Genomic DNA, 72,089 nt, shown 5'->3' with positions numbered 1-72,089 from the left:
CCACAGCATTATATTATGCATCTATTAAATTTAAACTGGCAAAAGTTCAAGGTCTATGAATTCCACTTCATACCAGGTGCACCCAATTAGGAAATCAGGCCTTTGATGCTAAATATTCTTAAATTAATAATAAAGTTTCCCCTACATTAATATGTATAACACTTGTTTGTCAGAAAACAACAAAGGTTCTAATGAAATCATTGGATTCAGATAGCATTCTATAAACAACTAATACAGTAACGCCTCGACTTACGAACTTAATCCGTTCCGGGACCCGGTTCGTGAACTGAATCAATTTTTCCCATTTGAATTAATGTAATTCCAATTGATCCGTTTCGCCATGTCGTACTGCTTAGCAAGATCAGATACGCGAGTACCATTCTCATGTTTAGCTATTCTTTCCTTCTTCGTTTCCACAGTAATACACTTAGTCTTCTTAACACCACTATCACTACCACTTTTCACTTTCTTGGAAGCCATAATGAGGGCTAATTTAATGCAAAAAACAAAAAAAAGCATTAGAATGCTTGGACGTAGCAACGAACGATGTTCACAGCACGCGCACCAAAGACGAACTGAATGAGATCACGTGGGGCCTGAGAGCTTTTGCGTTCAAAGCGCTTATAGCAAAGCAGAACAATGAAACCACATGGTCGCACACAGGCTTTTTGTGTTCATACCTTCATTCGTACCTTGAATTTCGTACGTACGTTGAAGCAAAATTTTACGTACAATCCTGTTCGTAAACCGATTTGTTCGTGAACGGGGTCGTTCATATGACGAGACGCTACTGTACTGCTCTTACTTGCTTTACGATTTTATCTAACATCTCCAGTTAAATGGTGGACATGCCAAATTACATATTCATCATTCACCTTCAGGATGATAGTACAGAATGGTGTCAAAATGTAGATATAGAAATTGTTTTGCGACCTTCTTTCATTAAATTAAAGGAGCACTGAAGTATAGCTTTTCAGAATATGTAAAACTAGTTTTCATTAAAAAAAAAGGTTTTGTTTAGAGCTGTCAAACATGGGCCTTTCCAATGGCATGGTTTTATATGAAGGAAAAGGTTGAGATAAATTGAAAACCCACTGAGCTTAGTAGTGGTGTTTATTCTCAAAGAGTGGCTACAAATAAACAGGTTACAATTTTTTTTAACCAAAATGAATGAGTGTCTCACTTGAAATGGGCAAGACTAGATAGCGCCTGCAGAAATGACAAACAAGCTTACATCACCTGCCTCTGCTGAGCATTGTGAGGGACAAATATACTCGCAGAATTGGTAAATGAAATATATACCACTGGACGTTCCAAAATATCCACGGGAAAGCAAGTAGCACCCCCTAGAGAAGAACCCAAGAATGTGCTACCATGACATTATTATTTTAAAATATGCAATAAAAAGGAATTTCATTTGGAAATAGTATATTCTGAAGGGAAAACTTTGAAACACATGAATACTGACTCCTGTGTACATTTTCTCTTAGATATGGAATTAAAAGTTATCAACAAGAATATTAGTGAGCAATAAGCATAAAACAGAGGACCTTGATCATATCTGTTGCCTAGAAAAAGCTTGAATTCCGATTCAACTATAATTCAAAAATGACCTATAAATGATTGTCTTGATTTCCTCTGGGATTTCAAAACTCAAGAATAGAGGAGAATAAATTACAAGAATCCATCAAAACTGGAAGATGAATAATCTGTTAAAGGTCCACACACAGCAATAGAGAGCGTCAGTATGTAGACCATATTACAGAATGAATATGAATACAACATCATTTTCTCTTAGGGATTTTCACACAGAATGCAGTGAGAGAAAATAATAAATTAATTCTTTGTTTGCTGAAGCACTCTTACCTTATCTATCACATTATCAATCAAAACTATGACATGAAAGTATAAAGGACTGGGGATACAAAAGATTTCATATAAAATGAGTTATTAACAATATTGTCAATATAAATGGAAAGCTCTAGCCAAACCATTAAAGTGTCATAAAGTGCAGACATGCTGCTTGCAGGCATTGTGAGAAATGTAAGGCCATAGTCCTACAGTCACATATCAGACAAAAGAAGGATGAAGCTATCTGTGGAACTGTCAAAACTACTTCGGGAATGCATCAGGAGAGTGAATTCACCTGATATTAAGGGAAATAAATATGAAGCATCTCCTCAGACTCATAGCATGTTTGGAAAGGAAGTAATCACACCTCAGCCAGAGAAAATGCCATAAGGTATTCTCTACATAACATAACAGGATTGCTGGCAAAATGATTTATATTAAATGTCAAAATAGTATCTTTAAGATTACAACAGACTCATTTCTGCTCCTTGTTTGAAAATCAAATAAATAACTAAAATTGCATTGCCCTTATTTGAATTATTGCAATTACTTCAATCTGATCATTTTGGTATGAAAAGATGCTTATATTTTATTGCAGCTATATGTTTACTGACAGCCACACTTCTGTAACTGTCTGAAGACATAGACACTACAAGTTGGTTCATTTTTACTGGGCACTCCCTGAAGTGCTGTACTAATAAATTATGCATGTGTATGCCTCCTCTCAACACTACTATTGGTGCATGTCACAAAGACTTGTTCAGCTTACCAGTTGAAAAGGTCTCAAGGTAATGATAATCACGACAGGTATTAAGATCACAAAAAAACTACTTTGGGGTCATGGTGTGTGTAAAATTTAAATTACATATATATTTTAAGTGAATGAGGTTCTGTTTGCTGTGGCAAGCAGTTATCATGGCATTAGGAAGTTGTTAGAAAGACTAACATTTCTTCTCGGTCGCAGGCAGTTAGTTCTATGTTTGCTGAGAATAATCACATAACCAAACATCACCAATACTAGGCTTTCTTCAGGCAATGGGAGATTGTTTACCCCATGAAGAGATCAGGGCATAGAAGCAGGAGGCATGGAAATTTGTTTCCCATTCCTGGCTCCGTCATGCTCCTGGATCATTTTCCCAGAGTTGGTATGGCAGGGATGGGGCTGTTTCAAGGCACAGCAGGGCAAGTAGGAAGCATCCAATTCAAGGAGCTAAGTGCTAATTAGGTGTGATGTCAGAATTTCCCAGTATGCCTCCAGGTCCTTAGAAGTGATGGGGACCAATTGCATGCAGTCAGGCAGCAAATCAGAGCAAATGCTCCAGGCTGGGTCAGGGGCCTTCCTTGAATGTGTGGCTATACGACTACATATTTCTCACCACCACCAGGAAATGGTGATGAAAGTCTTGATTATTTTAAATATTAAAAGGTTGGAGAGATGGTGTTGCCATCTCTAAGCACACTCTTCCTCACTTGCCTACAAAGGCAGTCTATTGATACTCCTGAGTTAAAGGAACTTCCATTGCCCCTCCAGGTTCAAGAGAGAGGCCAAAACATGCAAGGGAATACAAGGAAAATGGGAGGATATTAAGAGAGGGAAGGAAGGTGAGATACCTTGGAGTGGAGGTCCACAGGTCCTGGAAGAGAGCAAGGCAATTAGGTCAAAGAAGGCAAATGGAGTGCTTTCCTTCATTGGGTGAGATACTGAATGTAAAAGCAGGGACACGATGTCAGAACTGTGTAAGTCACTGATTAGGGCACAGCTGGAATTTTGTGTAGAGTCTGGTCACCATAAGAAATAAAATACTTAAGGACAGTGGAGATTTACAAGAAAATTGGGGCATGAAAATTGTAGCCATTGACAAAAAATGATAAGCAAGGATTCTTCCCTTAGTACAGAGGAGGGTGACTTAATTCATGTGTTCAAAATAATGAAGGACTTGGATGGAGTGGACAAGGAAGACCTGTATACCTTAATAGAGATGTTAATTACTGGGGACAAAGGTTTAAGATGATTGGTAAAAAAAAAGACAGAACCTGAAGAAAATCATTTTTACCCAGGAGATGCGAGGTGCCTGGATATCACTACCCAGTCTGATGGTTGAGGCAGAAGCCCTCAACTCATTTATAAGGAATCTAGAACTGCACCTGAAACACTCTAACCTGATATACTGTGAACCAGATATTGGAAAATGGGATTAGATTAGATACCTTGTTTATTCAGCCAGTGCAGACACAATGCGCTTAATGTACTCTTTCTGTGCTGCAATTATAGTTCTATGGGGAGCCTATGTGCAATTCTTAATTGGACAGTCCTTGCTGACAGGTTGGCTATTGAAAAGTATGCATTAATTTGAAGATGATGTCTTGCATACTAGTATTGCCCTTAAGATGTCAGAAATAGCTCAGATTAGTGAATTCACGAGTATGTGATGATTTTTTAATTGGGTTAAATGAGAGTCATGGCCAAACAATCTCTTGGCCCAAATATTTAATTTTACAAGTGTGTTGCATTATGCCTTCAGGGGTTAATTAGTGCTGAAGATATTTAAAATATTTTACTTAAATCTTCAACATTAATTAACTTCTGACCAAAAAAAACCCATACAATAATTTTTGAGGAAGTTTATTTTATTTCTGTCTCAATCCAATCTGCCTTTCCCAACCATTATTTTGTTTCCTACATTGTTTAAATCTAAGTTCAGTTTCCTTCTTTATGTCCCCTGGTTTAGACTCTGTGCAGCTCAGTGAGGAATTTTCTATCTGAACACTTGAAGCATCTGGCTGTTTCTTAATTTGTTCCCAGTTGCCCTGCTGCAAGTACTGAGCTTAATCAGATGTCCAATAATATTATGCTCTGCTCATAACCTCATGAAACCTTTGAGTAGCAGTCACAAGGTGAACAGCAAACACCATTCCTTCAGCACTGACAGCATAATCTGAGCTGGTGTTCTGTTATTTTAAAGAGAAACCACATCTGACTTCAAAATATCTTCAAAAATGTATAAAAAGAAACAGCAAGTCACCCATTAATTTGTGGATTGCAATGCCACAGGTACTCTATTAAAGTAAAGGCTTACTTTTGCTCAGTAATTTGGAAATGTTAGTCTCTGCCTTGGAATAGTTTCACCAAGTTACTCATTACCATCCTCATGTACCTTATAAAATGTTGTGTCCAAACCAAGCACATCAAATGGGTATCTGTCTACCTCTGCAGCCTCCCCACTTCTTCAACACTACCTGTCCCTCTACCCACCTTTGTGTCATGTGCTAATTACAACAGTACTGGGCAGGAACTGGAAAAATTAGATTGAGGTGGCTGTTTGAGAATAAATCCACATCTGACATGTGGGAGTCTTTTAAAGAATAGTTGATCAATGTTCAGGACCCGCATGTTCCTGTGAGGATGAAAGATAAGGATAGCAAGATTCAGAAAGCCTGGATGACAAGAGATAACAAAAGCTTAGTCAAAAAGAAAAAGAAAGCATATGTTAGATTTTGGAAATTGAATCAGACACAATCCTTGAGGAATATAAAAGAAATAGGAAAGATCTCAAACAGGAATTAGGAGGGCTAAAATCGGCCATGATATTTTGGTAAGTAGGATTAAGGAAATTCCCAAGGTATTTTATACATATATTATGAGTAAGAGAGTAACTAAGGAAAGGGTGATCCACTGCCTGGCAGCTCTGATGAAGAATCATCTAGAATTGAAACATTAGTTTGCTCCTTCTCCATGGGTACTGTCTGACCCGTTGTGATCTCTGGCAGTTGTTGTTTTCAGTACAGATTCCAGCATCTGTACTAATTTGTTCCTACATTGATGTTAGAGTGTGTTTTGTACCAGATACGTTGCTGAGAGTAGTTCAATGGGCATTATGACCTCTTTTATTTTATATAATTCTTCCCTTCATTGTCCCATGCTAGAACTTTGAAAAGCTAATTACTACTGTGATAGTTGTTGAATGGAATCTTGTGCTCTGCAGTAAATACTAGGAAACTTCTCTTTTTAAGGGATCACAATAGCCAATAACATTCCTCGTCTCCCCTTCCCCCTCCTGCATCAAGGAAACAGCTCCAACATGGTTAGGAAGGTAATGGATTAATTCCCTACCACTGAAAGTGATTGGAGGGAGTGTTTCTAACCTCTATTTGATAGTCTGTTTGTCTGAAAACATCATATCTCACAAACTAATGGATGGATTGTAATGCAATCTGGTGTGCAGATAGGATATTGTTCAAGGAAGAATCGATTAGATTTTGGAGAAGACATTAATTAAGATTCTGTTCGCCGAGCTGGGAATTTGTATTGCTGACGTTTCGTCTCCTGTCTAGGTGACATCCTTAGTGCTTGGGAGCCTCATGAGAAGCGCTTCTGTGATCTTTCCTCCGGCATTTGTAGTGGTTTGAATCTGCCGCATCCGGTTGTCAGTTCCAGTTGTCCGTTGCAGTGGTCGGTATATTGGGTCCAGGTCGATGTGCTTATTGATTGAATCTGTGGATGAGTGCCACAGAAGCGCTTCACATGAGGCTCCCAAGCACTGAGGATGTCACCTAGACAGGGGACGAAACGTCTCCAACACAAATTCCCAGCTCGGCAAACAGAACCACAACAACGAGCACCCGAGCTACAAATCTTCTCACAAACTTTGAACATTAATTAAGACCCTAATCCTGAAACCTTTTAAAGGTTCTGTTAACATTGCAAGATAGGGTGACTTATTTTAGATTGTTTTAGAATATTGTTGTTGATTTTAGGCTGATGCAGATTGTCTCATCTGCTTCGGTGACTTTGTCACAGCTGTCAAAATGTGAACAGATTTTTGCAGAGAACATTGCTGTTTGTGAATTGGCCTGAAACCTCATAAGTCATATGGAAGCTCTTAACAAAATAATATCCAGAAGAGCACTGCAATAATCATAGGTGACTTTTTTTCAAAATTTGTATAAATTGGACAAATCAATTTGGCAAAGATAGTTCACAAAGAGTATTAGTAACAATTTTTTGGAGCAGTATATTCTGCTGCCGACGAAGGAGCAAACTATTTCACACTTTTGTGCACGGGATGAATTACGTAGAAAAGGAGACAGGTGGCAAATATGGTCATGACATGTTAGAATTTCACATCCATTTTGAGGATGAGAAGTGCCAAATTGAATGAAAAGGCATAGAATACTGTGAAAATTACTGGTAGGTCAGATTAATGGACAGATTTTAGAAACCAGCAAGGAATGACTAAACAAAATAAGGATGGAGAAATTAGAGTGTGACAGAAAGCTACCTAGAAATATAACAGATAGTTAGAGTTTCTTCAGTGTTTAGAAAGGAAAATGAGTAACTAAAGTGAGTGTTAGTTCCTTAGAGGGTGAGAATAGAGAATTATTAATCGGAAACATAGGAAAAGTGGAATCACTAATCAGGTCATTTAAGTTGAATTTTACCAAAAACCAATTAAGTCAGTTGTAAGAAGTTATATGAGGATCTGTCTCTGTAAGCTCAAGTGAGCTGCTAATGCTATTCTCCACATCTACCCTCATTAGCTATGCAATCTGTCTCCATGATACCCTGCTTGTGCTACTGTGCACCCACTAGCCAGCACAAGTACTTCCCAATGTCACAACCCCTCTAGCAATGTGACCAAATCCTCGACTAATAGTGAATGCTGCTCTTGACTTACCATGCCAGCATTCCCTGACTGGAACCTCTCACTCTGACTGATGCCTCCTCACAACTCACCATCCTACTAATTTCTGTGTCATCTGCAAACTTCTTGATCATTTAATTCTAAATTATTAATGAACGCCAAAAGCAACGAGGACCCAGCATCAAGTCAATTGGGGCGCTACTAGAGGCGAGACAATTATATTAGCAGGATTACCGTTAGAGTTTTAGTCTAGAGACCCAAATAATATTCTGGGAAGACAGGTTCAAATCCCACCATGACAAATTGAATTTGAATTCAGAAAATATCCGCAACCAGGAGACTTTGAGACAGGGCCATTTATTTGACATGCAGTGGGTATACTGCTGGCACATTGTATAGGTATAACATTGACATAGCAAGGTGCCAATACAGTAAAATGTCCACTACTGTGACTGATCACTACTGTCAACCATTAGAAGCTGCCTGGTCTTGTATTAAAACTAAACAGGAAGGCAAGACAGAAGACTTTGACCCTTCAAGTTCTGAATGAGGCAGTGAAGTATTAAAAAGCAGGGCAAGGCAAGGCAGAAATGTTATGAGCATAGAAGTAGATGCAAAGTGAGTTTGCTCTGAGATACCAAGCAAGGATCACAATAATTATTCAAATAAGGGACAGCTATAAGTAATTTAGCTTCTCAAATTTGCTCCACCATTCAATGATATAATACTTAATTTGATTACTCCACATTCTTGCCTACCCCCTAACCTTTCACCTCCATTGCATACGAGGAACCTATCTCCATCTGCTTTAAAAATATTCAAAGCTTCTCTTCCTCAAAAAAGTATTGGAAGCAAAGTACCATGATATCCTTTGGTTATTGACCCCTCTACTAATGAAAAGGAAGTGTTTTCTTGTCCATGCCCCTCAGTCTTACACACTTCAATCAGGTCCCTTTCAAACTTCACTGCTCTAAAGAAAACAATTCAAGCCTATACAATCTTTCTACATAGCTTAGACCCGCCAACGCAGGCTGAATCCTGGTCAATGTCTCCTGCACCCTCTCTAGTGCAATCATATCCTGCCTATAATGCGGTAAGAAGAACTGCACACAGTACTTCAGTTGTTGCCTAACCAGCATTTTATATAGTTCCATCACAATTTCCCTGCTGTTGTATTCTCTGCCTCAGCTAATAAAGGCTAATACCCCATATGCCTTCTTAAAACAAAACACAGCTATCTGTTCTAACACCCTCAGGAATCTATGGATATTCACATCAAGGTCCCTTTTATCTTCAGTACATTCCAAAGTCTTAGAATTCATGGTGTAATCCCTTGTCTTGCTCGCCCTATCTAAATGCATTAGCTCATTTTTTCCAGGTTGAATTCTATTTGACACTGCTTTATCCACCTTACCAGTCTATTGATATCCTTCTGCAGTTTATGGCTAGCCTCCTCATGATTTGCCACCCTACCAATGTCTGTGTCACCTGCAAAACCTGATTATTTAAGTCCAAATCATTAACGTATATGACAAACAGCAAGGACCCAGCACCAAGACAACTAGAGGGGAGACAATTGTTTTAGCAGTATTATCACTAGACAAATAGTCTAGAGACCTAAATAATATTCTGGGGATATGATGCCATGGCAAGTGGAATTTGAATTTAAGAAAAAAAATCTACAGTTAAGATGACCATGAAATCAGTTTTGGGGATAAATCCATCAAGTTCAATAGTGTCCTTTCAGGAAATAAACTGCCTTCTTTCCTGGTCATAGAATCATAGAGTCATAGAGATATACAGCATGAAAACAGACCCTTCGGTCCAACCCGTCCATGCCGACTAGATATCCCAACCCAATCTAGTCCCACCTGCCAGCACCCGGCCCATATCCCTCTAAACCCCTCCTATTCATATACCCATCTAAATGCCTCTTAAATGTTGCAATTGTACCAGCCTCCACCACATCCTCTGGCAGCTCATTCCATACACGTACCACCCTCTGCGTGAAAAAGTTGCCCCTTAGGTCTCTTTTATATCTTTCCCCTCTCACCCTAAACCTATGCCCTCTAGTTCTGGACTCCCCGACCCCAGGGAAAAGACTTTGTCTATTTATCCTATCCATGTCCCTCATTATTTTGTAAACCTCTATAAGGTCACCCCTCAGCCTCTGACACTCCAGGGAAAACAGCCCCAGCCTGTTCAGCCCCTCCCTGTAGCTCAGATCCTCCAACCCCGGCAACATCCTTGTAAATCTTTTCTGAACCCTTTCAAGTTTCACTTCATCTTTCCGATAGGAAGGAGACCAGAATTGCACGCAATATTCCAACAGTGGCCTCACCAATGTCCTGTACAGCCGCAACATGACCTCCCAACTCCTGTACTCAATACTCTGACCAATAAAGGAAAGCATACCAAACATCTTCTTCACTATCCTATCTACCTGCGACTCCACTTTCAGGGAGTTATAAACCTGCACTCCAAGGTCTCTTTATTCAGCAACACTCCCTAGGACCTTACCATTAAGTCTGGCCCATCCACAATTCTAGATCCACAGCAATGCGGTTGACCCTTAACTGTCCTCTAGGCAATTAGGGATCGGCAAGAAATGCTAACCCATCTCGTAAATGAATTTTTTTTAAAACTTGCAGTCACAGAGACACCCCTCTACAATCACTTTCTGCCTTTCAGCCAATTTTGGATTGAATGCCATGGACCCTTACCTTCTTGACTAGTCTGCCATGAGGCCCTTTTGAAAAGGCTTCTACATAAACCATATTAAATGCAGTCTTTACCCTTAACAGCACTCCTGACTACCTCAAAAATTCCATTAAATTTGTCAATCACAACCTTTACGAAATTAATGCTGACCATCTTTGATTTATTTGTGTCTCTCCAAGAACAGATGTTGTCTGTCTCTCAGAATTATTTCTAAAAACTTCCCTTCCACCAAATTAGATTGACTGCCCTCTAACTTCCTTGTCTATCTCTTCCACCCTTTCATAATCATGGGATAACATTAGCAGACTTCCAGTCCTTTGAACCTCAGCTGTGGTCAGAGAAAACTATTGCCAGGGCATTTGATATCTCTTCCCTTGCATCCCTTAAAAGCTTAGAATGCACCTCATTCAGACCTATGGATTTACCCACCTTCAAGGTTGTTAAACTCTCTAGTACCTCCTCTTTATGTTAATTTCTTCTGAGGGGCACTCTGGTCCAATCCATGTGATGGATATTTGTCCCTACACACAAACTGTCCTGGCAACAGCATTATAATGAAAGGTAGCAGTACACTCTAAAGTGCAGCTTTAAAGTTGGCATCAGTAAAGTAACAACCTCACTGCATCATCATGGCACTGTCAGTCGGACTGATGTCAACTTCCATGGGCCAAGGTGCAAGTGATCACTTCCCATGGAGTCCGACTGCTGTCCATGTTTGTAGCTTTGAGGAGGAAGTTGGAGCCAGCAGCTACCTGCTCTAACATTCATGTTGTCGCTAGAGAATTTCTCATTTCTTCTGATTTTGGCACATGTTCCTAAATGACCTGCCATTACCTGTGATGTTCAGGATTGAGTAAGATTCCATTCCATGCATTGTCTTCATAGCAGAAGGTACAAATTATATCCCAAAAATGACTGAAAACCAAGAGGTAAAATATATTGGTAAACTAATAGAATTCAAGGTTAACAAACCTCCTGGACCTGATGGCTTCCACCTCAGATCCTAAAATAAGTGAGTACAAAGATAATTGATACATTGGTTATAATTTTACAAAATGTCTGAGATTCTGAAAATGTTCCAGTATATTAGAAAATCTCTCATGTAACACCTCAATTCCATAAAGGAGAAAGAAAGTAAACATGAAGCTATAGGCCTACACGTCTATCATTGACATGGAGAATATACTAGAACCAATTAATGAGGAAGTAATAGCAGGACATTTTAAAAGATAATTATATGATCAAGGAGATTCAATATGGCTATATGGAAAATAAATCATATTTTCAAATTTATTAGATTTATTTGTAACAAATGAGGAAGAGGAAGTGGAATCTGTAAATGTCAAGTTATCTGGATTTCCGTACATGAACGGGCATCTAGTGTAAGTAAATGAATTATGATGAACTTGTCCACCTTGGTAAAGAGAATACAAAAGGAGCTTACTTATTTTTATTTATTTATGAGGATGTCACTGGCAGGGCCACCAGTTATTGCCCAGGAAAATGTGGTAACAAGCTGCCTTCTTGAACTGCTACAGTCCATTTAGATTAGATTACTTACAGTGTGGAAACAGGCCCTTCAGCCCAACAAATCCACACCGACCCACCAAAGCGTAACCCACCCAGAAACATTCCCCTAACAATATGGGCAATTTAGCATGGCCAATTCGCCTAACCTGCACATTTTTGGATTGTGGGAGGAAACGGAGTACGCGGAGGAAACCCACACAGACACAGGGAGAATGTGCAAACTCCACACAGAGTCACCTGAGGCGGGAATTGAACCTGGGTCTCTGGTGCTGTGAGGCAGTAGTTCTAACCACTGTGCCACCGTGGCACCCATTGGTGTAGGTACATTCACATTTCTGTTAGGAAGCAAGTTCCAGGTTTTAACACTGCAATATATTTCCAAGTTTGGATAGTGTACATATTAACATAAAATTTTGCTGGGTTAGCCAAAATAAAATTAAGTTAAATTGAATGAAACATACGAAGGAAACATACGAAGCCTAGTGATGGCCTAATAATGTAAAAGGTCACTTATTTTAAAGCATTTCTTTGTTCAGCTGAAGGAATACATACGTATTTACATCAAGCCTCATAACTCAGCAGTAATGGACTGATCTGTCACAGTAACTTCAGTAAAGCTGAAGTTTTGTTTAAAGAGAGACACAGTGAATCTGATGTGATTATGTGGGCCATTTATCAATTGAATTTGTGATTGTCATAGAACTGTGTTGTGTAATTAGCATACCATTGATTATGTGACATATAGCAGGAGCAAGCTAAAGTAGAGGTCAAAATTCTTTAAAAGCAAAAGACAAGCCTCTTTCCAAAGAGACACAGGTAAATGATTTCCAGACATTGCTGATAAAGTATTGTACATTGAACATGAATAGAGGATTGGCTAACTAGTAGAAGGCAGGGACAAGATAAGGCAACCTCCAACTAATGGAGTGTCACATGGATCAGTGCTTTGACCACAATTATATCAATATATGTGAATGACTTGATCAGGAAAGTGGATAACATAAAAATAGTTACGTGGTGAAGATGAAAGAGTATGCAGAGGGAAATATATAGGTTAAGCAAATGGGCTTAAAAACTTGTTAGATGTAATATTATGTGGAAAAATGTGAGGTAAATGCACATTGCAGAAAGCATTGAGAAGGTGAACATTATTTAAGTGCAGAAAAAAAGAGATCAGAAGACTTGGGAGTAGATAAATCACAAAAAGCTAGCATACAAGTTCAGCGGGTAATAGAAAGGACAAATAGAATGTTGGCCTGTATTTCAAAGGGATTGATTTGGAGGTGCTGGTGTTGGATTGGGGTGGACAAAGTTAAAAATCACACAACACAGGTTGTAGTCCAATAGGTTTATTTGGAAGTAGTAGCTTTTGGAATGCTGTTCCTTCATCAGGTAGTGGTGGAGCAGGATCATAATACATAGAATTTATTGCAAAAGATTACAGTGTCATGCATGCAACTGACAAGATGCATTGAACAAACAAATTGCTGTTAAGTCTTTCATCTTTTAGAGTGGGGTGCAGGTTTCGGTTCATTAATATGTAAATCTCAGAACTTCTTTCAATTTACATTCTCAATATAACAAAGTTTTATTTTAAAAAAACTTTGACCTCTTAGCTCAGACAATGCAGTAAGGGTGTGAGGTTAGAGTCTGTCTGTATCCCAATCTTCAGTCAGACTGGTACTATTTCTAATGTAGGAAGTTATAAAATGTTACATGCATTGACTGCCTGCAGATTGTGTGCTTTTTGAACTAAATAGAATGTATCTGCAATTACAATTCTGCAAATGCAAATTCACTCCATAGACTTATATGTGTGTGCGCATGCATGTGCATGTTTTATGATCCTGCTCCACATCAACCCAATGAAGAAGTTGCCCTCCGATAGCTAGTACTTCCAAATAAACCTGTTGGACTATAATCTGGTGTTGTGTAATTTTTTAACTTCAAAGGGGATGGAATATAAAATGAGGGAAATCTTGCTAAAATTATACAAGGCACTTGTTAGGCCACACATGTAATATTCTGAGTAGTTTTGGTCCCATTATCTATGGAAAGATATATTGGCATTGAAGGTACTCCAGAGAAGGTTCACTATGTTGATTCCATAAGGCCTTAACACCGTACAATATATGAACATTCAATCGTAGCTGATATGTTTCTCACCCTCATTCTTCTGTCTTCTCCCCATTAACCTTCGATTCCATTACTAATCAAGAACATCTCTATCACTGTCTTAAAGACACTCAATGACTTGGCCTCCACAGCCCTTTGAGGGAATCAGTTGCGCAGATTTACCATCCTCTGGCTAAAGAGATTTTTCTCATCTTAGTTCTGAAGAGTCTTCCATTCACTGTGAGATTGTGCACTCAGGTTCTAGTCTCTCCTACAACCGGAAAGATCTTCTGTATGTCCACTTTTAGTATTCTGCAAGTTTCAATTAGATTCCCTCTCATCCTTCTAAATTCCACCGATATAGACTCCCTCCAAGGCTAGCACATCCTTCCTTTGATACAGGATCTAAAACTACTCATAATATTTCAACTGTGAACTGACCGGAGCCTAATACAGCCTCAGCAGTACATCTCTCCTCTTGTATTCTAGCTCTCTTGAAATGAATGCTAACATTGCATTTGCCTTCCTAACTGCCAACTCAATCTGCATGTTAATCTTAAGAAAATCCTTTTATTAATCCTTTTGTGCTTCATATTTCCAAAGCCTTTCCTCATTTGGGAAATTGTCTATGCTTCTATTCTCCCTCCCAAAGTGCATAACCTCACACTTTCCCATATTGTATTTCGTCTGCTGCTTTCTGACTCACTCTTCTAGTCTGTCCAAGTCCTCTGCAGCCTTTCCACTTCCTCAACACTGTTGCTTTTTAAAGGTATCCCTCCTTTGTGCTTATGAACTTAGCAACAAAGCCCTAATTCCTTCATCAAGATTGTTAATGTATGACCTGAATCATTGTGGTCCCAACACTGGCCTCTGCAGAACTCTACTAGTCAGCAGCTACCACCTGGAAAAGATCTCTTTATTCCCACCCTCTGCCATCTCCCAGTCAGCCAATCCTCTATCCATGCCAGTAATCCATGCCCCTAACACCAAGAGCTCTTGCCTTGTTTAACACCCTCCTGTGCAGCACCTTGTGAAAGGCCTTCTGGCAATCCAAATCGATCGTGTCCACTGAATCTCCTTTGTCTAACTTATTAACTACCTCCTCAAAGAATTCAATGGATTTGCCAGACGTGACCTTCCCTTGATGAAGCCATACTGATTCAGCCCTATTTTACCATGCACTTCCAAGTACTCCACAATCTCATCCTTATTAATGGACTCTAAAATCCCACCAATGACCAAGGTCAGGCTTACCAGTCTATAATTTCTTGTCTTCTACCTCCCTCCCTTCTTAAACAAGGATGTGGCATTAGCCATTTCCAGTCCCTTGGGACCATCCCTGATTCGAGATTCCTGTAAAATCACTACCAATGCTTCCACAATCTCCTCAGCTAGCTCCTTCAAATCCCTTTTGCTCCTTCAAGTCCTTCCAATCCAGGTGACTTATCCACCTTCAGACCTTTCAGCTTCACCAGTACCTTCTCCTTAGTGATGGCCACTACACTTAACTCTGCCCGCAACTCTGATAAAATTCTGCAAGGCTGCTGGTGTCCTCCACCATGAAAGCTGATACAAAGTGCTATTGTGTTCATCGACCATTTATTTGTTCCCCACTGCTAGTTCTTCAGCCTCACTTTCCAACTGTACAATGTCCTGCCTTGCTTTTCTCTTATCTTTTATATAAAAAACTCTTGTAATCGCCTTTTGCATTACTAGCGGGCTTACCCTCATATTTCATTTTCTCTCCACTTATTGTGTTTTTTTTTAGTTATCTTCCATTGGTTTTTAAAGGTTTTCCAATCATCAAGCTTACTACTAATCTTCACCACATTGTATATTTTTTCTTGTGCTTTTATACTGCCCCCAACGTTCTTTGTCAACAATGGTTGCCTTATCCTCCCTTTAGTTTCTTCTTCCTTGGGATGAATTTCTACTGTGCCTCCAAACATTACATCTGCCATGCTGTTCTACCATTTTCTTTGCTAAACTTCCCCTCCAAACAACTCTGGCCAGTTCCTTCCTCATGTTTTTGTAGTTACCTTTACTGAATTGTAATACTCTGATTGCAACTTCTCTCTCTCAAGCTGCAAGGTGAATTCTATCATAACTGTGGTTGCTCCCATGAATCCTTTCACCTTAAGCTACCTAATCAGGTCTGCCTCATTACACATCATCAAAACCAGGATTGCCAGTTCCTAATTGGGGTCTACCACAGGCTGCACCAAAATACCACCTTGCAGACATTCCATGAATTCCTTTTCTTGGGACTGACAGTAACCTGATTTTCCCAGTCAGCTTGTGATTTGAAGTTTCCCATGATTATTGCAGTAGTGCCCAGACATGAAGGGATTCTCTTAATAAGAGGTTGAGTAGGTTGGGCTTGTATTCATTTCAGTTTAGAGGATTGAGAGTCATTGTTATTGAAACATAGAATATTCTGAGGGGACATACCTGCTTAGATGCAATGAAAATGTTTCCACTTGTGGGAAAGTGTAGGATCAGAGGGCACAATCTCAGAATAAGGAGCTGGCCATATAGGACAGATGAGGAGGAATTTCTTCTCTCAGGGTAGTGAAACTCGTTAAAGCAAAGGGTTGTTGAGACTTGGTCATTAAGTACACTCAAGGCTGAGATAAATTGAATTTTAGTCAGTAACGCTATCAAGGGTTATAGGGAAAAGGTAGGGAGGTAAATTTGAGGATTGTCAGATCAGCCGTGATCTCATTGAATGACAGAGAATATTCAATGAGCTGAATGGCTTACTTCTGCTTTGAACTTCTCATCTGCCCAAGATGTATTCAGGGATAATAAAACAAAGAACTGGGAATAGTGGAAAGCTGAAACAAAAACAGAAATTTCTGGAGAAACTCAGAAGGATTCTCAAGAAGCGTCATTGGGCTCTGAATGTTAACTCTGTTTAGCTGCTGTCAGCTGCTGTCAGACCTGCTGAGTTTCTCCAGCAATTTCTATTATGTTCAGGTGATGGATAAAACTGAAGATAACATGAACTGATAAGAGGCTTTACAATGGGCTGTTGTGAGAATAGAATTATACTGAGTTATTCAAGTCTGCTAAGAACCAAGATTGTAGAAAATCAGTGACTGGTGTCTCTACCAAACAAGGTCAAACATTCAAGATTAGTCACATGCAAGAATAATTCCAAATAGGGCAAAAATGTGGCACAGAGACCTATGTATAAAGCAGTCCATAAAATTCTAGATTTTCAGCAGGACTTTGAAGAATAACTTTGCAGGAGCCCTGAAATGAGGAGGCATGGTGAAGATGTCAAGAAAAATTCCAGCCTGGCCAGCTGCCAACTCTCCTGGATAGTAACATTTGGAGTTAGTTACAGAACCCTATTATTATGGGTGGCATGGTGGCTCACAGCTCCAGGGTCCCAGATTCGATTCCAGCCTTGGGTGACTGTGTGTGTGGAGTTTGCACATTCTCCCAGTGTCTGTGTGGGTTTCGTCGGGGTGCTCCAGTTTCCTCCCTCAGTCCAAAGATGTGCAGGTCAGGTGAATTGGCCATGCTAAATTGCCCATAGTGTTATGTGCATTAGTCAGACAGAAATGGGTCTGGGTGGGGTTACTCTTCGGAGGGTCGGGTGGACTGATTGGACCGAAGGGCCTGTTTCTGCACTGTAGGGAATCTAATCTAATCTAATCAAACCCACGGAAGTGAAAGACAGTGATTGAGCTGTAAGTGTTAGCACTGGCTTTATTCCTGATGAAGGGCTTTTGCCCGAAACGTCGATTTCGCTGCTCCTTGGATGCTGCCTGAACTGCTGTGCTCTTCCAGCACCACTAATCCAGAATCTTGGTCTATATAGTTATTGTTGTGTCTCAGAGACGGGCAACATTGGGATATCTGGTAGAGCGATTAAATTGAGATTTACGCCCACAACTCTGAATAATTCAGAAGTCAAGACTAGCATAGGTTTGCAGGGTGAGATTTTATCAAAAAGATCGACATAAACCAGTTGGGCCATTATCCTACTTGTAAGTAACATGCAATTCTTTTGTTGGAGGATCTGAGCTACAGGGAGAGGCTGAACAGGCTGGGGCTGTTTTCCCTGGAGCGTCAGAGGTTGAGGGGTGACCTTATAGAGGTTTACAAAATTATGAGGGGCATGGATAGGATAAATTGACAAAGTCTTTTCCCTGGGGTCGGGGAGTCCAGAACTAGAGGGTATAGGTTTAGGGTGAGAGGGCAAAGATATAAGAGGCCTAAGGGGCAGCTTTTTCACGCAGAAGGTAGTACGTGTATGGAATGAGCTGCCAGAGGATGTGGTGGAGGCTGGTACAATTGCAACATTTAAGAGGCATTTGGATGGGTATATGAATAGGAAGGGTTTGGAGGGATATGGGCCGAGTTCTGGTAGGTGGGGCTAGATTGGGTTGGGACATCTATTTAGCATGGACAGGTTGGACAGAAGGGTCTGTTTCCATGCTGTACATTTCTATGACTCTATGAGTTATAAACAAAGGCTAGATAGGCTGTGCCTTTTTTCACAGGAGTGTAGGAGGTTGAGAGGTGCCGTGATAGAAGTTGATAGGGTGCTATTGAGACCACATTTGGAGTATTGAGAGCAGCTTTGCTCCACTTTTTTAAGAAAAGATTCAATTTCATTGGAAACAGTACAGAGAACATTTGCTATGATGATCCCTGGTACAGAGGGAGTGCGAAGGCTAAACAGTTTGGGATTCTATTTATTGGAGGTTAGAAGAATAGGAGGTGATCTCATTGAAACATATAGGATTCTTAAGGGGCTTGACATGGTAAATGCTGATAGGATGTTACCCCTCATTGGAGTGTTTAAGGCACAGGTCAGAGGGTATAGTCTCAGAATAAGTGGTGACTAAGGCTAAAACTAAGATAAAGAGGAATTTCTTCTTACAAAGGGTTGTAAGTCTCTGGAACTCTTTGACACAGAGAGTTGTGAGGGAGCATCCTTTTGTATGTTCAAAGCTGAGATAGATAGATTGTTGACCAATAGGGGAATCAAAGGTTATGGGGGAAAGGCAGGAAAGTGGATGTAAGGAATGTCAGAGCAGCCATGATCATATTGAGTGGCAGACAGGTTCAGGGGGCCAAATGCCTACTCCTTTTCTTATTTCTGCAGGCCTAATTTAAAATGATATTTGGAATTTGATTTTCAGTAGTTAGTAGGGACAGGAAATGTCTGTAATGGGAGTAATATCCTTCCTCATTTTTTCTTCTAGTTCTTGGGGTTGACAATTATCTATTTTCATCATGGTTTATTGAGTTGGGTATGGTCAATGTCCAAGATACAATTTCTGGCGTGAGTGCAGTGGATTGGATAAATGACTGTCATCTAAATCAGTTTACAGTCCTGAGCCTCATTAAAGTGAACAAATAATTCCATTCCTGTGAAAAGGAAATATAACACCTTTAATACATAGTTTCTCAATAAAACATTTGATTTGGCTTGCACTGTAACAATTATCAGGCCCCAAGCAGCAGCTCAGGTGCACAGTAGAGGAAGTATACGTGATCAACTAGGAGAAAGTGAGGACTGCAGATGCTGGAGTACCAGAGTTGAAATATGTGGTGCTGGAAAAACACAGCAGGCCAGGCAGCATCCGAGGAGCAGGAGAATCGACATTTCGGGCATAAGCCCTTCTTCAGGAAGTATACGTGATAACAGTCTCAGGCAAAAAGATTCTCCTTAAGCAAAAGGGAAGCCAGTTAATGGAGACTATATAGATGGAACTGAGGAATAGTAAAGGATCTAAAACTGCAACAGGTGTTATGTACAGACCCCCAGGAGCAGTTCTGAAGTGCTAGATTGTATAAATGACATCACCAACCCAAGAAAACATAAACACATAAATAAAAAGTGGGCCACACCACTAGTGCTTCACCGGAGGCTCACTGATCATGTTACTTAGTATGGTGATGAAATGTCTGAAAACAAACCTTCCAGTTCAGCGAGCAAACTTACATCCATAAATGCAGAAATTAGCAAATGTATAGGAAAGTCAGAGTAGTATTGATGAAGGACTTTGACTTTGACATAGATTGGGACAGGCAGACAAGCACCTGTCGGAAAGTTAAAAATCACACAACACCAGATAATAATTCAACAGGTTTACTTGGAAGCACTAGCTTTTTGAGCATTTTGAGCATTGCTCTTTCATCAGGTGGACAACCACCCAATGAAGGAGCAGCACTCCGATAGCTAGTGCTTCCAAATACACCTGATGGACTATAACCTGATGTTGTGTGATTGTCAACTTTGCCCATCCCAGTCCAACACTGGCACTTCCATATCATTACTATGTTGAAAACATAGTGAATTTCTGGAATGAGTCAGGGATAGTTTCTTACAGTCTGGATATGTCCTGGATGCAACAAGGCGACAAGCAATATTGGATATATTAATGAAAAGTGAGTGATTAGTAACCTAATTATGTGTGAACATTTGTCAAATGGTGATCATAACCTGATCATGTTCATTTCAATGTTGAAAAACTAAAAACATGAATCAGCGATTAGCATTTTAGATGTAGGTATGGTTGTTTAATGAGATGAAACAAAGATTTTTCACAGTAAACTGGGAAAATCTGCTACTAGGTACAACTGGAAAACAGTGGAGAATGTTTAAAGAAACATTTAACACAATACAAAACTAGTTTATACCCCTGAGAGGGAAAAATCCAAATTCAGGAAAAAAAAGCCATTGACAACTGAAGAGAGAAGGGACAGCATAAAACTAAAAGAAAGGGTTTACAAAATGCTTACAAAAAATAGCAAAGGTCCTGCTGAATAAGAAAGATACAAAGACCAGCAAAGGGCCACAAATCAACTTATGAGTGCTCCTAAAAGAGATTATGAAAGGAAACTTGCCACGAATATCAAAATCAATAAGAAATGCTCTCATTACATGTAGAGAAAGTGGGTGGCAAGAGTAATGTTGGCCCACTAAAGACTGTACATATGGAGATTGTCAATGATAATAGGGAAATGGCACACATGTTGAATAATTAATTGTTCAGTATTTACAACAGAAAAGAAAAGCTCATAGGAAGTTCTGGGGAAATTAATACTGGATTGAGAGGACTGAATAAAATTAATGTATATAAAACATTAGTTATGAGGAAATTAATGGAATTCAAGAGGATAAATCCCCAGGATCAGACAATATCCATACATAAGAACATGGAGCAGGAATAGGCCATCTGGCCCTTCGAGCCTGCTCTGCTATTCAGTAAGATCATGGCTGATCTTTTCATGGACTCAGCTCCACTTATCCACACTCTCACCATACCCCTGAATTCCTTTACTGTTAAAAACATTATCTTAGCTTTAAAAAATCCAATGAAGAAGCATCAACTACTTCACTGGGCATGGAATTTCACAGATTCACAATCCTCTGGGTGAAAAAGTTCCTTCTCAGTTTGGTTCTAAATCTGCTCCTCCTAATTTTGAAACGATGCCCTCTTGTCCTACTTTCACCCGCCAGTGGAACCATCCCCTCTACTTCTATCTTATCTATTCTCTTCATAACTTTATATGTTTCTATAAGATTCCCTTCCCATTTTTCTAAATTCCAATGAATATAATCTCAGTCTACTCAGTCTCTCCTCATAAATCAACCCCCTCAACTCTAGAATCAACCTAGTGAACCTCCTCTACACCCTTCTAGTGCCAGTATATCATTTCTCAAGGAAGGCGACCAAAACTGCATGAAGGACTGCAGTTGTGGCCCACCACCCTAGACAGCTGCAACATAACCTCCCTCTTTTAAACCCAATCCCTTTAGCAATGAAGGAGAAAATTCCATTTGCATTCTTAATTACCTGTTGTACCTGCAGACCAACCTTCTGTGAGTCATGCACAAGGACAGCCAGGTCCCTCTGCATTGCAGCATGCTGCAATTTTTTACTATTCAGATAATAGCCCTTTTTACTGTTATTCAAACCAAAATGGATGACTTCATATTTATTAACATTGTATTCCATCTGTCAGAATATTAAAGAAAGTAGGGAAGCACATTGTGAACATCCTAACTATAATCTCTCAGAGTTCTCTGAATACAGGAGTTGTCCTTCTGGATTGGAAAATTACATGTCACTCTGATTTTTAAGAACGGCAAAAGAGGAAAACCAGGTATTACAGACCAGTTAGTCTAATATCTGTGGTGGGAAAGTCATGGCAAGTTTCCTTTCATAATCTCTTTTAGTAGCACTCATAAGCTGATTTGTGGCCATCTGCTGGTCTTTGTATCTTTCTTATTCAGCAGGATCTTTGCTTTTTTTTTGTAAGCATTTTGTAAACCCTTCCTTTTAGTTTTATGCTGTCCCTTATCTCTTCAGTTGCCAATGGCTTTTTTTTTCCGAATAAAGGATTGGGTAACTGAATACCTTGAAAATCTTCAGTTAATGAAGGAGTGCCAGTGTGGATTCATGACAGTAGATCATGCCTCATTGAATTATTTTGAATGGGTGACTGAAGTACTGGACAGGGAAATGTCTATGGATGTTTTTATTTGGATTTCCAGAAGATATCTGATAACATCCCATATAAGAGACTGTTAACTAAGATAGAAGCACACAGAATTCAGAACTGACATGGCTGGAAAATTGAGTAGCAGGTGACGGAACGTAGGTACTCAAATTGGCAAGATTGCCTGGGGTGTCCCACTGGGAACTATGTGTTGTGAGGAAAATCACCAGCCTCAGAGTCGAGGTTCAACGACAGCGTATATTGAACAAGGAAATACCGGAGCTCCGGGGAGAGAAAGACACCAACAGCACAGTGGTTAGCTGCGATTCTTCTCTCAACCCGGAACACATGTCAAGATACTTTTCTACATTTTGTCAGCGATGAGGTTATTGTCTTTGTAACATAGTTTGTTCATTGTAAACATTGCATAATCGTTGACAGTTTCGATGCAGTCATTGTCAGTTCCAGCCCAGCCTTTGTTAATTTCAGCACGGTCGTTGTCAGTTTTAGCGCAGATCTGGTCAATTTCAGCATTTGTGCGGAAGTCCATTACTGTAGTAATGAGTGTTAATCACTCTTAGGACCCTGAGAAGGACAATTACTGCAGCCCTGGCTATTAGCACTTTGCATTGAGTCCGTATCAAAGTTAGCATTTCTATCAAAGGTGTTGGCTGGACCCAGACATTTCAGCCGGCCGTATACGCTACTCATGTGTATTCTCTCCCCCACCCACTTTAAACTAATGAACTGGGTTGTGAATGCATTGTGCTGGCATTCTGGTGGCCCCAGGCAGTATCTGTGTTTTCTCTGCTGTCTCTGTCCATATTGTGGTCCAGCAGCCATCTTGTGTGTCAAGTGGCCAACTTATGGCTCAGTGGCCATCTTGTGTGTCCATGTGCCTAGTGTCACACTGCCCCATGCCATCTCCCATTTCATGAGTTAGGCCCATAATTATTCACATTACTTATTAATGACTTAGATAATGGCATAGAAAGTCATATATCCATATATGCTGATGACACAAACAGGCAGCATTACAGGCAGTATTAATAATAACATAAAATTACAAAGGGGTATTGATAGATTAAGTGAATGGGCAAAACTGTGGTTGATAAAGTTCAATGTACAAACAATGTAAGCAAGTGTGATGTTATTATTTTGAACCAAGAAAATATACATCAGGATACTTTCTACATGGTGTTAAGTTAAATCTAGTGGATGTCAAAAGGAACTTGAGGGGGCTCAAGTGCATAGATCTTTAAAATTTCAGGAAAAGGCACAGAATCTATTCAAGAAAGCAAATGGTTGCTGACCTTGATATCTAGAGTACTACAATACAAGAATGCAGACATTATGCTGCATTTATACAAAACCTTGTCAGACCCCACTTGGAGTACTGTGGTTGGATCTGCGCACCACATCCTAGAAAAGATATATTGGTCTTGGAGAGGGTATAATGCAGGTTTACAAGAATGATGCCTGAACTTCAGGGATTCAGCTTTGAGGAGAAATTATGCAAATTAGGCCTATTTACTCTAGAATTTAACATGTTAAGGGGTGATCAAATTGAAGTCTTCAAGATAGAAATAGGAAAAGATAGTGTAGAGAAACTATTTCCACTAGTTGGGGACTTTCGAACTAGACAGCATAGTCTGAGACTTCAGGCCAGCTCATTCAGGAGAGATGTTAGGAATCACTTCTAAACAAAAAGGGTGGGAGATGTTCGGACCTCTGTCCCACAATCTACAGTGGATGCTGGATCTGCTTTTCATTGGAAATCTGAGACAGATAAATTTTGCTCAACAAAATATTAAGGGATATAGGCCAAAGACAAGCCACAAATTAGTCAGCATGTGGCAGAATGGTGGGACAAGCTTGAAGGGCTGAATGGCCTACCCCTGTTCCTAAGTCTTCAGGATTAAAGATGGTTTGACTATGGTTCCATGGTTAGTTAGTACAGGGCACAATCAGCAGAGTCAGCCCCATTCAAGGCAGGTGGTCCTTAAAGGGTTTCTTTGGTTTTCTTTGAAGAATATGCACTTCCTCCAATATTCTCGACAATTTCCAGCAGAGGTCCTGTGCATAAGCCTTCCTGAATAAAGTATTTCTATTTGGCCCATCTCTGACCTCTCTAGGATTCTTTAAGAGTGACTCAAAAGTGTTTCTGTAGTCCTCCAAGGAGTTCCACATCGTGACACAAGTGTACAGCAAGTGGCAATATGACAGCAAACACGCATTGAACTTGCAACATAACAATTGACACAAAATGAATTAACAAGCCAGAATCACCTGCTCTGATCTTTCAGGAAGTTGACGAAATAAACGCCCTGAATAAATAGCCACTGCTCAGACTGTAAAACTCATTCCTGATGAAGGGCTCATGCCCGAAACGTCGATTCTCCTGCTCCTCGGATGCTGCCTTCTCCAGTCCTCCCTTTCTTCGACATAAAGGCAATGGCAAACACTGAGACTCCCAGGTAAAAAAATATGATAGTGCTATTCGTTAATAATTTGAATGCCTAACAACGATGCACAGTGCAAAATCCATGTATGTTTATATTGCCACCTCGGATCGTCTATTTGAGACAAATTTCCAGAATGCTACCTCGACTCTGCCATGTCATATTGCATTGCATCACCGGAATGGGCGATTTAGAGTAAATAAGTTGCAGAATATTGCTACCTTTATATTGGAATCTCAATTCGGTGATTCTGTCCTGAAAAATGTTTCCAAATGGCTTTACTGACTGGTATTACCCCTTTTGTTAAAAAAAAATCGCACTTCGAGTTTCTTTCCCTGATTCTTGGGCATCTGGCAGCACTGAAGAGGTGCTCCCGGTGTCCAACATCCTTGGGTAGGGAGATCACTGAATCCAGTCCCTGCAGTGGGTTCAGTCCCGAACCATCGGGAGAAGCTGAGCGCATCGTTTCCTAAAGCTAACTATCGTGATACCAACTAACAACAAGCGCCTTCAAAGACTCCACCAGTGGAGTTGAGGGTGAGATGAGAGAACGAATTTCGATGACATGAGGGGGTCCAACAATTGCTGATTTCCCCCTCCCTGTGCGACACCGAAAAGTTCGTCCAGAACTTTGGGGGCAAAAGCCGAAGAGCCACGCAGTGTCCGAGCTACTGCGCAGGCGCAGCGGCAGTGTCAAATCCCGCCCACTCACTGTGGGCTGCGGGGGAGGGTGACCAAATGGGGCGGGGTTGTGCGCGCGGACGCTGGGGTTTGCCCCGCCCCTCCCGCTGCCGTCAACACGGATTGGTCAGTGGGTGGGAGGACTCCGCGCGTGCGCACGAGCGGCCGTGGCGATGACAGTTGGCAGGTGGTGGGGGAGGGGAAGTGAGGCCTATAACCCGGACCTGGATCGTGCATCTATGGTACCGGTTTGTAATGATGGATAAAGACCGATGATATCGGAGTGGGGGGGGAGAACGACCAATTACAATGATAAGAATAATGAAGCAGTGATCCTGTGGGGGTCATTTCACGATTTCCTTCTCCGGTGCCGGTTTGTGTTGTTTGTTTCTCTCTCTGTTTATCAGATTTATTTTAAACAGTTTGCCGGACGGCCAGCGCTCCCGCTGCGGCTACTGGTGGCAGCGGCTTCTGCTGCAGGAGGGGGAAGCAATGAGTGGCTCCAGGAAATACATCTCCATCAGCGTGCCCGATAAACCCGACTCCATGTCCCCGCATATCAAGTCGGCGGAGGAGCTGCGGGTGATCGGCTTAAATCTGAGCGACTTCTCCAGGACCGTGCAGTTCCTCATCTGTGTGTCCGGAGTCTTCATCTTCTATCTCATCTATGGATACCTGCAGGCCAGTGTTTCATTTGCATGTTTTGTTTTATTTTTAAAATATGTCCACATACAATAAACGTGCCATCTTTTGAAATTGTTATTGATCACTCCCCATAATTGTAAACGCAGAACGACACAAGAATGCTTTCAGAATTTGTTGCACTCCCTGAAATTAATCTGTTGGGTTTTGCAGGAGCTCATCTTCTCTGTGGAAGGCTTCAAACCGTTCGGTTGGTACCTCACTCTGGTGCAGTTTGCTTTCTACTCCACCTTCGGCCTGATCGAACAGCAGCTCACGCAGGACAAGAGGAGGAGGTAATTTATGGTCGGTGATTGTTTGTTTTCGACGCATGTGGTAATCCCTTTTGCAATTTTATTCAACATTCCCTACCAAGCAATTTGAGTGAGACTTGCTGAGATTTTGAAGGGGAAAAACTTGTTACTCTAACCCTGTGTAATCGTTTACGTGCCGACTCCAAGTATTCAAAGCTAACCATCTCTTCAAATCTAATCTAAAACTCTGGAAGTGGTCCAGTGCGATCAAATGAAATGACCATTTGTTGTGTTCATTAGTAAACATCAGCCACAGTGATGCTTTGAATGTCTTGGGGCAGATCAGAACTGCGCATTCAATATTGATTTACTGTGCAATTTTTTTATTTTACCTAGAGAATGCAAATCCATGGTACCAAGCAAGAGTTTAAGGCGACTACTCCATAATTTAATCTGTAGAGGTCACACTTCTTGGTAATATGCAGTATTGTTTGTCTGTGTTTCTGCAAAAGGGTAAGAGGTTTGTACTGAGGCCAAGAGGTGGAGGCTGGCCTAATGAGGGTCCTAGCTTGTTCTGAACGTGTTTCGCATACTTACTTTGGTAGACAATAGGTGCAGGAGTAGGCCATTCCGCCCTTCGAGCCTGCACCACCATTCAATATGATCATGGCAGATCATCCTTAATCAGTATCCTGTTCCTGCTATATCTCCGTAACCCTTGATTCCACAATCCTTGAGAGCTCTATCCAACTCTCTCTTAAATGAATCCAGAGACTGGGCCTCCACTGCCCTCTGGGGCAGAGCATTCCACACAGCCACCACTCTCTGGGTGAAGACGTTTCTCCTCATCTCTGTCCTAAATGGTCTACCCTGTATTTTCAAGTTGTGTCCTCTGGTTCAGCACTCACCCATCAGCAGAAACATGTTTCCAGCCTCCAGAGTATCCAATCCTTTAATAATCTTATGTCTCAATCAGATCCCCTCTCAGTCTTCTAAATTCAAGGGTATACAAACCCAGTCGTTCCAGTCTTTCAGTGTAAGGTAATCCCGCCATTCCAGGAATTGACCTCATGAACCTACGCTGCACTCCCTCAATTGCCAAAATGTCTTTCCTCAAATTTGGAGACCAGAACTTCACACAGTACTCCAGGTGTGGTCTCACCAGGTCCCTGTACAGCTGCAGAAGAACCTGTTTGCTTCTATACTCAATCCCTCTTGTTATGAAGGCCAGCATGCTAGTAGCCTTCTTCACTACTGCTGTACCTGCATGCTTACCTTCATTGACTGGTATACAAGAACATCCAGATCTCTCTGTACTGTCCCTTTACCTAAATTGATTCCATTTAGGTAGTAATCTGCCTTCCTGTTCTTGCCACAAGTGGATAACCATACATTTATCCACATTAAACTGCATCTGCCATTCATCTGACCACTCACCTAACTTGTCCAGGTCACCCTGTAATCTCCTAACATCCTCATCACGTTTCACCCTGCCACCCAGCTTAGTATCATCAGCAAATTTGCTAACGTTATTGCTAATACCATCTTCTATATCATTAACATATATTGTAAAAAGCTGCGGTCCCAGTACTGATCCCTGCGGTACCCCACTGGTCATTGCCTGCCATTCTGAAATGGAGCCGTTTATCACTACTCTTTGTTTCCTATCAGCCAACCAACTTTCAATCCAAGTTAGTACTTTGCCCCCAATACCATGCGCCCTAATTCTGCTCACTAACCTCCTATGTGGGACTTTATCAAAAGCTTTCTGGAAGTCCAGGTACACTACATCTACTGGATCTTCCTCATCCATCCTCAGAGTTACATCCTCAAAAAATTCCAGAAGATTAGTAAGCATGATTTTCCCTTCATAAATCTATGCTGACTCTGACCTATCCTGTTACTACTATCCAGATGTGTCGTAATTTCATCCTTTATACTAGACTCTTTCCCACCATCTTTCCAGCATCTTTCCCACCACTGAGGTCAGACTAACTGGTCTATAATTTCCTGTTTTCTCTCTCCCACCTTTCTTAAGTGCAAAGCCTGCCATTCAATAAAACAGGGTTTGTTCCAAGGAACGTAGGTAATTTTCCATGCTTCCCATTGCTTAATCCAAGAATGTCTGTCTGCTGGTAGATCTTGGTCTGGAGGATTACTTCATGGAGATGAAAGGTGAATTGAGCAGGTCAGTGTGGAGTGGTGATTGAGGCACAGCAATTACCTTTTAGAACTGGCAGAATTACTTTGGATTACCTTGCTGAAACACTGATTAGTTTGATAATGTCATTGAACTATATTGTAGAATCGAATCTTATGATTCGGAGGCAGTCTAACAAATTTGATTAATATTTTTGAAGGGGTGACCAGGAAATTAGATGAAGGTAGTACAGAAAACATTGGTTACATGGACTTTAGCAAGCCTTTTGACAAGAGACAGCATGGTGGGTTATTGAGTAAGGTTAAATCTCACAGGATCCAGGGAGAGCTGGCCAATTGGATACAAAATTGGTGTGATGGTAGATGACAGAAGGCTGTTTTTCAGACTAGAGGACTGACCAGCAGTGTGCCAGAGGGATCATTGCTGGGTCCGCTATTTTTCATCATTTATATAAACAATTTGTCTGAGAATTTAGGAGTTATGGTAGTAAATTTGGCAATGAAATTAAGATTGGTGGTATGGTGAAAGATGAAAGAGGTTATCTGGGAATGCAGCGAGATCTTGATCAACTGGGCCAGTGAGCTGAGGATTGGCAGATGGGGAGGGGATGGTGTGGTGGTATTATCACTGGACTGTTAATCCAGAGACCCAAGTAATGTTCCAGGGACCTGGGTTTGAAGCCCACTATGGCAGATGTGGAATTTGAATTCAATTTTTAAAGTCTGGAATTAAGAGTATAATGATGACCATGAATCCATTGTCAATTGTTGAAAAAACCCATCTAGTTCACTAATGTCCTTTAGGGAAGGAAACTGTCATCCTTACTTGGCCTGGTCTACATGTGACTCCTGACCCACAGCAATGTGGTTGACTCTTAGCTACCCTCTGGGCAAGTAAGAATAGGCAATAAATTATGGTCTAACTAATGACACCCACATCCTATGAGTGAATTAAAAATGTTGCATTTTAGTAAAGCAAACCAGGGCAGGACTTACACAGTTGATGGTAGTGCCCATAGGACTATTCTAGAACAAAGAGACCTAGGGGTACAGGTTCATAGCTCTGTGAAAATGGAGTCACAGTAGAGAGGACAGTGAAGAAAGCTTTCAGCATGCTAGCACTTGTTGGTCAGAGCATGGAGTTTAGGAGATGGGACATCTTGTGCAACTGTATAAGACATTGGTGAGGCCACATTTGGAGTACTGCATGCAGTTCTGGTTGCCCTGCAATAGAAAGGATATTATTAAACTGGAAAGCGTGCAGAAAATATTTACTAGGATGCCACCTGGACTGGAAAGTTTAGTTATAAGTAGCAGTTAGATAGTCTGGGATGACTGATTTTTTTTTTTCTGCTTTTTGTTCCCCCTGCAGTGTAGGAGCACGAAGGGTGACTTTTGTAGAGATTATATAAAATCATGAGGCATAGATAAGGTAACTAGCAGACAGTTTATCCCCATGATAGGGGAGTCTAAAACTAGAGGGCATTGGTTTAAGGTGAGAGGAGAGAGATACAAAAGGGTCCAGAGGGGTAATATTTTCAGTCTGGTGAGTGTCTGGAACAAGCATCCTGAGGTAGTGGTGGAAGTGAGTACAATTTTGTCATTTAAGAAACATTTAGACAGGTACGTGGAGGGATATGGACCAAATGCAGCTGAAAATGTGTTGCTGGAAAAGCGTAGCAGGTCAGGCAGCATCCAAGGAGCAGGAGAATCGACGTTTCGGGCATGAGCCCTTCAGGAATGAGGAAAGTGTGTCCAGCAGGCTAAGATAAAAGGTAGGGAGGAGGGACTTGGGGGAGGGGCATTGGAAATGCGAAGGAGGTTAAGGTGAGGGTGATAGGCTGGAGTGGGGGTGGGGGTGGAGAGGTTAGGAAGAAGATTGCAGGTTAGGAAGGTGGTGCTGAGTTTAAGGGTTGGGTCTGAGACAAGGTGGGTGGAGGGGAAATGAGGAAACTAGAGAAATCTGAATTCATCCCTTGTGGTTGGAGGGTTCCTAGGCGGAAGCTGAGGCGCTCTTCCTCCAGCTGTCGTGTTGCAATGGTCTGGCGATGGAGGAGTCCAAGGACCTGCATGTCCTTGATGGAGTGGGAGGGGGAGTTGAAGTGTTGAGTCATGGGGTGGTTGGGTTGGTTGGTCCGGGTGTCCCAGAGGTGTTCTCTGAAATGTTCTGCAAGTAGGCGGCCTGTCTCCCCAATATAGAGGAGGCCACATCAGGTGCAGTGGATGCAGTAAACGATGTGTGTGAAGGTGCAGGTGAATTTGTGGCGGATATGGAAGGATCCCTTGGGGCTTGGAGGGAAGTAAGGGGGGAGGTGTGGGCGCAAGTTTTGCATTTCTTGCGGTTGCAGGAGAAAGTGCCAGGAGTGGAGGTTGGATAGGTGGGGGGTGTGGACCTGAAGAGGGAGTCACGAGTGGTCTTTTCGGAATGCTGATAGGGGAGGGAAATATATCCTTGGTGGTGGGGTCTGTTTGGAGATGGCGGAAATGACGATGGATGATACGATGTACATGGAAGTTGGTGGGGTGGTAGGTAAGGACCAGTGTGGTTCTGTCCTGGTGGCAATTGGAGGGGCGGGGCTCAAGGGCGGAGGAGTGGGAAGTGGAGGAGATGCGGTGGAGAGCATCATCAATCACGTCTGGGGGGGATATTGCGGTCTTTGAAGGAGGCCATCTGGGTTGTACCGTATTGGAACTGGTCCTGTGGACCAAATGCAGACAAGTGGGACTAGTTTAATTGTGCAAACTGGGTGGCATGGGGAAGTTGAGCCAAAGGGCCTATTTACATGTTGTAGATTTCTTGACTCTGTGTGGCACAGAAGTAGGTTATTTTGTCCAGATGTATGTGCTGACTATATATTACACTGCCTAATCAGTCTCTTTTTTTCCTGCTCCTTACCTACTGCTTACAGTCCTTTCTTTGTAAGTTTCTATTGAATCTGCTTCCATTACCAGTCGAGTATTATTTTTCAAATTATGGCAGTAAGTGGTTGTGAGCTGAAACATTTTGGTAGGTAGAATAAGTACAGACAACGTTAATTACACAGTTCTAAGTGACATGTAAGAGCAGAGAGGCCTAGCCATCCTTCCACAAATCATTGAAGATAACAGGACAGGTTAAGAAACAGTTAATAAAGTTTGTAATTCGTAGTGTTGTAAACATCAACATAGGATACAAAAGCAAGAATGTTATAGTGAACCTTTTTAAACATTGAGCCTCAGCTGAAGCATTGTATTCTATATTGGTGTCAATGCTAAAAGATGGATGTAAAAGTTTAGGAGATAATGTAAAAAAGGTATTGGTAAAAACCTGGTGGCTCATGTGGAAAGGTTGGAGAAGCTGGAGCGGTTATCCTTAATGACAAAGACTGCGAGAAGCTTTGATTGCAAATGTTCAGTCATCTGAAGTCTGGATAAAGTAGGTCGATAGGAATTGCCAATTGACAAGTGTTGAACCAAGGCCAAATCAGTTTAAAATCAATAGCACAAGAACAAAGGGAACACGGGAGAAAATTTTATTTGCACCGTGAATGGTCAGTATAGAATATGCTGCATCACTGGCGATCAGTGACTGGTGGTCACTGGCCTCAAGGATCAGTGTTGGGACCACAATTATTCATAGATGATTTGAAGTTGGGGACCACATGTAATGTGTCAAAGTTTGTGGATAACACTAAGATGAGTGTTAGAACAAAGTATGCAGAGCACTGTGAAACTTTGCAAAGGAACATAGTCTACTTGAGTGGGCAAAGGTCTGGCAGATAGAATACAGTGTTAATAAATGTGAAGTCATCCATTTGGTAGGAATAACTAAAAAAACCTATTATTTAAATGGTAAGAAATGCAGCATGTTGATGTGCAGAAGGACCTTTGCAACGCTGGAGGTGCAACGGGTAATTAAGAAGGCAAGTGGAATTTTGTCCTTCATTGCTAAAGGGATTGAGTTTAAAAGTAGGGAGGTTATGTTGCAGCTGTATAGAGTGCCGGTGAGGCCACACCTGGAGTACTGCATGCAGTTTTGATCACCTTACTTGAAAAAGGATATACTGGCACTAGAGGGGTTTCACTAGGTTGATTCTGGAGTTGAGGGGACTGGCTCATGAGGAGTGACTAAGTAGACTGGGATTATATTCACCAGAATTTAGAAAAATGATTGGGGAGTCTTACAGAAACATGAAATTATGAAGGGAATAGATTAGGATAAAAGTAGACAGGATGTTTTCCCCAGCAAGTCAAACTATTACAAGAAGACATAGCCTCAAGTTAGTGGGAGCAGATTTGGGACCGAAATGTGAAGGAACTTCTTCACCCAGAGGTTTATGAATTGATGGAATTAACTGCCCAGTGAAGTAGTTGAGGCTTCCTCAGTAAATGTTTTTAAAGTTAAGATTTTTTTTTGAACAGTAAAGGAATTAAGGGTTATGGTAAGCGGCTGGTAAGTGGAGCTGAGGCCACAAAAAGATCAGCTATGATCTTATTGAATGGCGGTGCAGGCTCGAATGGCCAGATAGCCTACACCTGCTCCTCGTTCTTTTGGTTCTTATTTCCATTGTTACCCGTGGCAAATTACCCCTTTTCCTTCAGTCTTTCCTTTTCACTGGTGTATATACTTTCGCTGAGAACTTTGAAAAGTTGCTTTGATAGTCCTCCACTGTTCACCAATTGTCCTGCCATAAAGTCTTTGCATCCAGTATACTTGAACCAACTCCCTCATCCTATTGGATCCAATCCTGGTATTGGAGTTTATCTTCACACTTTGCATTTATGCTCTGAATTCAATCATACTATGATTGCTCCTTCCAAGAGGATCCCTAACTATGAGATCATTAATTATTCCTGTCTCATTACACAGTGGGTGGCAAAATGGCAGTGGTTAACACTGTTGCCTCACAGCACCAGAAACGTGGGTGCAATTCCCACCTCAGGCAGCTGACTGTGTGGAGTTTGCACATTCTCCCCGTGTCTGCATGGGTTTCCTCCCACAGTCCAAAAATGTGCAGGTTAGGTGAATTGGCCATGCTAAATTGCCTGTAGTGTTAGGGGCAGGGGTAAATGTAGGGGAATAGATCTGGGTGGGTTGCGCTTCGGCGGGTCGGTGTGGACTTGTTCGGCCGAAGTGCCTGTTTTCACACAGTAAATAATCTAATCTACATAGGACCAGATCTAGAATAGCTTGCTCCCTCGTCAGTTACATTATGTACTGTTCAAGAAAGCTATCGTGGATACATTCAATGAACTACTCAAGGCTATGTGACCTGGTTCAACCAATCGACATGTAGACTAAAAACCCCCATGATGATATCCGTACCATTTTTACAGGTACTGGTTATTTCTTTGCTTATTGCCCACCCCAACGTGGTATTATTATTTGATGGCTTGTAGACTATGCCTGTCGATAATGTTTTCGTATTAGAATTTTTAATTTCCACCCAAATGGATTCAACTTTATTCTCCATAGAACCTATATCATCTCTCACCACTGACCTGATGCAATCCTTAAATATCAGAGCAAGGAGCACTGCACAATTATATCTGACAGCATCCTTAATGGATCCGATTTGTGACCATTCCAAATTTCCTATGACTTAGAAAATGTTACAAGGCAGCTAGTGTGATGTTGCAGTCACGATATGCTAAATTTTTGTAGCTTTTTTAAACCTGTTATGCTCTAGAAATTATTGTAATTGGGCATGAAAAAGCCTTGTTGCTATGCCGGGTAGTCCAGTTCAAATGAGAAAAGAATTATACCTTCTCCAGAAAAGTATTAATTGTAGCAGATTTGGTTTGTATGTGTGTAATCTTCAATGAAGTTCATGGAATTAATAAGAATTCAACAAAAAAGTTAGGGTGTACAGGAAACTGAGGTACTTGTGTTGTGTATCCAGTTGAGATATTGTCTCTGAGACTGTCCAATAACTCTGGTTTTTGGAAGATTGCATGCTTACCAATATGCAAATGAACTTAATATAAAATCAAGCAAAATAAACACTTAAAACTAGCACAATTTGAGGACTTGTTGGTTCATTTATTTTTGAATTGTTATGAATGCTAATATTGCTGGAAAGGCAATTTATTTGGTTTCATCATTTAATTCTTTTTACTAAAAGCAAATTAATGAAGACACTGGAGATCTGAAATAAAAAGTGCTGGAAAAACAGTGCCAGTCTGGTAGCATCTGTTGAGACAGGATCAAAATTAAAGTTTCAAGTTCATTATGATACAATTTGGTAGAAGAAACATAGGAAGGCAAAACCAGCTCAGTGGCTCAACTTTTGAGGGGAGCATAGGAGGAGAGGAACTTCTGAGTTCACATGCATAATTCTCTGAAGGTGGCCATACAAGATGAAACAGTTGCTAAAATTGAATCCTCGGGTTATAAAGAGGGACATAGAGTATAAAAGGAATGAAGTGATGTTGCACCTGTACAAATCATTGCTCAAACCACATTTGGAGTACAGAGGAACCTAGATTATCCGAACGACACTGGGCAGGGCGGGGGGAGTATTTTGTTTGGATAATCGAATGCCAGATAACAGTTTAGTGAAGCATCAGGATCTTGCGATCTTGTTCAGATAATCTGAAATTTGGGTAATCGTAGGCTGAATATTCAAGGTTCCTCAGTATTGTGTTCAGTTCCAGGCACTTTATTCATTGAAGAATAGTGAAAGGGTGATTTTCTAGAATAATACTAAGAATGAAGGATTTTAGATACAAGGAGAGATCGGAGAAATTGGGCTTATTCTCTTCGAAGCAGAGAAGATAAACAGCTGACCTGAGGTGGTACAAATGATGAACAATTTTGACAGTAAAGAAAGACAGTAAAGGGGTCACAATTTCAAGATTGTCAGCGAGACCGCTAAGAGTGAAATAAGGAGAAACTTCTTTACTCAGAGTTGTTAGGAGTCAGAAATAACTGACAGAGTGGTGGACGTAGATTCCAAATGAGGTTTCAAAAGAAAACTGGATATATATTTGAAAGTGATGAACACTAGAGGGCTACAGATATAGGGCTGCAGAATGTGACAGGCTAGGTAGATCTTTTGGGAACTGAAAAACCCGATAGATCAAACAACTTCTTTTGTACTGTAAGATTCTATATTAACTGCTGTTCAGAATCCTGTTAATTGTTGATTTTGTTTATAATCAATCTAAACGTTCTCTGAAGCTGTTTCTAATACATTGTTTGTACATCCAAAGCATTGTTAAAGTGATTTTTAGTTGATTTTAACAAAAGCCAGCACCATTTATTGCTTTGTAGTTGTTAATTTCCTGTGGCTACATGTTTTTGGCATAACAATGAAAATAATCAGTGCTGGAATCTCCATTATTACTTATAATCTATATAAATGACTTGAATGAAGGGACCACAACCACAAGATGTTGCACAAAGTAAGGGCTTATAGGGTTGGAGGTAATATATTAGCATGGATAAGGCCTTGGTTTATGAGCACCCATGCTCTAGCCCTTGCCTGGGTGAAAGCAAACAAATTTAAATTTGTAGCATCCATTTTTAGTAGCTTAACTTGCTGGTCTTTATCTTCAAAAACTGAAAGTAAACCCAATAACAAATTTATCTTGTTGAAGTTTTGTAAATATTGACACTCTGAGACTAGCCCTCGATGTAAAAGTGATCAGGGATTTTTTTTTATATATTATAAGCCAGTCTTTTTCCCCTTCTGAAGGTACTGCTGGGAAGCTGTTACACACTTATTTATTTAAGGTTCTTTGGTCAAATTATGATGCATGTGTGTGAACATTGATTATCAGTATCAACGAGCTGTTTGACCATAAGAAACGCAACAACAAAATCCAATTCTGTCTTTCCTGGCATATAGAATGCTAGTACTGAGTAAGTGGCTTATGATCCAAAGCCAAATCACAGCACTCAATCCTATAAATCTTTATTTTGTGCAAAAATCTTCATCCAAACCCAATTAATAATTGAATGTTCAGCATTGATCTTTGCCTCACCCCAATAGCACTAGCCTGACTACAATTTTTCAGAGCTTAGTTGCGTGGTATTGTATGAGTCTAGGTACGGTTTGTACCTCCATCTAGAAAAAAAGATATACTGTTAAGTTTTTTTTCCCTGAGGTCCTTACACACTTGATGCAATTGCAACACACCAACTTCTGTGAACAGCAACCAAATTTTATTAAGCACAGTACAATATAAGCTTTCGAGAAACCCTTTACATTCCTCGCCATGCTTGCGAGGCATGTCCAGGGATGCTCCCCGAACAAAGGAACTAGTCCTTCCTTTATACAAAATCTTTACATCACAATTAGTAATGCCACTCAAAACAACCTCCCCCAGTCACTCCCTCACAGTCACATGCCACTCAAGATACAATGCAGTGACCACGACACCTCCAGAAACAATGTAATGCTTAATCCCTTAATGGCCAGATCTGATGTGAATTGTATATATTTAAACTACAGGGAGTAGTCAGAATTCCAACTATAATGTTTTTATTGATTTTTGAATAGGTGATGCCATTCAGGAATGATTTACATTGTCAAGGAGACAGAATGTAAACCTCACACATTTCATCTATAAGACAAAGACACATCACCCTACCCTCAGGGCATTCAATTTTTTGCAGCTCAGCAGAGCAAATTAACTCTTAATATCACACTTTCTTGAAGGGGACTATTATCAAAAGTTCACTATCAAAGTTTCTTGGGATGGGTGAGATGTCCTTTGAGGAGAAAGAGTAGAATGCACCACTGCTTTCTTGTGTTTAGAAAAATGAGAGGTGATCTCATTGAGACTAGTATGGTTCTATGAAGGATTGAAAACTTAACTTTCAAGAGGTTTGTTTCCTCCAGCTGGAGAATCTTGAACTGACTGAATTGTCCAAGGATAAGGGATTGGTGGCCATTTCTGAGAAAGGTGAAAGGATGTTTATTAGCTTGGGTTGTGAATCTTTGGAATTCTGTACCACTGAGACCTTTGGATGTTTATTCAGGTTGCAATCAAGTCTTTGGATTCTAAAATCAAGGGGATCAGGCAGTAAAGTATTGAGGTTGAATATCAGTTGTGGTCTTGCCAAATACTGAAGAATGCTTGAGTGACTGTGTGGCCTACTGCTCCTGCTCCTTCTGAGCTTGTGCTGTGCTCTGGGCATTAAATCTACGATCTTACCAGAGTGGCATTCAAACTGATGGGTCAAAAGTTTCTTCAGTGGTGTAAATTGTGCTCACTCATTTTTATTTTATGAATGCAAATCCTTGCAAGACCCAGCAAAATCATGTAGTCCTTAGAACATAATACCAATTTTTTTAAAAAATCATTATTTGACTATATTTTGAGTAGTACCCTCATACAATTTTATTGGTACAGCCAATAAAGGGTTTAATGAGGTCCGTTTTGTTTTTGTTTCAAATCTTAAACATCCACAGTTCTTTGTTTCATTTAACTTTTTGTCTTGTTTTGCAGAATCCCCTGGAAAACATATATGCTTATAGCGTTTCTTACAGTGGCCACTATGGGCTTGTCAAACACCTCACTTGGTTATCTGAATTATCCAACTCAAGTAATCTTCAAATGCTGCAAGCTGATTCCTGTTATGGTAGGAGGAGTCTTCATTCAAGGTACATATTAGAGTTTTAAAACCCTGCATTTTAGAAACTGCAACATTTTAATGTTACCTGACAGAAGTTTTACCAAATAAAGCTACATGAGATTTGTATTCCAGGTCATTGGTGAATGATTATTTTAAGATAACAATTATACATGTCTTGTCTTATATGTCTGAGACTAGCGTTGTTATACATAATCTAAATCTAGATTTTTAAAAAAACATGATTTATCCACAAATTTCCATTATTCAGCAACAAATGTGGTGGCAGTTAAGAGGCTGCCTCTTGAATGTTTGGTTATTGCATTAAACGTTTAATGGGGATTAATATATCATTTAAATGTAAATGACCATCTACATCACATAAGATGCATTAAAAAAGCTTTTTGACTCAAATTGTTCTTGTAAACATGAGTACTTAAAATTGCACTTCAATAAAGCAGGTTGATTTTCTGTGTGGAGGAACATTAAAAACTGAGCATTTATACACTGACCTTCAAATACACTGATCATCAGTGTAGGTGCATGTCTGCTTAATCCAAATAATTGTTGTTTTATGCTAACTAACTTGTTCATAGAAAACAAGTACATAACCATATTCCCTCCTATTTCCAGTTTCTCATTTCAAGTTGACAAGCATTTTTTAAAAATTGAAATTCCAGTTATTTTTCTCCAAGTCTGTCTGCTAAAGAGATTGCATAAGTTGAATTATATTGATTATAGACTTTATTTTCAAGCCATCTTGCTGTGTGAGGGAACAAACACCTTAACTTGCAAGTTCAATTGGTCCAGCTTTGTAGATACTGTTACTTTTATCCCAGGTAATTTCAGGGATTGTGTATAAATTCATTAGATATAGAAAATCTCAAGTCACCCAAGACCAATGGTGTATCTATTCTGTTTTTGTACTCTCCAATCAATTGCAAAATGTAACCATTGATTTTCACGAAACTTGTTTAATTTTTACGAAGCTGTTTGACCCTACAAGTTTCTGCAATAAGTGCATCCAAAAACTGCCTTCCCTTCAGTGAAGGAATGTTTTGTTGCATTCTGAGACTTTAGGAATTAGTAGAGTCATAGTGATCTACATCAAAGAAAAAGGCCCATTGCATCCATGACAGTCAAAAAGAGCCAACCTAACTAATCAACTCTCATTTTCCAGCACTTTGGCCCATAGCTTTATATAACTTGGCATTGCAAGTAATCATCTAAATACTTAAGTATTATGAGAGTTTCTGCCTCCACTCTTACTGGCAGTTCTAGATTCCCACCACTCTCTTGGTGAAAAATCTTATACTCAAATTTCCTCCATTAATCTTCTGAGTCTTACCTTTAAATCATTACCCCAAGTTATTGATCCCTCCATCAGGGGAAGGTTTTCTTCCTGCCTTCCCCATCTATTTCCTCATAACTTTATACATCTTAATCATGTCTCCTTTCAATCTCTTCTGTATGGAAAACAACCTCTCTTCATAAGTGGTGTTAGCTTGTTTTATTATCCTGTATTTAATCAAGTGATATCCCACAAACTCACATAATTAAAGAAATATCACATTTATAAAGTACGTATTCATGTGTTAAAATATTGACCAGAAACACGACAAAAATGGATACTGAGCCTGTTCACAGAGCAGAGCTTTTACATTTGTTTAAACCAAGCTTTAGGCTAAAGATTTTTAATGCAAGATTTGAAGATGGAGAAAAGTAAGGAAGCAGAGGGTTAAAGTTCAGAATTGGGCATGGTTATGGGGCAGAAGTAGGTTGCTGAGTTAAGGATTGCATAACAAAAGAACTATTTTTTTAAAAAAAGATTAATTACTGTAAAAACGTTGTTGGCCACATGAGAAGCCGGTATACTTAAGTGTGCACAAGACAAGTTTCTGATTCAGTATGTGATGTATCTACTAGAGAAGGTGCAAAACTTGACTTACTCTTGAAGTAAGGCAGGACAGGTGTCTGAGTTGTCAGTGGGGGAGCACTTTGGGGCCCGCGACCACAATTCTATTAGATTTAAAATAACGATGGAAAAGGATAGACCAGATCTAAAAGTTGAAGTTCTAAATTGGAGAAAGGCAAATTTTGACGGTATTAGGCAGGAACGTTTGAAAGCTGATTGGGGGCAGATGTTTGCAGGTAAAGGGACAGCTGGAAAATGGGGAGACTTCAGAAATGAGATAACGAGAATCCAGAGAAAGTATATTCCAGTTAGGGTGAAAGGAAAGATTGGTAGGTATAGGGAATGCTGGATGACTAAAGAAATTGAGAGTTTGGTTAAGAAAAAGAAGGAAGCATATGTCAGGTATAGACAGGAGAGATCGAGTGAATCCTTAGAGTATAAAGGAGGCAGGAGTATACTTAAGAGGGAAATCAGAACGGCAAAAAGGGGACATGAGATAGCTTTGGCACATGAATTAAGGAGAATCCAAAGAGTTTTTACAAATACATTTAAGGACAAAAGAGTAACTAGGGAGAGAATAGGGCCCAACAAAGATCAGCAAGGTAGCCTTGTGTGGAGCCACAGAAAATGGGGGAGATACTAAATGGTATTTTGCGTCAGTATTTACCGTGGAAAAGGATGTGGAAGATACAGACTGTAGGGAAATAGATGGTGACATCTTGCAAAATGTCCATATTGCAGAGGAGGAAGTGCAGAACATCTTGAAACGCATAAAAATTGACAAATCCCCAGGATCTGATCAGGTGAACCCTAGAACTCTGTGGGAAGCTAGAGAAGTGATTGCTGGGCCTCTTGCTGAGATATTTGTATCATCGATAGTCACAGGTGAGGTGCCAGAAGACTGGAGATTGGCTAACGTGGTGCCACTGTTTAAGAAGGGTGGTAAGGATAAGCCAGGGAACTATAGACCGGTGAGCCTGACCTTGGTGGTGGGCAACTTGTTGGAGGGAATCCTGAGGGACAGGATATATATGTATTTGGAAAGGCATGGACTGATTAGGGATAATCAACATGGCTTTGTGTAGGGAATCATGTCTCTCAAACTTGACTGAGCTTTTTGAGGATGTAACAAAGAGGATTGATGAGGGCAGAGCAGTAGATGTGATCTATATGGACTTCAGTAAGGCATTCGACAGGGTTCCCCATGGGAGACCTGATTAGCAAGGTTAGATCTCACGGAATATCGGTAGAACTAGCCATTTGGATACAGAACTGGCTCAAAGATAGTAGACAGGGTGGCAGTGAAGGGTTGCTTTCCAGACTGGTGGCCTGTGACCAGTGGAGTGCCACAAGGATTGGTGCTGGGTCCTCTACTTTTTATCATTTGCATAAATGACTTGGATGTGAGCATAAGAGGTACAGTTAGTAAGTTTGCAGATGACACCCAAAATTGGAGGTGTAGTGGACAGTGAAGAGGGTTACCTCCGATTACAACAGGATCTTGACCAGATGGGCCAATGGGCAGGGAAGTGGCAGATGGAGTTTAATTCCGATAAATGCAAAGTGCTGCATTTTGGGAAAGCAAATCTTAGCAGGATGTATACACCTTTAATGGTAAGGTCCTAGGGAGTGTTGCTGAACAAAGACCTTAGAGTGCAGGTTTACAGCTCCTTGAAAGTGAAGTTGCAGGCAGATAGGATAATGAAAAAGCCATTTAGTATGCTTTCATTTATCACTGAGTACAGGAATTGGGAGGTCATATTATGGCTGTACAGGACATTGGTTAGGCCACTGTTGGCATTTTGCATGCAATTCTGGTCTCCTTCCTGTCGGAAAGATGTTGTGAAATTTGAAAGGGTTCAGAAAAGATTTACAAGGATGTTGCCAGGATTGGAGGATTTGAGCTATAAGGAGAGGCTGAACAGGCTGGGGCTGTTTTCACTGGAACATCGGAGCCTGAGGGGTGACCTTATAGAGGTTCACAAAATTGAGGGGCATGGATTAGGTAAATAGGCAAAGTCTTTTCCCTGGGGTCGGGGAGTCCAGAACTAGAGGGCATAGGTTTAGTGAGAGGGGAAAGATATAAGAGACCTACAAGGCAACATTTTCACTCACAGGGTAGTACGTGTGGAATGAGCTGCCAGAGAAAGTGGTGGAGGCTGGTAAAATTGTGACATTTAAGAGGCATTTAGATGGGTATATGAATAGGAAAGGTTTGGAGGGATATGGGCTGGGTGCTGGCAGGTGGGACTAGATTGGGTTGGGATATCTGGTTGGCATGAATGAGTTGTACCGGAAGGTCTGTTTTCATGCTGTACATCTCTATGACTCAATGACTCTAAGGATTTATTGTTAAGTAGAACTTGCTGCAGAATAGAATACAGGCTTTAGAGTTGTAGATGAATTAAGTTTATGCAAGGTGGGAGGTTAGAGAGGCTGACCAAAAGAACTTAAGTAGATAACCTTTGTAATTGGCCATTTATCGTGTCAACATTCTGCTAGTGTTCACACAGATCTAAAGTTGCTTGTTCAATTTAGGATAAAAACAATAAGTTAACTTTATTTTTTTTATCAAATTATTTAATACAATTTACAATCAATGAAGTATGAGGAAGTATAGTCACTGTGTAGTATGTACAAAAAGGTCCTGCAAACAATAATGAGATGCATTAACTTAATTGATGCTGTTAGCTTTTCAAATTAAATGTTGGCCAGAAAGGATTTATTAATTCTTCCAGGGATCATTTTGTACTGATGCATATTCTGTTTTAGCTTGACGTCAATTTTATTCCTAGACCTTAAAGGTTGGGTAGGAAAAGTAGATACAGTGACCCATAAGTGAAAATTGTTGCATTACGTGTTTGTAGAATAATTTGTGGAACAAAGCCTGAATGTCTTTCAAAAATATTTGGCTTGTTTTAGCTTGCCATTCCCAGATCTTGCTGGTTAGAAAGCCTTTCAAAAGTGAAATTGTCAAGATACATTCACGCTCCTCATTTGTTAATCTGCTTCCTCCTAACAGGGAAACGTTATAATATTATAGATGTGTCAGCTGCACTTTGTATGAGTCTTGGTCTGATTTGGTTCACGTTGGCTGATAGCAAAGTGGCACCTAATTTCAATCTGACAGGTGAGGCATGTGATTTCAGTTGATTCAAAACCTTTGCCAAACCTTTTTGTGCTGTTTATGTTTGTTTTCTTTCTTTCAGGTAAATGTATAATAGGGTTTGATTACCTAACAGGTCGGAAGCTGTGTATTTCGGTACTTGAACCTAATTTGTGGTGTTTGCAAGTAAACTGACATCTGCTTACTTTAGTAATAAATGCAGAATACCTTGAGTTCCTTTGTTACTGTCAAATTCTTATGTCCATTGATTAGTGACGTTTTTGAGCATCCAGTTTTAAAATACAGAATCAGGGTTAGAGTTACAATCACATTTCTACTTTTAGTGGGTCACTTAAAGGGAGGAAATGCTCAAAAATGTATCACATGAACAAAGTCAGAGTACAACTACATGTTTGAGTAGTTAACTTCCAAAAGGTTTGACTTTTAAAAGTGCGCAGGTGCACTTTTTTAAAAACAGGAAAGCAAACCTATTCAATATTAGCTGTAAAGTTTCTTAAAATTTGAGCATTATTTGTATAAACTGTTTTGATATACTCAGTATTAAGTTTCGAGTGGTGAATACACATGAGGTCAACTGCCTGAGGGTTGATAAAGTGGCTGACAGTTACTTCAGAGACCAAATTTACTTTTCTAACGTATATTTGCTACAAAATAAAGCAGGACTGTGTGCATTTTCACTGACCAGCAGTTTCTTTGGAGGAGTAAAATACCTTGGCAGCTGTATAATTGTGAGGAAATCTGATTTGCTCTGGACAGTTTTGCCTTGAGAAGCAAAATTCTGCCATCTGAGTATAGTGGTCTACAACATTATGAAGTAAAACTAGCCTTTTTAGACAGTCAGTTAAAGCAGTCAAAGCTAGAATGAACTGATGGGGTGAGGAGCTACAGTCAAGTTGTGTTCAGGGGCCTTTCTAAGCATTGGTCTCCATGCTTCCTGATGAAGTATCTGTTGTTGCCTTTTAATGAACAGCCACCCTCTCCTATTCTAACATCTGTCTGGGAATTCGCCCAGAGGATCCATTGGTTTTTAACCTTGTCAACTTTTATGACATCTTGCTCATGCTATTTACTGCTGTCCATTTGAATTCTGCCAATGTTTTTGCAAAAGCTACCTTTCTTACCGTTTCCTTCCAGAATGTCCATTGACTTATGCATAGTCTTTGCCTTTACTTTAATTTCAGCAATACCATTCAGATCATGGCTTTACCCTGTGCAGGTATTTGGCTCATGGGTGCCATACCCTGCTCCTTGTTTCTGTCTCTGCTATACTTTCCAGCTGTCTTGCCCAGGGAATGGTAATCTTTATTACTAAATCATTTGCATTCTCCCAAATCTTCTTAATTTTATAAGCATCTTATCTTAACCCCAATCCCATCCCTGTGACCGCTCAAAATTCTTGCCAAGATATGCTCCTTTCTCTTCTATTTTATCTCTGTATTGCGTAACTCCTCAACCATGGTGATTTAAACCTCCACCTCAACTTTTGTTTGCACATTCTTCAAATTTGTTTTGTTCTCCGCAGACTGCTCATTATATATGAATTCTCCTGTCCATATTCATGACCAGTGCCACAATCTCTCACAACCACTCATTTACTACAATCTCTTGAGCACCTCCCATCACCCACATAATTCTGCTTACTACAGCCTCACTGTTTGAATCATTACTAGGTTTTAAAAAGAAACTTACTTAGAATCACACTAACTATCTCTTAGCAGTTACTCCATCACCTCCACCTTTTGAAAACGTACCCAGTATAAATTCCTATTTCTTTTGAGCTGTTCAATTTCTTCACTTCTGTAAATTGAGCTTATCAAGCACAGAACTGCCTTGGTTATCCATTATCAGATCATACCCAAAACTATTGTATCTTTCTCTGCTAAACCTACCCACTATTCCAATATCATCCTATAGATCAGAAGTAATTCCTAGCACGTTTGCTTAACCATCAGCCACTTCTCTAAATCCCTCCCGAGTTCTAATTTCCAGCAAACATGAGCAGCTCATGGCTTCTGTTGTCAGTCACATTGCAACCACCTGTTTAGTTGCTTCTGCTGTTCTCCCTCATCCCTTGGGCTTTCACCCTGTTTCTTTCTCATCTGCTCTCTCAGAATGTTTTATGAGACCCACCTTCTGTCCCCTTGATCCAATAGTGTCCTTTTATAAATAGAAAATGCTAGAAATGGTCAGCAGGTCAGGCAGAATATATGGAGCAGAGATGGATTTCTCATTTCAAGCCTTTAACCTTTCTTCAGAATGATCTGACAAGTATGTTCCTGTCAATGTAAATGTAGTTGAGTATTTTTCAGCACTTCTTTGTTTTCCAGTATCCACAGTATTTTACTTTGGTTGTTCCTCATCAAATAGTGTCCACTTCCTTTTTAAAACTGTCAGCAACAACCACTTCTCCAAGAGATCCATCCTTGATCCTTCCTTCTGTTGTTGCAAGCTCCATTTTCACTCTTTCTATTTTGGGCTCTTGCACCACCATTGCTTTATGTGACTTTAGTCAACATACTGAGCTTTCTGCCTAAACCTTTCCAACTAAAGGGCCCTCCCTGATATCTCTACCTTCCTGTTTTCTTTTCAGACCCACCTTCAAGCCCAGCTTTTGGCTAAAAAATTGAGATGTTAATGTATGCTTGCAGCATTGTTAGTGCTAGCACATACAGTTTAACCACAAGCTTTTTCAGTCTTGCCAAGAAGGGAGAATTACTAAAGTAAGCATCTGAATTGTTGTTTTAATAATTGAAATCATGACAGCATATTATGTTTGACTAAAGTGAATGATTGTAATTTTTCTTATGTTTGCAATTAGTTTGAAAACTTTGTTTTTTAGGCATAGCGTTTATTTCAATGGCACTTTGTGCTGATGCAGTTATTGGAAATGTACAAGAGAAAGCAATGAAATTACATAATGGTTCAAATTCAGAAATGGTAAGTGATTTCATTTGCTACCTGCTTGGCCAATTTATATCAGTAGCTGTTGAAGGCATTACATTGTGGACCAGATTCAAATTAATATTGGCTTATTGAAGTAATCATTTGTACTCTGCTTGTTCTACAGTTTGATTATGGAGCAAGAATATACTTTAAAATGGCAATGCCCAATATTGTTACATTTAGAAAAATAAGTTATTGCAAAGTGGCTTCCATTTTTATATCTTGTTTAAAAGGCACATGCTTTAACAATTTTAATTCAGGTTGTGCTATACAATGTGATGTGAATATACTTGCTAAGTATTTTTGTACTAAAGCTAATCATTGTGTCCATGCCTCATTGCTCTTTCACATTATTTTGCTATTCTACAAGCTATTGTTTTTCACAAGCAAAGTATTGTATTTAAAAGGTGTTTTCCCTTCCTAACTGAATTCATGAATGTGCAAAGATAGCAGCCATAATCGGTTTTTTGTTGGATATGAAAACCATGATTTGGGCACCATTAAATATTGGTCAGGAGGAATAATCTTCCAGTTTGCACAATGGATTTAAATATGGAACTGTATTTACATTCAGTAGCTATAAATCTGTATGGAAAGGAAAGTTACTTGATAATTCTATGATGGAATGTTCACAGCTAATTCAAAGTGAAGTTGTGCCTTAAGCAGGGCTCAAAAATTTTATTTTTGAGTCTATCTCTTTGATTTCTCAGAGGGTACTTTTTGGTTTCCAGGTGCTCCTTTTTCAGTCTCTACTTCCTTTGTTAGGTGACGCTGCAGTCACATGGAAACAACACCTACTGTATTTGTTTTGATAAATGGGGGATTTTAATTCTTTCAGAAGCAGAAGATGATTTTGTCAATATCCCCAATAATCATTGCTGCATTAAACTTAAATCTATAACTCTGAATGAAAGTCTTCTTTTCCTACACACAATAGTATTTCAGTTGGCACAAAACAACAGGTATTAGTTAAGAGCAAGTGTTTTTTAATTAAAACTATTACTGACACACATTTCTGTACACTAAGACATTGGCCTAATCACACTTTCTGCACTAAACTGTTTGATATTTGTCTCTAACATAGTCACTCTACCTCAAGTAATTCATAATACATGAGAAGCTTTGAAATGTGATGACACATAAATGCTAAATTTGATGAAATATGACTGTTTGATCATAAAATATACAATTGATGGTATTCATTACACTCCCATCCATTACATAGGAACAGTAGGCCATTCAGCCTCCAGTCTCTTCTGTCATTTATTAGCATTATGACCAATTGAACACTCAGCTGCCTTTTAATCATACTATTTCCATAACCCTTTATGCCACTGGTAATCAAAAATCTATCATCTATCATCCCCACTTTAAGCATACTCAAAAATGAAATTTCCACTGCATTCTGTGGCCTCAAATTCCAAAGATTCATTACCCTTTGAGCAAAAAATAAATTATTCTCATCTCTGTTCAAAGTGACTTCACCCTCCTTTTAAAATTGTCTGCCCAAGTTCAAGACTGCCACACCAAGGGAAATTTCTTATCTGCATCCACCATTTCTATTGCGAAAGTAGGTACTGCAGATGCTGGAGTTTAGAGTCAAGATTAGAGTGGTGCTGGAAAAGCGAAGCAGGAAAATCAACGTTTTGGGCAAAAGCCCTTCGTCAGGAATTCCTGATGAAGGGCTTTTGCCCGAAACATCAATTTTCCTGCTCCTCAGATGCTGCCTGACCTGCTGTGCTTTTCCAGCACCACTCTAATCTTGACTCCACCCTATCTATTCCTTTTTGAAACCTACAAATTACCCAATGAGATTTGGTATTATTTGAACTTGAGAGGACAAATCCAGTTTGCCTGAGCTGTCTTCATAGGACATGCCCACTATTCTGGGAGCAAGTCTGGTGAGCATTCAATGCATTCCCTCTCTAGCAATAATTATCTTTTCTGATGAATGAAGCAAAATGGCACAGAGTACCCTTGGTGTGGTCTAACCAAGCTTCTATACATGTGAAGCATGACTCCACTACTCCTGTATTCAAACTAACTGTGATAAAGGCTAATATTGTATTGGTCTTCTTAATAGCTTATTGTACCTATGTGCTAGCATTCAGTAACTCATGGAAAAGAGGAACTTTGACTAGGACATTTCTGGCTTTCTGCTTCCAATCTCCAGGACTTTCCTCTTTTACACTTTCAGGAGATTGTGTTTTTCAGTCTTCCTCTCTCCTGTGCTTTTCATCTCTCCTTCCGCCAACCCCCCCACTTTTGTAACAGATCCTGCACTCCTGTTGTTTCTTTTACAGACTCCACATTCATTACCTCAGTTTTTCTAGTCCCAGGTAGGTGAGTATTCCTTCGTTGAAAAGTTTCTAAAACTTTTTTTCAACTCTTTTGTGGGCCCTTGTTGCAGACTGTTTAACAGAACTGCTCATCAGGTAAATGTCCCCAGTCTGTCACCATCTTGACTGCATTTGCCCAAAATGTTTAAACTGTTGGGTGAAGAGGGATGAACTGGATGAATATTACTTAACCCCTCCTTTGACTGTATATAATAAACTCAATTTAGGAGGATCACTTCTCAACGAGAACTTTTCCCACCCCAAATGTATTTAAGTTTGAAAGACATAAATTTAACCAGATTTTGAGTTAAGCATAATTTGATTTATTAGCTATTAAACCACGAGAAAACATTACAACACAACACATTAGAAATTTGAGGTGCAGTCCAAAAATAAACAGTAAGTACCAATCAGCATTTGACTTCTCCATGATGAATAGATTGTGAAATGTTGTGGCTGATTTCTGTAGTGCTAGTACCATCTTTTGACAGTTGTGTTGTTTGGAGATTCTTCGGTAGTTAGCTGAAATGCATTTGTCTCACTTTCCTTCAACAGTGACTTTGTTTTTTTTTAATTGTTTCCAGCAACTGAAAGAAATTTGCACAAATTGTGGTTTTGGTCAAGAAAAAGAAGAAAGCATGTGTCTGGTGTAGACAGCAGGGATCGACTGAATCCCTCGAAGAGTACAAAGGTAGTAGAAATATACATAAGAGGGAAATCAGGAAGTTGAAAAGGGGACATGCGATGGCTTTAGGAGAATCCAGAAGGATTCTACAAATACATTAAGGTAAAAAAAGTAACTAGGAAGAGAATAGGGCCCCTTAAAGATCGTAAGGCTGCCTATATGTGGAACTGTAGGAGATGGGGAGATACTAAATGAGTATTTTGAATAGTGTTTACTGTGGAGAAGGATATGGAAGCTAGAGGACTTGTAAATAAATACCGGCATCTTGAAATGTCCATATTACTGAGGAGGAGGTGCAAAACTTCTTAAAATGCATAAAGATGGATAAATCCCCAGAACCTATTCAGGTGTACCCTAGAACTTTGTGGAAAGCTAGGGAAATAATTGCTGGACCCCTTGCTGAGATGTTTGTATCATCGATGGCCACAGATGAGGTGCCACAAGATTGGGAGTTGGCTAACATGGTGCCACTATTTAAGGTGGTAAGGAAATGCTAGAGAACTATAGACTACAGTGGTGGGTAGGTTGTTGGAGGGGATCCTGAGTGACAGGATTTACATGTATTTGGAAAGTTAAAGAACAGTCAACAAAGCTTTGTGCATGAGAAGATCATGTCCTACTAACTCTATGGACTTCAATAAGGCTTTTGACAAGTTTCCACATGGTAGATTAGTTAACAAGGTTAGATCACACAGAGTAAAGGGAGATCTAGCTATTTGAATACAGAACTGGCTCGAAGATTGGTGGCAGAGGGTGTTGGAGAGTTGCTTTTCAGACTAGAGGCCTGTGACCAGTGGTTTGTCGCATGGATCTGTGCTGGATCCACTGTTTTTGTCATTTATATGAATCATTTGGATGTAAACATAGAAGTTATGTTTAGTAAGTTTGCATATGACACCAAAATTGTTGGTGTAGTGGATAGAAAAAAAGTACAACAGGACTTTGATCAGATGGGCGAAGGAGTGGCAAATAGCATTTGTTTTAGATAAATGTGAGATGCTGCATTTTGGAAAGGCAAATAAGGGCAGAATTTATATACTTAGCAAGTTTTGAGAAGATTTTTAGCTCAAGTTGAGGTTCTGGATGTAGGTTTGGTCACTGAGCCGGAAGGTTCATTTACAGACATTTCATCACCATACTAGGTAACATCTTCAGTGGGCCTCTGGGCGAAGCACTGCTGATGACTCCTGCTTTCTATTTATATGTTTGGGTTTCTTTGGGTCGATGCCATGTCCTGTTCTTTTTCTCAGAGGGTAGTAGATGGGGTCTAACTCGATGTGTTTATGGATAGAGTTCCAGTTGGAATGCCATGCTTCTAGGAATTCTTGTGTGTGTCTCTGTTTGGCTTGTCCTAGGGTGAATGCGTTGTCCCAATCAGTGGTATCCTTCCTTATCTGTGTGTCAGCATGTTAGTGAGAGAGGGTCATGTTGTTTAGTGTCTAGTTGATGTTCATATATCCTGGTGGCTAGTTTTCTGCCTGTTTATCCAATGTAGTGTTTGTTACAGTTCTTGCATGGTATTTTGTAAGTGACATTATTTTTGCTTGTTGTCTGTATAGGGTCTTTCAAGTTCATTTAGCTGTTGTTTTAGTGTGTTGGTGGATTACCTATACCATGTATTCAAAAAGAATGGGTACCTAATGAACTCAGTCTGCCGAAATGTTGTTTTTTTTTCTTTTTGTTTTTTTTCTCAGCAACAAACCCTAACAAACAGACAAAACACATCCAGAAACCCTATCCACTCTCCCCTACATCAAAGCTATCTCTGAAATGACTGCCAGACTACTCAGACCCCTTGGTATCATGGTAGCCCACAAACCCACTAAATCAGCAGTTAATGAACTTGAAAGACCCTATACAGACAACAAGCAAAACTAATGTAATTTACAAAATACCATGCAAGACCTGTAGCAAACACTACGTTAGACAAACAGGCAGAGAATTAGCCGCCAGGACACATTAAAATCAGCTAGCCACGAAACGACATGACCTGCTCTCACTAGTATATAGGTATGATATGTCCTACCTTCGGGACATGGTTACAAAAACACTTCTAAATGGAAGGGACTGAATGAGAGTTTAATTTGATAATCGCAGGAGCGTAGGAGTAAATGGCTGCCTAAATGAAGTGGGAGTCCTCCACATTCCTGCATAAATGTCGCCCCCACCCAGTTCCAGAATGTTCAGTTTCTGGAGGAAGACCATACAGTTTAACCCTTTAACATTACATTAATGTTCAGAGAAGTAGTACAATTTAATCTTTTAACATTACTCCTCCCCTCTGGTGTATCGATAGTTTTCTCTCGCAAGTTGTATTAGTCTAGAATGCATTGCCCAAAGAGTGCTGGAAATAAATTCAATCATAATTTCAAAAAGGAATTGAATAGACATGAAAGGGGGAAAAAAAGTGTGAGGGAAAGAATAGAGTGCTGGGACTAATTATGTTGCTGTTTCAAAGAACCTGCATTGGCTCATAGACCAAATAGCATTCTGTACAGTGTGATTTTAGCCTTGCACCATTTTCAAAGACTTGTATGATGCTGAAACAAGGTGGTTTCATTGTCATCTTCTAAATTTAGCAAGGTTTATGATGTCCAATTTTCTGGGGTTTTCTTGCACTAATTATAAATTTGGACAAATAAAGTCAAATAATTTAAAGTTTTTAACAATGCCCACCAAGTATAGAAGTGATGTATTTTTCCAGTGTGATGCAGTTCTACTCGGCAGGCTGATTGCCAAGTTTATTCAGTAGAAAGAACATGGCCTAAAGAAGTTTTTAGTTATTGTAAAGGTCAAGTGTTAGAACCCAAAGTACTCTGTGTGCGTACTTACTGTGCATCAGATAATCCATGACCAACACTAGCGTCTCCAATTACATATCTTTTGAAGCAAGCTGCATGAGAAAGCACAAAGTAAGAATTCCTCTTGCTGAAATCATTTGCAAGTATACTAATTTCAGCTTCTATTGTCCTTGGATATTTCAGACCAAACAATTCTTCCTTAAAGTTGAGTTTCTGGATATAGGTTTGCTCACTGAGCCGGAAGGTTCATTTACAGACGTTTCTCTTTTTGCCTCACCAATTTATAGACTTGTGTTCCTTTTTTATTTTAAAAATTAGGTGACCTAATTTGATTTTTTTCTTGTTTGAATCTCAGTACTTGCTCACCTTTTACAGAGCATGGTGATGAACTAGTTCTCTTCGATTTGTATCCCCAATTAATGTATTGGCAAGTTTCATTGAAGTTCTGCAGAGCATTGTAGTGACCTCATTAATGGTCTCACCTAACCGTATTTTCTTTTCATGTAAATTGGTGATTGTAAAGGAGACACATATTGCTTTCCCAGCAACTTCTCATCATTGCATTGCATTGCTTTTTTGGATTTTCGAGAGTGGCTCTATTTCTGTTCAAGTCTCTATCTTTAATTGAAAGCTTACTCCAAAGTTGGTCATGTGGCTCATTCGTTATTTATGAAACCATGGTCGGATTGAAATGCTGAGAGGAAAATTCCAGTGTTCTGAATAAGATTGTAAATTAATTGTATTTGCTGATAAATAGATGCCCGAATATAAAATATAGATTTCATTCCCTATTAAAACCTACTTCTGCTCGTGAGTAACCTTTCATATTGTGAACCTGTATTCCATAAATGCAAGAGAGCAATTGCCTTTAAACACAACTTTAGAAATGTGACTGCTTTGTTTGAAAATAAAAAGTAGTAGAATTGAAATGCTGAATTTCTTAAGCTATCATTTAAAACTGATTGCACACTAAAAGGGGAGACTGGAACCTTGGTGATATGCCAAAGGAAATATTGATTTAAAAACTAGCTGAAATTAGATAAAATCCATGTTCATGACAAATTTCAGAATATTAACATGCTTGCTCATTTCATTTAAGTTTACTGATCTTATCAAAAGGACACTGAAACCGTGCCCTTTTGGCAGCATATTATATTTTAATATAAATTGTATCCTGAACAGTTCCATTGTAAAATTGAGGTCATGGGGCTAGCACGTTTAATAGAGTCATTTTACAATCTTGCCAACTACATAAAATATATTCAAGTTAATAAAACCAAATGGGTAGAAATGAACCCTGAGTTTCTGACATGGGATTATGCTTAAATTTGTTTGAAATTGATGCTCTGTAGCAGTAGTGTTGTGTCATCTAGTAGATACACTGCGGAAATTCACTAAGACTCCTCAGGCAGCATCTTCCAAAACCAGTCCCTTCTAGAATTACAAGGGCACCAGATACTACAACATCCGCAAGTTCCCTTCGAAGCCATTCACCATCTTGATTCAGAGACACGGAATCAAAATCCTGGTATTTCTTCCTTAATAACACAGCAGCAGTTCATGAATGCAGCTCACCCCCAACCTCTTCAAGGGCACCTAGCAGCAGGCAATAATGCCAATGACCCAGTTTCCTACTAATGATTTTTTTTTAAAAAGTCAATATAAGACAGGTTATCTCTGGTTAAAATCCTTGGTCGTTTTATAATGTAATAACCTCATTTCCATCTAGTGAACAAGGACTGATAATGTACAATGAAGTAGACTAAATATGAGTGAATTTACATTCGACAATCATGCATAAATAGTTCTGAAGAATTAAATGAATAACTCCTGTTCAATTATGATAAACTTGAAAAATACTGGATTGATAATTCTAAGCATACTATCAACATTATTGCAATTCAGGAAGATTCTCCCCGATGTATGTTGTGGAGAGTATTCCCCCTTTGCTCCCAATAATTTTTGTTTTTGACTAGCTAAGGGATGAATCCATTTCCTTCTTGTTTAGCGTCTCCTCTTTAGTTGACTACAACAACAACTTTTAATTCCTTTCAGAATGCAGCTACATCACAGTTCAAGTAAAATGTAGTTTTCCAGTGTATGATTAAGAAGCTAATTATAAGCTTTGCTTGACTGAAAGAAAAAAATGTATAGCTTTCTCCCACATCAGAAAAACAATAAAACACAACATCAGAAAGAAAACGCAGATATAATGTTTAAGAAGAGAAGTGCCTAGAACAGACAAGAAGATAAAAGAAAATGCAGTTCAAAACTGTAAAGAGTTCTTGAAGTGTTTAGGTTTTAGCCTGAGACTGTGGTGGTTTATTCAATGATTTGTGTCGTCGGCAGTAGCAAAACTTGTAATTATCTCTGAATTCTCAATCAATGAGTGTTTCTCTGATTTGTTTTTCATCAGATGTTGCTTTCTGAAAGGAAGACAGACAAAGGAGGGAGAAAGCATCTTCCAGTTTTATTATTACAAATCCTTTTTTGCCTCTCTGCTCTGCCTAAAAGCAGTTGCCTACCATACAGTTCATTTCTTGGCTTGATGTTTTTCTGAGCTAGATAATCTGTAGGTGACCTTGATCTTCTGTATGTGAAACTTGCCCAGAAAGGTGTAAATCAGAGGTACAGGTCTGAGTTCAATGCTCTTTTATAACCATGTTAATTTTGATTCAGACTGATTTGTGTTTACACATTCATGAGCTGGCTCAACCTGTAATTGGGCACTCACTGCAGCCATCTTTAAATTAATATTTTGTTACAAAACCATTGCAGTCCATCAAGATGCGTTAGATTATTTTTTTTTTAAACCGAAACAACAGGGAGGGTGGCACTAAATCATGATGCTCATACAGAGATCCAGCGCAGATGTTTTGAGCCAAATGGTCATCGTCGCTGTAACAATTCTGATTTTTGCTTCTCAAAGAAACTGGGTATTAAAATCTTGTGATGGAAATCAATTTGATAGTCCATTTTTATCATCACACATTTTCTTAATTGTTCAGTAGCTCAAAATAAATGTTTTTTTTCTAATTTTGTAAAATATTACTTGCTATTTGAGCAATTGTTTCTTTTCCTCCCTTACCCCACAATTTCTATTCTATGACAATATCTTGCCTTTCGAAAACCATCATTGCCACAGCTGCAGTCCCAAACTTGGGGTAGTATTTATTTGTGGTAACCCAGGCATTGTGCATGCTGTTGCTCCCGAACTGTGCCTTGAACTCATTGATAATGTTGATGCCCTTGGTTTAATGGTTGATAGATGCAAGAATATTAATCAGCACTGAATTCTTGCAGAATATCATTCTTCTAAATACTTAAGCTTCTCTGGTCTGTTAGCACAGATTGAGAAATTGTTATTGGATATGTGTAGCACTTATTTAGTGAATCCTACCACACACGTTCATTCAATGAAACAGACTGCACTTGTCAATTCAATGAGTTTTTGTTGAGTTTATTCTAAATGATTGTTTCACTTTTTTTATTGAAAAGAAGTAATCAGTCTCGTCTCGTATTTGTTGGAATTCCAATTGAAGGCAGTCTAATTGATTGCCTTGCAACATTGTCAAACAATCATGCATTCAATACTTTTAGAAGTTCCTTGCATCAATATTTGAGGCTTAGAAGCCATTCTAAAAAGCTGCAATGTACCGTTAAAAGCAAAACAGTGATTCTGCTGTTAGCTGAAGATGCTACTGACAAATAGAAGTTAACCTGGTCTGTACCAGTGATTGAAGAAACTTTTCCTTTAGATTTATTTCTAAATATTCATCTGTTCTTTCCCTATACTGACTTACTTTCAATCTATTTTGTAAACCATTCCTTTTGTCTAATCTATCAGAATGAGACTAATTCCGCAAAAGATGCGAGAATGTAAGGAGAGTCATAATATTTAGTCCACTGGTCACCACAAACAGTAATCTACAATGTACCTTCCTGCCTCTTCTATCCATATATTGTTTGTTTGTCTTTTCATCTCTGAGTACTCTCCGGATGATTCTGGATCTTCAGCATTAAAGGAAAACTGTGAACTGGCTACAGAGACCCTGCAGTAAGTCTGCAGTTTAGAGCAGTGTTAATGGTGGGCAATATCTAAAGCACGATATTCAAAAGTAAAAGTGTAGGTGGTGCTTAGAGGCTTGCAGTGCTATTTTGGTCGCCACTACTGTCACTGAGCTGAATGACTTGCTTCTGCCCCTCATTCAAATGTTTGTAAGGCACTTTTTATACATAGTATCTTTTATGTTATGATTATGTAGGATTAAGATTTATATCGGAAGCCCATTATAGTGCATGTGGTTAAATAAATGACCATTATTAAACACAAAAATATTCTATGATGGTTATAGAATATTTTAATTGGCAGACTTGTAAGAAGAATCACTGTTTTTGTGCTCTTAACAATTTAGTGCTCAAATAATTCTAACTGTTTGCCATTTGTGATCTTCGCTGCATATTATTTATGACTTTTACATCCTCTAGTTAATTATGACAGTATGCTTGTAAAACCTCTCCTCCTTTCTGCACATCCTGAGTCGATGATGTACATATTTGTCTCCTTTTGCTCCTAGGTTTTATATTCCTACTCTATAGGCTTTCTATATATATTAACGGGTTTGTTTTGCACCCAAGGACTGGGCCCTGCTTTTGTCTTTTGTTCAAGGGTAAGTATGTTCAACATTGTACTCTTTACTGATTTGTGCTTTTAAATCTGTTCACAATAAGTTCCAACGAAAATAACATTTCATTTTGCAATATTTAATTGGACAAATTATGACTAAATAACAAACGCATGGGAAGGCAGTGATGTAATGGTAAAGTCTCTGTGCTAGTAATCCATAACCCTAGCCTAATGTTCTGCAGATATTCACCACAGTGCAATTTAAATTCAATTAAAAAATTAGCCCAATGTCAACCATATAAACACTGCTGATTGTTAGAAAAACCCATCCTGTTCACTAATGCTTTTTCAGAAAATCTGCCATCCTTATCTTGTCTAGTCCACATATAACTCCAGATCCACAGCAATATGGTTGACTCTTAACTGCTCTTTGGGCAGTTATGGATGGGCAATAAATGCTGGCCTAGCCAGCAATGCCTACATGAATGAATGTTTTTAAAAACGAGTTGAATCCTAAATCCAGAATCTATCTTTAGTACTTTTTTAATCCTAACCATCCATTCTATTTTGCCCAACTACAACTCAATTGAAAAGGAGTGTCACTAGTCATGGGGACCACTTTATTTGGCTTGAGTGGATTGCATAATAATATTAGTGATTTAGTTTAATAGTGCATTATTTTCATTTTGTAATCTTCTTAACCTTATCGATCTCACTACAGAGTACACTTGTTTTATTACAAGACTGCATTAATACTGACAGTCCTCAGATACATTTATCCAAATGGCCATATTAAATATGTGAAGCTAGATTTTATTTGTGTAGAAGAATCTTCAATTTTTGAAAAAAGCATCCTAGCCCCTGAAGCTGACTTTTGCCATAGAACAGAAAATGCTGTAGAAATTCAGTGGGTCCGACAGCATCTATGGATAGTAAGCAGAATCAATGTTTTGGATCCAGTGACCATTCTTCAGAATACTTTCCATAGATGCTGCCAAGCCTGCTGAGTTTCTCCAGCCATTTCTGTTTTTGTTTTTGTTTCAACTTTACGGTATCTGCAGTTCTTTGTTTTCTGACTTAGTCGACTTGGCAAAAAGAGATTTTAGATGGTAAGTCAGATCAAGAACTGAAATCTCAAATCAGAACAACTAGTTGTATATAGACTGGGAAATAAGCAAGATTTTCCTGCTCTTAATGGTAAATATGGTTTCACTCCAAGGTAACTCCCACACAAGCAAAACCTTTAAGTGAGATTTTGTTAATGTGGAAATAAAATCAAGATTCCAGTAATTGTTCACAAATGATTAAGTGTTCAAAGATTTTAATGTGGTCTAAATTTGAACACCAAGAAGAACTCCATTAAGTTCCTCTGTGACGGTTTATCTGCAGGAAAGGTGTTTTGAATGAATCTCCAAAGGTTGTACACTTTAGTGCATTTCTCACATTTTAATTAATACTTGTGAAGTGCACATATTTTAAAGACTTAGTTTTCATTGAACAGAAGTAAAATATTTATTGTAAGGTGTTTCCAATTACAAGTATCATACATTAAAAATTCTATATTAGATATAATATCTTAAGTAAGCTAAATTCATTTAAACAATTGTAAGGCCACTGAGACAACTGTTTAAAAGATATTGGCTGAGATAATTCTGCAATAAGAATAAATCCACAATTTTGGATTTAAGAAATAGTTTATTTAATACTATTACACTTCCTTAGGAAATCATTTTATAAAGCAAGTAGAAAGCAAATTACATTAACAATGTTTAGTTCAGTCCTTCAAATGTATCAAAAGATCAATGGTCCGAAGTACTTGTGAAAATTTCTATTTGTACAGCATTAATGTTCAATCCAAAGGGTTTTTACAAATACATGAAGGACAAAAGGGTAACTAGGGAGAGAATAGGGCCCCTCAGAGATCAGCATGACAGACTTTGTGTGGAGCCACAGGGGATGGTCAAGATATTAAACAAGTATTTTGCATCAGTATTTGCTGTGGAGCAGGAGATGGAAGATATAGAATAAGGGAAATAGATGGTGACATCTTGAAAAATGTCCATCCTACAGAGTAGGAAGTGCTGGATGTCTTGGAATGGGTAAAGGTGGATAAATACTCAGGACCTCATCAGGTGTACCCTAGAACTCTGTGGGAAGCTAGAGAAGTGAGTGCTGGGCCTCTTGCTGAGATATTTGTATCATCGATAGTCACAAGTGAGGTGCCGGTAGACTGGAGGTTGGCTAACGTGGTGCCACTGTTTAAGAAGGGTGGTAAGGACCAGCCAGGGAACACTAAACCAGTGAGCCTGACCTCAGTGGTGGGCAAATTGTTGGAGGGAATCCTGAGGGACAGGATGTGCATGTATTTGGAAAGGCAAGGACTGATTAGTCAACATGGGTTTGTGTGTGGGAAATCATGTCTCACAAACTTGACTGAGTTTTTTTGAAGAAGTAATAGAGGATTGATAACGGCAGAGGGTTAGATGTGATCTATATGGACTTCAGTAAGGCGTTCAACAAGATTCCCCATGGGAGACTGGTTAGCAAGGTTAGATCTCATGGAATACAGGGAGATCTAGCCATTTGGATACACAACTGGCTCAAAGATAGAAGACAGAAGGTGGTGGAGGGTTGTTTTTCAGACTGGAGGCCTGTGACCAGTGGAGTGCCACAAGGATCGGTGCTGGGTCCTCTACTTTTTATCATTTGCATAAATGACTTGGATGCGAGCATAAGAGGTATAGTTAGTAAGTTTGCAGATGACACCAAAATTGGAGGTGTAGTGGAAGCGAAGAATGTTACCTCAGATTACAACAGGATCTTGACCAGATGGGCCAATGGTCTGAGAATTGGCAGATGAAGTTTATTTCAGATAAATGTGAGGTGCTGCATTTTGGGAAAGCAAATCTTAGCAGGACTTATATACCTTAATGATAAGGTCCCAAGGAGTGTTGCTGAACAAAGAGACCTTGGAGTGCAGATTCATAGCTCCTTGAAAGTAGAGTCGCAGATAGATAGGATAGTGAAGAAAGCGTTTGGTATGCTTTCTTTTCTTGTATTGAGCACAGGAATTGGGAGGTCATGTTGTGGCTGTACAGGACATTGGTTAGGCCACTGTTGGAATATTGCTTGCAATTCTGGTCTCCTTTCTATTGGAAAGATGTTGTGAAACTTGAAAGGGTTCAAAAAAGATTATGTTGCCAGGATTGGAGGATTTGAGCTATAAGAAGAGGCTGAACAGGCTGGGGCTGTTTTTCCCTGGAGCATCAGAGGCTGAGGGGTGACCTTATAGAGGTTTACAAAATTACGAGGGGCATGGATAAGGTAAATAGGCAAAGTCTTTTCCCTGGGGTGGGGAGTCCAGAACTAAAGGATATAGGTGTAGAGTGAGAGGGGAAAGATATAAAAGAGACCTAAGGGGCAACTTTTTCACACAGAGGGTGGTACATGTATGGAATGAGCTGCCAGAGAAAGTGGTGGAGGCTGGTACAATTGCAACATTTTTAAGCATTTGGATGGGTACATGAATAGGAAGGGTTTGGAGGGATATGGGCAGAGTGATGGCAGATGGGACTAGATTGGGTTGGGATATCTGGTTTGCATGGATGGGTTGGACCAAAGGGTCTGTTTCCATTCTGTACATCTCTATGGCTCTAAGCCCACAGTAAATATGATTTATGAATATTTTAGTAAACTTTTTAGATAAAGATCTCCTATTAATTCTGGCATAGATCCCAACAGTGTGGAAACAGGTAATTCGACCCAACAGATCACACTAACCCTCCAAAGATCAGCCCACCCAGACCCACCCCACTACCCTGTCTCTATAACTCTGCGTTTTCCCCCATCCCTGAATGCTACGGGCAATTTAGTATGGCCAATCCACCTAATTTACACATCTTTGGACTGTGGGCAGAAACCCACATAGATACGGGAAGAACGGGCAAACGCTGACATTTGCCTGAGGATGGAATCAAATCCGGGTGTCTGGCACTGTGATGCAGCAGGGCTAACCACTGAACTACCGTGCTGCTTGTACATTGTGACTTCTGCATATTTAGCTTTCAGTCATTTCATGTTCCTTAAATTTGTGCAGTCATGCATCCTACTGGATCAGGCAAAAGTAGCTTGTTTTGTATGGATTGTATTGCAATTAATATCTGTGATTTATAACTCTATTGTTGATAACCTGTTCAATATTGAACGTCCCTGCTCAATAGGATTGTTAATGCAATTTTCAGCATTTCACTTGCTATAATTGTTTTTTGAGCACATCCCTCGAATTGTCCTTATTCTACTGTTGAACCACTTTTAATGTCATAGTATTCAATAAGAAAGAACAAAGAAAATTTACAGCCCAGGAACAGGCTGTTTGGCCCTCCAAGCCTGAGCTGATCCAAATGTACTGTCTAAACCTGTCGGTCAGTTCCTAAGCATCTGTATACCTCTGCTCCCTACCTACTCATGCATCTGTCCAGACACATCTTAATGAATCTACCATGCCTGCCTCTACCACTCTGCTGGCAACGCGTTCCAAACGCCCACCACCCTCTGTGTGAAGTACTTACCACATGTAACCCCCTTAAACTTTCCACCTCTCCCCTTGAAAGCATGACCTCTCGTTATTGAATCCTTCAGCCTGGGAAAAAGCTTGTCTCTATCCACCTTGTCTATACCCTTCATGATTTTGTAAACCTCAATCAGGTCCCCCCTCAACTTCCTTTTTTCTAGTGAAAATAAACCTAACCTACTCCACCTCTCTTCATGGCTAGCACCTTCCATACCAGACAACATCCTTGAAACCTTCTCTGCACCCTCTCCAAAGCATCCACATCCTTTTGGTAATGTGGCACCCAGAACTGTACACAGTATTCTAAATGCGGCTGAAACAATGTCTTGTACAATTTTAACTTGACTTGCCAGCTCTTGTACTCCATACCCCGTCCAATGAAGGCAAGAATACTATATGCCTTCTTGACCACTCTATCCACCTGTGCAGCAACCTTCAGGGTACAATGGACCTGCACTCCCAGATCTCTCTGTCCATCAACTTTTCCCAAGGCTCTTCCATTCATTGTATAATTCGCTCTAGAATTAGACTTGCCTAAATGTATCACCTCATTTGTCTGGATTGAAAGCTATCTGCCACTTTTCTGCCCAACTCTCCAATCTATGTATATCCTCCTGTATTCTCTGACAGTCCCTTGTGCTTTCTGCCACTCCACCAATCTTTGTCATCTGCAAACTTGCTGATCATACCAACAGTGCCTTTTTCTAGATCATTTATGTATATTACAAACAACAGTGGCTCCAATACTGACCCCTGTGGAACACTAGTCACCTTTCTCCATTTGGAGAAACTCTCTTCAACTACTACTCTGTCTCCGGTTGCTTAACCAGTTCTTTATCCACCTAGCTAGAACACCCTGCACACTGTGGCTTCACTTTCTCCATTGGTCTACAATGGGGAACCTTATCAAACGCTTTACTAAAGTCCATGACTCCAAATGATCTATACAATGCCTGTTTTAAACATTTATCATGTGTCAAAGATACATTCAGATCTAGATTCCTGTCAAATTGACATATACTAATTACTGTCTGCATCACTAACCCCAGGGAGAGCTAACTCTTTCAAGCCCCCACCATCTGTTCAACTTGCTGTTCATCTCCCTTTGTCAACAATATTTAAACCATTATTTACAAGTATCCTTCAGTTCCAAAGAAGAATCATATTGGACTCGATGTCAGCTCACTGTTTCTCTATCCACATGTGCTGTCAGAACCACTGAGTTTTTTCAGAATTCATTTAAGATTTACAGCATCCACAGTATTGTGCATTTATGTAACCATTGTATGGTTTCCAATTTCTCTTTACTTGTTGCCTCAATCCATTCTTTGGTGCCTAGTTTACATTTTTGTTATGCCCCATGTGCAATAATATTCACCAATCAACTCTAGGTATCTTTTCTTGTAAACCTCTGCCTCTTCCTTGTATCATAATTTTAAGAGACAGTATTCAAAAGAATCAGAGGAGATACATAAATAGACGGTGAAAAGTTTCTAACTTGCTCATTTTCTCATTTGAAAGCAGACCTGCGGACGGGGTAACTATCTTTCTCTCAGAAAGCAACTAGTCCATTTAAATATAAAATTGAGCTGCATGCCGCATGTAATAAAACCCTGGGTCAGTTTCTTGGGCCTCAGGAAACAAAACCTGGCATCGTAAAGGAAGGATGACTGTTTCATGCAATGTATACAACCTGAAAAGTTCACTCTTTAGAGAATGTTGCTTGTCCAAGTTTTGAGTTTTTTAAATGCACAATGTCTGTTTATAACTGCAAGGTCATCTGTGCTTCTAGAGACATTGGTAATGCATGATTTTCACTTCCCTTGTTTGTTTTGCAGCATCCTATGCAGACATATGGTTATGCCTTTATGTTTTCCTTGACTGGATATTTTGGAATTTCCTTTGTACTAGCTTTGATAAAACTCTTTGGAGCACTTGTTGCTGTAACAGGTAGTATATCCCTCATATATGGTTATTGTTGTTTCAACAGAAAAAAAATGTGATCAGACGTTTTGCCCGCTATGCTATTCTAATAAAGTATAATTTGGTTTACTCTTTTTAAATCTACCTGTAATGCATCAGTTTTTACAGATGGAGGCAGTGGCCTAGTAATAATGTTACTGGAGTAGTAATTCAGAAACCTGGTTAATGTTCCAAGGACGTAGGTTTGAATCCCACCATGGCAGATGGTGAAATTTGAATTCAGTAAAACTGGAATAGATAGTTGAGTTAATGATGATCATCAAACTGCTATCAATTGTCATAAAAACCCAGCTGATTCTCTACTTTTCCTTTTTTAGGGAAGAAAATGTGCTGTCCTTCTCTGTTTTGGCCTGCATGTTATTCTAGACCCATGACACTTAACTTTGGGTATGGGTAATAAAGGCTTACTGAGCCTATGATGCCCTTATCCCATAAATGAATGATTTGAAAACTGGGCCAATATGATAGTAATTTATGTCCAGATTACACTCAAAGCACAAATTGTACCTTGGTGGGTAGAATCTTGAAATCTGCTGACAATGCAAAAGTAACTAAGTGTTGAGGAGGATTTTCAAAGAGTTATGCGGACATTGGTTAGTGAAATAGCCAAATGGTTAGCATATGCAATTTAAATAGATAAGTATGATACATTTTGGGCAGCAGAACCAATCCAAATAAGAAGGGTATGAATGAAGAGTCATCTGGGAGGTTGAATTCAAAACTTGAGATAATTGATACAACTAGATGAAGAAATAGCAGTCAACAGCATTTTGGATTTTGTAAGTAGGATGTGTATTACCTCTGTCCTCTTGTATTCTATTTATATAATTTAGGTAGGCCAAAGTTAGGGGTTCCTGAGTAAGGTTTTGTATGTCTTTAGTATCGTTATGAAGTTGAAGGTATGTGCTGTATCTTTTGAGAGAGAGAATACTGTTCTGAATGGAGAGATTGCAAGTACCTGTGAATATGTTGAGTTGGCAGTCTCAGATTGTACTGGAAAAATGAAAATGTAATATTTGGCTGTGAAATGGATACCTGAATTTTGGTCGCTGTTTTGACGACAATTCAAATTTAACCAATCAGTTTAAATTATGCCCAAAATGCTAAAACCCAATCGCGTTTGAATGATTGTTTTGCTAACATCTAACCAATGAGACGATCTGATGTTGGAGATATAAGAATGCAGATTTTTTGAAAATTGGTTAGAGAACAACTGTCATAGATAGAAACTCCTGCAGAGCTAATTGCCCATCTTAACATCTTGCTGTCAAAGAAATTAGAAAACACTGTCTGTATCAAAAGTACCTTTTCATGTGAAATATACAGTAGAAAGAAAGAAGGCGAGCCAGGAAGATTGCAGCTAGAAGAGCGAAGACACCGAAGAAGATAGCAACTATGTGGTTTTGAAATTACATTGATGTCATTTTAATAAATGTCTTATTAGAACAGCATATTGTTAGAGTTGGAAGCAGATAGTAAGTAGTTAAGAGAAGGGAAGGCTTAGAATTTTGTGACTAGCCTTTGTTTTAGTGTTCACTTTTAGAGTTAAAAAATAAGTTAATGTTATTTTCTTTAACTGGTGGAATTTGAGAGTTCTCTGTAACTCATATTTTAACAGATTGAGGCAAGGTGAGCTTTTCTGCGTGTTTAGTTTAATTAACAGAGGGGTTCAACTCCATGTCATAACAGTATCAATAGATACATTAAAGCCACAAGAGATTACCCCAGTAATTGTTTTTAAAAAGCAGACTAAATTGGATTGCAGCCTTCTGAGTTGGAAAATCTGATGTTCTTTTATCATGCAACCCAATTTATGCTGGCCTACTTAATTGGAGTTGAAATCAGTTATGTAGTTGAACCTGTTATTGTAAGTCGGAAATGCAGTGGCTTTTTTTAGATGTATCCTAGGCTGTCAATATTTTTGTTTAATGTTAGTCATTCATTTGACAAACATAGTCCTACATTGACCATTGTCTGTTAACTAATTTGAAACTTGGCATTTATTTGACATTACATAGAAATTTTCAGAAAGTTACTCCCCTGATTCTTTTTCTTCCCACTGTTTGCAGTAGATAAAATATTTCTGAGCAGAGGTAAACATATGTTTGTTTCTTTGCAGTAACTACTGGAAGAAAAGCAATGACAATCGGTCTATCATTTTTCTTCTTTGCAAAGCCTTTTACTTTTCAGTAAGTAAATCTAAAATTTATGCAAATATGGCCACAAGGTAGCTTGCTAATTATTTGAAATTGCATATACTTCTATATAGTGGATGAAATATAGTAATGCATTTATGATAACTGCAAGTCAATGCCTAAACGTGTCCAGTCATTCCGCTGAACAGTTGCTTAACAATGCCCTATAGTCAAACGTTTTCATAGATAAATCTCACCTACCTGTAATTTCTGCATTAACCTTCTGCCCCATAAGGCCATAAGATATAGATGCAGAATTAGGCCAATCACCCCATCGTGTCTGCTCTGCCATGTGATCAGTGCTAATATTTCTCAATCCCATTCTCCTGGCTTCTTCCCAAAGCCCTTGATCTCCTTACAAATCAAAAGTCTATTAATCTGTCTTAAATACACTCAATGATTTGACCTCCACAGCCCTCTCAGGAGGTAAGTTCCACAAATTAACCATCTTCTGGCTGGAGAAATTCATCCTTCCCTCAGTTCTAAAAAGTCATCCCTTCACTCTTAGGCTGTGCCCTTTTAATTTTAGTTGCATCCAAAAATGGAAACAGCTTGTCGACGTCTGCTCTATCCAGGCCTCTTAGTATTCTGTAAGCATCAGTCTGATCACCTCCTCATTATTCTAAACACTATTGAGTGCAGATTTAGAGTCCTCAACCGCTCCTCATATGACGAGCCCTTCATACGTGGGGTCATTCTTGTAAACCTCTGGATCCCCTCCAAGACCAGCACAATCATCCTTAAATATATAGACCAAAATTGCTCTCAATTTTCCAAAGGCTGACTGAGAGCCTTGTCCAGCCTCAGCAGTACATCTCTGCTCTTATCATCTTGCCCTCTTGAAATGAATGTCAGCATTGCATTTGCCTTCCTAACTGAACTTGCATGTTAACTAGGAGTTTGAACTAGGACTCCCAAGTCCCTTATGTTTCAGATTTCTGAAAATAATCTGCGCTTCTATTTTTCCTTCAAAAGTGCTTAATGTCATACTTTCCCACATTGTATTCCATCAGTCATGTCTTTGCCCACTCTCCTAGTCTGTTCAAGTCCTTCTGCAGCTTCACCACTTCTTCCTCAGATTGTTAATGTATGACATGAATAGTTGATCCAACACTGATTCCTGCAGAGCTACGCCCGTCACTAGCTGCCATTCTGAAAAAGATCCCTTTATCCCTAATCTCTGCTTTTGCCAATTAGCTAATCCCCTATCCATGCCAGCACCTAACCCTTATGACCATGGTCTCTTATCTTATTTAGCAGCCTCCTGTGCGGCACATTGTCAAAGCCTTTCTGGAAATCAAAATAGATCACATCCAGTGGCTCTCATGTCTGACTTGCTTATTACTTCCTCAAATAATTCTAAAACATTTGTCAGACATGCTTTCTTGTTGATGAAGCTGTGCTCCCTTAGCCCTATCTTACAATGCACTTCCAAGTACTCCATAGTCTCATCTTTAATAATGGACTCAAATTTTACCAACAACTGAGGTCAGGCTACCAGCCTATAGTTTCCTCTTTTATCCCCCTCCCTCCCTGGGAAGGGTGTTAAATTAGCTATTTTCTACTGTCTCCCCGATCCAGTCTGTCTTGAAGTTTCACAACCAATGTCTCTACAATCTCCTCAGCTCGCTCCTTCGGAATTCTGGGGTGTAGCCCACTTAGTCAGGGTGATTTATCCACCTTCAGATCTTTTGGCTTCTCCTTAGTCATGGCCACTACCTTCAATTCTGCCAGTGACTGTCTTGAAGTTCTGGTATGCTGCTGGTGTTTTTCACTATAAAAGCTGACACAAAGTACCACTTCAGTTCCCTGCTATTTCTTTGTTCCCCATTACTGTTATTCCAGTCTCATTTTCCAGTGGTCCAATGTCCATTCTTGCCTTTCTCTTACCTTTTTTAGATATCTAAAAACTCATGCAAACTTCTTTTACATTACTAGCTAGCTTAGTCTTATTTCATCTCTTTCCTTCCTGCTCATTTTAGTTGTCTTCTAGTTTTTAAAGGCTTCCCATGCCTCTGGCTTCCCACTAACCTCCTTTTCCTTTGCTTTTGTCCAGTCCTGACTTCCTTCTCCTCCTGTCTTTAGTATGCTGCTTCTTCCTTAGGATGAAATTCTGCCATGCCTCCCATATTACCCTCAGAAACTCCTGCTATTACTGCTCCTCCTTTTCTGCTAGGCTCCCCTTCCAACCAACTCTGGCCAGCTCCTTCCTCATGTCTTAATGGTTACCTTTACTCAGTAGTAATGCCATTACATCCGATTCCAGCTTCTTCACCCCCTTTCCCTCCACCCCCACCCCCCCACCCCCCCCCCCCCCCCAAACAAAAACTGCAGGAAAGATTCTATCACATTATTGTCACTGCACATTAGGGGTTTCTTCAGCTTAGGCATCATATTTCTAGACCACCTCATTAAACATGACCAAATCCAGAATTGCCTGTTCCCCAATACGTTGTACCACAAGCTGCACCAAAAATGTCATCTTGTAGGCATTTCAGAAATTCCTTTTCTTGAGATCAGCTACCAACCTAGTTTTCCTTGTACATCTGCATATTGAAGAGCCCCACGATTATTGTAATAATGCCTTTGTTACATGCCTTTTCTATCTCTTTGATTTATTTTCTTCCCCACTTCCTCAACTCTACCCACACTAATTATATATCTTCCAACCCTATGTCACTTTATCGTATTTCATGTACTGCATGCATTTAAGTACCACATCCTCTGTCCTGTGCTGACTACCCCCTTCTCATTGTTGTCCCTGCATCTGTTGTGACTGAAGCTAGTTTCCTGATGCTTTCCATTCTCTCTGTTACTTGTTCTGGAAAATTTAATAACCTCCTTTGAGCCCTTCCCCCACCCTTAACTTTTTTCATTATTTTCCATGCAACTGAACACAATCCCTCCTCCCAATATTTAGTTTGAAGCCCTATCCATAACTCTAAACAATTTCTCAAGAGACACAACTGGGATTTTTAGCTGTTTGTGGAGATAAAAATAGGAGGCCTCCAGAATGCAATGAAATTCTTGAAGTATAGATAGGGAGTCAGCTTGCTTCCAATTAATTGCCTGATAAACTGGTCCTCAAGAGGTTAACAGGCCCTACCACACTAGAAGACAACTTTCAATTCATATGTGTGTTAGTGAGGTTACCTCCACTGTACCGCCTCCTCTCTTCTGAAAGATAGTCGCATGCCCCCTGACAGCTCTTCTGTCTTCAAGTTGTACACTGCTGAGTACTCCTGCCTCCTGCGTCCTTGTAATACTAACTCCACTAATTGTGCAAATGCTGTTGTCCAAATTCAAGGTGTCACAAGCCCATCATTTCCTGTCCTTGGAATGAATAAGTCCCAACACTTTCTCCAAACTGCCTCATTTTATATTTGTCCTTTGGTATTTTATCATGGTCAGAAATTAGTCTGGATCAATTTTGTCAGTTCATTTCATTGTACATTGTCTGTGTTTGCTCCTATCCAATTCTGGTTGTCTCCAATCATTTTGGAGATAAATGCAACTTTTTTGTGCATGACAATCCAGGAATATATCAGGTGGTTTAGCACCAGAAACTTCTGGTGTTCACTGATATTTCAATATAATTTCAGTGTTTAAGCTTTAACTTTTATGGTAGGAGCCTGTAGATTCTACAAATTGTAGTAATACTAATTGCACTTTTTTTGTCTTTTTAAGCTATTTATGGTCAGGTCTTGTGGTCCTCCTTGGTATCTTTCTAAATATATACAGCAAAAATAGGGACAAAATTAAGCTGCTATCACCGCTTGATCTTTGGAATGTAATCAAGAAAAAACAAATTAGATCAATGTCTCAGACTGTGTAGAGTCCATAGTAACATCCATTATTTGGATTTGATCACACCAAGCAGTTGTTTATTGACTGCATCAGGATATTCTGCAGCAGTGGACATGAGCAATGGACACATGATGCACATGTGACTGATTGATTATTTTTGCTAAAAAGCAAATTTGACCAGTGAAGATTGGAAAAACTCTGAACAGGATGATGTTGTAAAAGGTAACAATGCAATTCATGGTCAATGCTGTCTGTAAATATTACAAAGATTGTTTACTAATAATGTATATAAAATTCCTGATTTATGAACTTGTCACTGCTTTGCCACTGAAACTTTTGCCTGGGTTTTTATTGCTTTGTAAATGAATAAGACATTCTGCATTTTTCTTTTCATTCAGTGGTAATTACTAATGGGGCCAAATGTTTTTTAAAACATGTTGTGCATACTTGTACAGTTTGACAAATAATTGTGTGGTACAGTAGTATTTAAAGTGGTTATTTATCATGATTGTACAATTAAATATACCTCTCAAGTACATGTTAACGCATCTTGATTGTACTGAGTTCTAAAATTAATGCACAACAGTTGAAAAATGTGTATTAAACATTGTGGTTATGAAGTTTTCATTGGGGAGTGACCCTAAATAGGCAAATATTTCTTTATTGTTCTTAATTTATTTGAGTGCAAAAAAAAGTGCCATGTTAAAACATGTTTACTGTGTTTTGTCAAAATATTATCTCATGCACAGCACCTCCAGTGGAATGTACTGTTCATCTTTTTATGAAGAACCTTTAGAGTCATGGACCAGAGAACTTCCAGTGAGCTTATCACAAAATTAATTTTGTGTTGTGACCTTTCCATTATTCTCTTTTTGCACAATACCTTTTTCATCCTTTTTATAGTTTTTAAGAGAGAATGATAAAATGTATTTTAACATGTTCGAGTTACATGTCTTTTACTATGGAAAGAAAAATGAAGCTGAGTAAAGCATATTGCTAAACTTTTGAATATTGTGCAGTTACAATTTTTTTTAAACCTTGGATTCATGTAAGTTTACAAAATGGTATTGCTCTCCACTTTCATAATCGTCATTATTTAAATGGAGCGCACACTCTATTGCAAAGTATCAGCAATTGGGTTGAAAATACAGTAAACATTGCACTGTGGCTGAATCTTTAGCAATAAATACAATTTTGTATATTTGAGGCCATTATTGAAATGCTACTCTGTGCATTATGTAAGCATGCCTCTTTAGTTAGAGAGATGAATATTTTTACTATGTAAGTCACAGGCTCGAGTATGGCTGTCAATGATTAAATAGAATAATGTTGGAAATTGAGGTTCTCTTTAAAACTAAGCTTTTAGCATTTCAAATTCTGCATTTCCTGCATAGCATGAGGCCTCATGTAACTGTAACAGTAGTAATTAACCTTTCACAAGCACAAAACAAAAGGTTTCTTGAGTGCAACACTACACTATTTTACATGCAATGTTTTCAAAAAATTTTAATTTCCTTCTTGATAAGGAATGGAAACTAACTGTCAAATGGAGGTGGACAAGAGGACAGCAGTCATCCAACATAGCTAAAACGTTCAGGCAATGGATTGACACAGCATAAGTTATTCCCTATTCTCAAGTGCTCAGGGGCAGTCCTTGTAGGCAGTAGCCTTCATCATGATGAAAGATGGACCAGAAGAAGAGATGCAGAAAAGTTCCCGAACAGCTCAACTGGAGAGCAGGAATCTGCCCCCAAAACTTAACAAGTCCAATTAATTCGGTGCTGACAGCCAATACCTCTTCTGGTATCAGTGAACCGTCCCCAGTTGTCACAGTTGTGTACTCACTTTATATAATTAACAAATCATATCTGAACTGGTGCTTAACAAACTCAATAACATCTCCTCACACCTCTCCAAAATCAAGGAGGAGATGTGGGATACCACAGAAATTTAATTGGCATTATATTTTGAGAAGCTGGAGGCAGCAATCTTGTACATAAATGCATATTAAGTAATTGTTAAAGTAAGAAGTCACTTTGTCACTGGAGTATTTTTAAATTCAACTGATTTGTTTAATGGAAAGTTTTTAGTATTAGCAGCAGTGGATGCTATATTGGAAATCATTAAAAATATGTGAGCGCATGTCTTTGACAGGCTATTGAAAGAGTTTGTGAAAGGAACGATGGAGCTAAGAGTCTGGAATAAGTTAGCTGAAGGTGCTTTCTGTGTGCTTTACATTTGATTAAGGAAAAACAAGCTGCCAAACTTGGTGAAAGAGCTTCAGGATAAAACCGATTACGAGCAAGAAAGCAATGTTCCCAATGATCGAAAGAGTTTTTTAAAATAATTTTTCTGTGAATGGTACTTCTCTAGCAGTTATAACGATCACTTTTTTAAATCTTCCTTCTTGTGAAGAAAAATGTTTGGTTTATTCTCAACATACAAATAAATGAAATTTGTCAGACACCTAATTTTAGCATACATGCATTGTTCTAGTTTTCAGGAGAAAAATTGTAAATCAGGGGTATAAGTGAGAAAAATCAAAAGAAGTACAACATGACATCGCCTGGTGATTGCCTGCCCCTTCTCAGAACAACAAAGTTGATTCTTTCTGTTGACTATTTATTTCTTACCATGCATCTGTGTGGTTAGATCTGATTTTGGACAGGGTGTAATTCTGGATCTCTACATTCTATATAATATGGATATTGTTAATCCATTGGGCTGCTTAACAACAGCACACTAGATTTTGTTGTTGTCTCTTTTAGATAGATAGACTTTGAGAATCAGTTTTGCTCAGACAGTGTGTTTGGGAATAATATTGCAATTGTCTGTGTTTTTTCTTAAATTGTCTACTACTAGGTACTATTATATTACACTATTTAAAACCACCAACACTGAACAGAATTGTTTCTGAAATTGGGATTTGATAAAAGAACGTGATACAAGTTGTTAGTTCAAGCTCA

At 39.3% G+C, this 72,089-nt stretch overlaps 1 protein-coding gene across 2 annotated transcripts; it reads left to right on the top strand.

Moving 5' to 3' along the window:
• The first annotated feature begins 24,690 nt into the window (after positions 1-24,690).
• On the top strand, positions 24,691-71,587 carry slc35b3 (solute carrier family 35 member B3). Of its 2 annotated transcripts, XM_072570818.1 has the most exons (10): positions 24,691-24,808; positions 25,897-26,155; positions 26,330-26,451; positions 38,008-38,162; positions 43,069-43,176; positions 46,013-46,110; positions 56,519-56,611; positions 62,977-63,088; positions 65,241-65,310; positions 69,004-71,587. In XM_072570818.1, exons 1-10 carry the CDS (start codon positions 24,744-24,746, stop codon positions 69,149-69,151), a joined length of 1,230 nt encoding a protein of 409 aa, XP_072426919.1. In that variant the 5' UTR covers positions 24,691-24,743; the 3' UTR covers positions 69,152-71,587. The 2 variants fall into 2 exon arrangements, with proteins under 2 accessions (XP_072426919.1, XP_072426920.1); XM_072570819.1 differs by lacking the exon at positions 43,069-43,176.
• Positions 71,588-72,089: the final 502 nt, after the last annotated feature.

This window comes from Chiloscyllium punctatum, chromosome 5 (assembly GCF_047496795.1).
Source record: "Chiloscyllium punctatum isolate Juve2018m chromosome 5, sChiPun1.3, whole genome shotgun sequence".
Classification (NCBI taxonomy): Eukaryota; Metazoa; Chordata; class Chondrichthyes; order Orectolobiformes; family Hemiscylliidae; genus Chiloscyllium; species Chiloscyllium punctatum.
Note: the sequence above shows the minus strand (reverse complement) of the source record. Positions and strands in the feature narration are given on the sequence as shown.

What these genes read in the sequence shown, in the direction of transcription:
- slc35b3 (XM_072570818.1), top strand. Translation starts at nt 24,744, where the DNA reads ATGCTGCCTTCTCCAGTCCTCCCTTTCTTCGACATAAAGGCAATGGCA. An exon ending in ACGCAGGACAAGAGGAGGAG is followed by an intron (nt 26,452 to 38,007) that starts GTAATTTATGGT and finishes CTTGTTTTGCAG; the next exon opens with AATCCCCTGGAAAACATATA. An exon ending in CTTTTGTCTTTTGTTCAAGG is followed by an intron (nt 56,612 to 62,976) that starts GTAAGTATGTTC and finishes TTTGTTTTGCAG; the next exon opens with CATCCTATGCAGACATATGG.